Genomic DNA, 72089 nt, shown 5'->3' with positions numbered 1-72089 from the left:
CCCTTTCTCTTTTTCCCCCCCTCTTTCCCCCTCAGCCCCCCCCGCCGTAACTTCACACTCCCGGGTGGTCTCTTAAATAGAAGACATGCCGTATTTAATTCTAAATTTTGTTTTTATTATATCTATTTACAATAGTTCCACCTAAATTTGCCTCCCTGGCCCGCCCCCGGGGGAAACGCCTCTAGAGGGCGTCTCACAGTATCGCTCCAGAAAACCTCTTTGGTTATAGGTTGGTGAGTGCAATTTTTTAACTTCAAACATGTTCTCCAACATGAAGTGTATGTTTCTTATGACATTGTTCCATTTCCTTGTTATGTTGATACTGTATTGTTCTCTTTGTAGATTATATACTATCAGACGCCTCCTGAAGAAGCGGCTGTGACCGCGAAACCGTAGAGGTCACGTCTGCAAGTATTATATTATACAACCTTTGTTCATACATTTGTGTGGGCATTAGTTTTACTAAATTAAGTGTCAACAATGCTGTAACAATCACTGTTTTTTGTGTATGTTAAACCATGACAATGTATATGTTGTGTCCCTTGTAGGACTTTTTATTGTGATTTCAAATAAAAATTTTTTACTTTTTTACCAAAGTCTCTCTATATTCCCCTTGGTACCGTAATAGTCCTATAAAAAAGTTGTTTGAAAGAGATTGGACCTAGTTGGAGAGGTCCCTGCTCAGATTTCTCTCTCAAACCCCATTCTTCGCCCTATTCATATTCAGGATGATGGTACCTACTAACAATATTATACCTCCTCGTGTAAACTATGTGGCACACATCTGAATTCATGAGGCACAGGTATTATCCTTAGTCTGTATGCATAGAACAGTAATAGTAATAGTCCATATACTGTATATAACACAAAAACAAAAAAAAATTACATATATAGGGAAAAAAATAAATGAAGAATATCCCCAGGTGACAAGTGAATGTTGAAAATCTTGCTGCAGTGAGTGGGGTGCGTTGATAAACCTCCACCTTCAAAAACTGCTGCCTCTTACCAAAAAACGTGGGTCTCTTAGTTATAGGAGACCTTACTAGGCGGATGGCTGCAACCCCAGCCTGGGATCTGTGGGACAGGCACTAGATGTCATCCGGTCTGCAAGAACCCTCTCCACCGACCACACCAAGATAGGTTGGATATATCACCATAAAAGAAATAAACAGCTCCACATAGCGTAAAACCTGGCAGCTCTTTATCAGGACTTTCAGGGCAGTAATACAGTCTGGACTTTTGTCTTTTAGCGCAATGCCTAGAAGTACCGGCTTGTTCTTCGACTCCTGAGATACAAAGCTAACCAAATTCTTGGCACAGACGTGAACCAGAGGCTCCTTCACAGCTTCCCCTCCAATATTACATTTTTGGTTATGGGTTTAACACTGCTTTACTCTGGAGTGTCCCTAGTCTAATTATAGTATTTTCAGCTAGGCTGTAGCCAGCCTGAGCTTTGTTTATGTTATCTGGGTTCATTGGGTTTCTCCTAAGCCCAAGGACATTGCCTCTGTCTGCTACTGGGAAGTGTTCTTCAGCCAATACAGTAAAAACATATAATATATTGGGGTTATGAATATTTATCCTGCCTTGGCCATTCATTGAGGAATTAATACCAGTGGCCTGGGCTGGGGAAGAGGATAAATAGAGTGACCTTTCAGAAGGTTCTTTGGACTGATTTTGCCTGAACAGAATGTCTTTGTGACGGGTCTAGTTCTTTCCTATCAGGATGTTGCCTTGGGAGGGTGCAGCTCCAGAAAGGTCTAAACTTGGCCTCCCAGTTTGTTTCCTAAGTGCCTGTTTAGCCCTAGAGTGTCCCATATTGACCCGTGAGATTTGAAGAGTCCTTCCCTGGTCTGTGGCAGAGGCAAAAGATACCTACCGGAAGCCGCCTGTCTAGGTGTATAGAGTTCAGTCTAGCTTGTCAGAGGCTTAAAGAGTAAAAAATATACTAGAATATATTACTGAGCAAAGGGTTACTGGTAGGAAAGCTAGGAGAACCTATTGTAAGCCTGGTACACAGTATTCATGTTTTTTATCCAACCCAGCAGGCTGAACAAAAAACAAACTGAAGAGCTTGGGAGGAGCCACTGTACTAACTATGCAATGTTAGTGCAGCGGTCTCCGCTGCTGAGCTATTGTTTTCTGACAGGGGGACGGCACCCCCTGCTAGAACATCCCGGTTGGCACTCTCAGCTATTGGCTGACAGCACTGATCGGATGGCAATTGCCAAACCTTTCCTGCTCATGCCCCATTCGACAGAAGCCAGCTGGACCGGTTGCCGTACACATGGGTCGAATGTTGCCAGTTTCTATTGAACCAGCCGATGCCGCCCAATATTCAGCCCAAAGGACAAAAATTTCACTTGGGGTTGGACTTTATAGGTACTTAGACTCGTATAACAGTAGTTACATAAGTACATATAACATGTATTTTCAAATCTTGTGACGTGCTAATGGTGTATCACACCCACGTGAAGAATCAAAAATTGTGGCGCTATCCTAAACACACATGTGTTGACACTATATCCAGTGCAAAAAAACTAACTAATCTAATGAGCACATAATTTCAGGTGCAAAAAAAATCAAAAAATCAAACAAATTTATATATGCATAAATAAATCAAATAAATGCATTAAATAAATACAATACCTAAAGTGACTAAGTGTTGATGATAACAAATTAAATGTGTGACTCCTTCTTCAAATAATAAAATAATGACACCATATACATTAATAAAAGTGACTAATGCATAAAGTCTATGATGAATACACACAAATGTGTGAAAAAAGTCCGTGATAGTGGTTCAATAAAACACAACAACTGTGCCACAGCAAATCCTCAGTGTTTCTTGATATTAAATGGAACCTTCCACCACACCTCTGTGTTCCGTGCTCCCTCTCCCAATAGACAGTCTCTCACCAGCTCTCTCTGCCTCCACTCTCGTATGAGGCTAACAAGCATAGGAGTATCCAGGCTACCAGCAGGGGTTAGGTTTATTCCATCCAGAGATTTCCTCCATATAAGAATGAGAAAACTCCCAATAGTGTGATAACGTAACAACTTTTAATGACACACACTTCAAATGACACTTCAAAAGATACACTCACATTGTATAAAAATATAAAAGCACAGCACAACTCCACGGCAATCAGCACACTGAAATATCAACACGGCGATCTGGACAAGCCTCCCTGGGGGGTATGCGGTCACGGCGGACCCTGTAACAACTGGCGTGTCAGATGATTCTCTCACCCTCTCCTCGCTCGTTTGTCCACCGGATCCTCCGTCTCCCCTGTTAGGCTAACCGCACAGATCGCTTGCTCCTGTCACCTAGTGTATAGTAATTATTCTCCGCTCGGCCACGCCCCCGACATGTTTCGCTACATCTGTAGCTTAATCATGGGATAGGCCGCTTTAAGCATCAATCTCCTTTTATATAATCACCTCCCCTCCATTCAAGTAGAGAGATCACAGTGCGCAAGCGCATCCTGTGTGACTCGCGCCTGCGCAATCGGAGTGTCCCCGTAAGCGCAAACCCCCGCTATTCATACAGTCCGGTCTGTAGTGTGTAGTACACCTAAATCAGACTATCGGCCGCCCTCTACTAGATTAACAATATTACTGGCAATCTCACAGAGTAATAGGTGGTTTAACATTATTCTAGCGTTCTGACATGTTTTTCCAACATACTTTATGTGCTGTAAAACTCATTAAAATATGTAATATTACCTCAACACATATAATAAAATACTCCAAGAGCTATCTAATCAGGTTGTTACTATCACAACTAATTAGTATTTAAAAATTTAATATCCGCACAAGCAAATGAAATAAATATTGTATGCAAAGTGGTATAATGTCATAGAAGGGAAAACTCAGGCTCCAATAAATGTTATAAAAATATTGTAAAAATATTAAATTTCATGAACAATATTATCAAATACATCTGGTGTAGCTGATGTATAGGGAACGTATATAGAAAATAATGAATAATGATAAATAAATAAAATAAAAAATGGCTAGGCTGGGTTTAACATATCAAGGCTCAAATCCGATATTCCTTGATCAAATCTTGAATAATTCTAAAATCACTGATTAAAAATATAATTCTTATCCCAGATCAAATTGTTATCCACATAATGTCTAGGGATCTTATATCCGACTATCTATTCCTAAAATACTGCTATTTGATCATTCGTGCAATTATATTGATTGCACTCATATTCCTTAAAGAGACAGATTCATATATAGGCCACTCAAAATGTTCTATGAGAAAATATTAGGCTAAAAGTAATACGCTAAAATATGCTAAAAAAATTCCAGAGCAGGTGTTACACTTCCACTGAGGAATTCTTAAAACCATTCCCATATCGTATCTATACGAGATAGTCTAATTGGTTAAAAATCATTAATGAAGCAGTTGAGGTCTAATTCAATGTTAAGTCCCCTCGGGGTGAGGCTTTTAAAAAGGAATATCCATTCCGTTTCTCTGCGTGACAAGTCTCTCACTCTGTTCGTACCTCTCCATGAGGGGTGTACCACATCAATGCCACAAAATTGCAGCAAAGATGGGTTCTGTTGATGTTTTTCTTTAAAATGCATTGATACGCTGTGGTACTTGTAACCATTTTTTATGTTGGTCAAATGTTCATTAATACGAACCTTCAATTGCCTTTTAGTTCTACCAACATAATACAAACCACAGGGACACCACATAAGGTAGACTACATGTGTTGTGGTACAAGTACTAAATTCTTTGATCTCAAACCTCTCTCCTTCTCTATTGGTGACACTGGTGATGCCCCTGTTACTAACCTTCACTGTTTTGCAGCAGACACACCTCCTACAGCAAAAGAACCCTCTAAAATTAAAAGATAAGGACCTTGGATTTGGTGGATCCAAAATCTTTTTCACTATTTTGTCTCCTATACTTGGGGCCCTTCTGTAAATGAATTTCGGTTGGGCTGGTAAAATTTCTCCCAAGTGTTTGTCCTTACAGAGGATGTACCAATATTTTCTGAAGATGTTTTCAATTTCCTTATACTGGCAGTGGAACCCAGATATAAAGCTCAACTGATGTTGGGTGTCTCCTTTTACCTTTTCTTTTTCCTTTAAACATTGTTCTCTAGGAATTTCCGCTATTTCTTGTGTAATTTTGGTTAGTATATCTTCCTTATAACCCTTCTGGATGAACTTCTCCTTCAAGATCTCCGATTGGGTCAAGAAATCCTCCTTCAGAGTGCAATTCCGACGGATCCGCAATAGCTGGCCCTTTGGGATATTTTTTATCCAAGATGGATGATGTCCACTGGCCACAGACAAATAGCTATTGCGGTCCGTCGGTTTGAAATACACCTTGGTTTTTAACGTGTCACCCACTTTCTCTATGGTAACATCTAAAAAGTTTATTATAGTATCACTGACTTGGTAATCCAATTTAATATTGTTTGTATTCCTATTTAATTGTTCCAGGAATACTTCCAAGGATTCCTTGGATCCCTCCCAAATTAACAAGATATCATCAATGAATCTTCGATAGAAGATCAACTGAGGCCTATTGATATTGAACACCCGTCTATCCTCCCATTCAGACATAAACAGGTTGGCGAGGCTGGGGGCATATTTTGCCCCCATTGCCACGCCAACCTGCTGGGAGTAGAACTGTCCATCAAACCAGAAGTAATTGTGGGACATGCAGAAGTCTAATGCATGCCCCACAAATTTCTTCTGTGCAAATGGGATATCATCCCGCTTGCTAAGTGCCCAATTCAGGGCCAACGCAGCATCCTCATGCTGTATGTTGGTATAAAGAGACGCTACGTCTGCCGTTACCAAGTAAGATGTTAATGTAGGATCAAATTTTACTGGTTCCAGCAGACGTAGCAAATCGGCAGTATCCTTTAGGTATGCTTTTGTTATCTTCACACTGGGTTGTAGGAACTTATCTAAATATTCGCCTAGCCTCGCAGTTACTGATCCGATTCCATTTACTATGGGCCGTGGAGGCGGGCATTGGGTGTTTTTGTGCACTTTAGGTAGCGTGTATATCACTGGTATACGATTTGCACTTGGAACAAGATACCTTTTCTCTTTGGGGTTTAAAGCCTTCAGTCCAAATCCCCATTCCACCAGTGTAGCCAATTGTGCACTATATGAGTCTGTAGGATCTGATTTCAGTTTCATATAAGTATTATGATCGCTCAATAGCTCCACCAGCTGATTGTGATAAAATTGCTTGTCCATGACTACCACTCCTCCCCCCTTGTCGGCTGGGCGAATGATGATGTTTTTCTTATTCTCCAGGGAGTCAATCCCCTCCTTAATGTAATGGGGGTTTACCCCTTTCTTAACCGGGAGTACCTCAATATCTTTCAATACCAGGTTTTAAATAGGAATACAAACAATATTAAATTGGATTACCAAGTCAGTGATACTATAATAAACTTTTTAGATGTTACCATAGAGAAAGTGGGTGACACGTTAAAAACCAAGGTGTATTTCAAACCGACGGACCGCAATAGCTATTTGTCTGTGGCCAGTGGACATCATCCATCTTGGATAAAAAATATCCCAAAGGGCCAGCTATTGCGGATCCGTCGGAATTGCACTCTGAAGGAGGATTTCTTGACCCAATCGGAGATCTTGAAGGAGAAGTTCATCCAGAAGGGTTATAAGGAAGATATACTAACCAAAATTACACAAGAAATAGCGGAAATTCCTAGAGAACAATGTTTAAAGGAAAAAGAAAAGGTAAAAGGAGACACCCAACATCAGTTGAGCTTTATATCTGGGTTCCACTGCCAGTATAAGGAAATTGAAAACATCTTCAGAAAATATTGGTACATCCTCTGTAAGGACAAACACTTGGGAGAAATTTTACCAGCCCAACCGAAATTCATTTACAGAAGGGCCCCAAGTATAGGAGACAAAATAGTGAAAAAGATTTTGGATCCACCAAATCCAAGGTCCTTATCTTTTAATTTTAGAGGGTTCTTTTGCTGTAGGAGGTGTGTCTGCTGCAAAACAGTGAAGGTTAGTAACAGGGGCATCACCAGTGTCACCAATAGAGAAGGAGAGAGGTTTGAGATCAAAGAATTTAGTACTTGTACCACAACACATGTAGTCTACCTTATGTGGTGTCCCTGTGGTTTGTATTATGTTGGTAGAACTAAAAGGCAATTGAAGGTTCGTATTAATGAACATTTGACCAACATAAAAAATGGTTACAAGTACCACAGCGTATCAATGCATTTTAAAGAAAAACATCAACAGAACCCATCTTTGCTGCAATTTTGTGGCATTGATGTGGTACACCCCTCATGGAGAGGTACGAACAGAGTGAGAGACTTGTCACGCAGAGAAACGGAATGGATATTCCTTTTTAAAAGCCTCACCCCGAGGGGACTTAACATTGAATTAGACCTCAACTGCTTCATTAATGATTTTTAACCAATTAGACTATCTCGTATAGATACGATATGGGAATGGTTTTAAGAATTCCTCAGTGGAAGTGTAACACCTGCTCTGGAATTTTTTTAGCATATTTTAGCGTATTACTTTTAGCCTAATATTTTCTCATAGAACATTTTGAGTGGCCTATATATGAATCTGTCTCTTTAAGGAATATGAGTGCAATCAATATAATTGCACGAATGATCAAATAGCAGTATTTTAGGAATAGATAGTCGGATATAAGATCCCTAGACATTATGTGGATAACAATTTGATCTGGGATAAGAATTATATTTTTAATCAGTGATTTTAGAATTATTCAAGATTTGATCAAGGAATATCGGATTTGAGCCTTGATATGTTAAACCCAGCCTAGCCATTTTTTATTTTATTTATTTATCATTATTCATTATTTTCTATATACGTTCCCTATACATCAGCTACACCAGATGTATTTGATAATATTGTTCATGAAATTTAATATTTTTACAATATTTTTATAACATTTATTGGAGCCTGAGTTTTCCCTTCTATGACATTATACCACTTTGCATACAATATTTATTTCATTTGCTTGTGCGGATATTAAATTTTTAAATACTAATTAGTTGTGATAGTAACAACCTGATTAGATAGCTCTTGGAGTATTTTATTATATGTGTTGAGGTAATATTACATATTTTAATGAGTTTTACAGCACATAAAGTATGTTGGAAAAACATGTCAGAACGCTAGAATAATGTTAAACCACCTATTACTCTGTGAGATTGCCAGTAATATTGTTAATCTAGTAGAGGGCGGCCGATAGTCTGATTTAGGTGTACTACACACTACAGACCGGACTGTATGAATAGCGGGGGTTTGCGCTTACGGGGACACTCCGATTGCGCAGGCGCGAGTCACACAGGATGCGCTTGCGCACTGTGATCTCTCTACTTGAATGGAGGGGAGGTGATTATATAAAAGGAGATTGATGCTTAAAGCGGCCTATCCCATGATTAAGCTACAGATGTAGCGAAACATGTCGGGGGCGTGGCCGAGCGGAGAATAATTACTATACACTAGGTGACAGGAGCAAGCGATCTGTGCGGTTAGCCTAACAGGGGAGACGGAGGATCCGGTGGACAAACGAGCGAGGAGAGGGTGAGAGAATCATCTGACACGCCAGTTGTTACAGGGTCCGCCGTGACCGCATACCCCCCAGGGAGGCTTGTCCAGATCGCTGTGTTGATATTTCAGTGTGCTGATTGCCGTGGAGTTGTGCTGTGCTTTTATATTTTTATACAATGTGAGTGTATCTTTTGAAGTGTCATTTGAAGTGTGTGTCATTAAAAGTTGTTACGTTATCACACTATTGGGAGTTTTCTCATTCTTATATGGAGGAAATCTCTGGATGGAATAAACCTAACCCCTGCTGGTAGCCTGGATACTCCTATGCTTGTTAGCCTCATACGAGAGTGGAGGCAGAGAGAGCTGGTGAGAGACTGTCTATGGGGAGAGGGAGCACGGAACACAGAGGTGTGGTGGAAGGTTCCATTTAATATCAAGAAACACTGAGGATTTGCTGTGGCACAGTTGTTGTGTTTTATTGAACCACTATCACGGACTTTTTTCACACATTTGTGTGTATTCATCATAGACTTTATGCATTAGTCACTTTTATTAATGTATATGGTGTCATTATTTTATTATTTGAAGAAGGAGTCACACATTTAATTTGTTATCATCAACACTTAGTCACTTTAGGTATTGTATTTATTTAATGCATTTATTTGATTTATTTATGCATATATAAATTTTTTTGATTTTTTGATTTTTTTTGCACCTGAAATAATGTGCTCATTAGATTAGTTAGTTTTTTTGCACTGGATATAGTGTCAACACATGTGTGTTTAGGATAGCGCCACAATTTTTGATTCTTCACGTGGGTGTGATACACCATTAGCACGTCACAAGATTTGAAAATACATGTTATATGGTTTATATTTACTAAGTGGCAGCTTTAGGTATAGTTTACCAACTGAAGATAGTCATCATCTAGGTTGTTGTTCCGAGGCGCAGTGGTGGTCTACTGGGTATAGGGTGGCTATTATACTTAGAGGTACCGCACATTAATACATAAGTACATAGTAGGTGAGGTTGAAAAAAGACACAAGTCCATCAAGTCCAACCTATATGTGTGATTATGTGTCAGTATTACATTGTATATCCCTGTATGTTGCGGTCGTTCAGGTGCTTATCTAATAGTCTCTTGAAACTATCAATGCCCCTCCCCCCACTGAGACCACCGCCTGTGGAAGGGAATTCCAAATCCTTGCCGTTCTTACAGTAAAGAACCCGCTACGTAGTTTAAGGTTAAACCTCTTTTCTTCTAATTTTAATGAGTGGCCACGTGTCTTGTTAAACTCCCTTCTGTAAAAAAGTTTTATCCCTATTGTGGGGTCACCAGTACAGTATTTGTATTTTGAAATCATATAAAATCATATGAAATCTAGTAAAGTAGAAAAGTTGTTTATTCATAACAAATTATTAAAAATAGTAATATGGAATGTTCATAACAGGAAGCAACTAAAAATACACCAACTGTGACATGATTGACAGTACAAAAAAGATATCCTTCACCCGACGCATTTCAGAGTCTGTTTTATCTCCTTCATCAAGGGGTAGGGAAGATAGCAATTCTAGTCTCTTCAGTAGTGTATATGCACACATTCCATGTAAATTAAAAATTAAAACTGCCCCAGAGTTTCTGCTTCTTTCATCTCCATCAAATGTATGGCATGTTATGTTGTAGCTTAAGTAAAATCAGGTGTTTCACAAATATATCAAGGGAACATCAAAGGATCTCCCCTGAAAATGGAAGATCCAGACCCACTGAGGCCTATAGACGGAGTCCTTCATATAAGGGCAGGTTGATAGATGGTATTACAGGAGTGGGTACAGATTGGTATCCACAATAGATCATGGCCTCCATAAAGGTATGCTGCACACCTTGGCTATTCAGCCCATGTGTACTAGGCTGTAGATGCAGCAGCTCCTCAGGGGGTCATTGCTATAGGTGAAAAGGCCTTACTAAGGACCCTACCAACACTAAGCCCACATAAAATGTCTTTCTTGTCTTCACAAGATTACCAGTTTATGTATTGACCTCAGTGTGCAGCAGGCATCTAACTTGCCTCTAGGCCAGTGTACATGTAGGCTTTCCTAGTACAAGTTTCTTTCTCTTAGCAGACACAGCCATTGAAACACATTGACCATACGCTAAACACAATAACATCATTGCATTTGCATTTTGGCTACCCTTGTTTGTTTTATAAAACAATGTCAGTGTTGGAAGTGTTGGAAGTGGACATAAGGAAAATGATGAAATCAGTCAAATGCAGGACTCTTTGTTCTGCAGTAGAAAACTGTTCTCTGCATTCTCATTTATTACTATAGGTAATATATCTTTTAGATGGAACACGTAAAGCTCATTATGCTTATGTAATCTAGCCTCCTGTGGGAAATATGGCTCATTAGTACAGTGGCTGTCAAAGAACTTAGTCTATCTTCAGTCACACATATAGATAACAGGCTTCATTGATAAAAAATGGAGCAAAGGAAAGTGTTGCCTTCAGCATTATTCTGCAAGTTGGATTTCCATTTCCTTTTTTAAGTGTGCGTTAAAGATGAAAAGTAGAAATCTAGCTGGTTACAATGTAACAGCTGACTTTCCTTTTTTTCGCTGGTGTTTAACCGCTTCAGCCCCGGAAGATTTTACCCCCATTTCTGACCAGAGCACTTTTTGCGATTCGGCACTGCGTCGCTTTAACTGACAATTGCGTGGTTGTGCGATGTTTCACCCAAACAAAATTGACATCCTTTTTTTCCCACAAATAGAGCTTTCTTTTGGTGGTATTTTATCACCGGTTTTTATTTTTTGCGCTATAAACAAAAACAGAGCGACAATTTTGAAAAAAATGCAATATTTTTTCATTTTTGCTATAATAAATATCCCCCAAAAATATATGAAAAAAAACAATTTTTTTCCTCAGTTTAGGCCGATATGTATTCTTCTACATATTTTTGGTTAAAAAAAAACGCAATAAGCGTATATTGATTGGTTTGCGCAAAAGTTATAGTGTCTACAAAATAGGGGATGGTTTTATGGCATTTTTATTATTAATTTTTTTTTGCTAGTAATGGCGGCGATCTGCGATTTTTATCGGGACTGCGACATTATGGCAGACACATCAGACAATTTTGACACATTTTTGGGACCATTGGCATTTTTACAGCGGTCAGTGCTAAAAAAATGCATTGATTACTGTAAAAATGTCACTGGCAGGAAAGGAGTTAACACTAGGGGGCGATCAAGGGGGTAATTGTGTTCCCTAGTGTGTGTTCTAACTGAAGGGGGGAGGGGGCTGTGTAGCGGAAGAGATAGATCACTGTTCATACTCTATATGAACAAACGATCTGTCACTTCTCCCATCAGAGAACAACTGTGTGTTTACACACACAGATCCCGGTTCTCCGTGTGCCCCGAGCGATCGCGGGAGCCCGGCAGCGATCACGACCGTCGGGCACTCGCATCGGCTCCGTGGACGAGCATAACGTTGTTTCGCCCAGCCGTGCCATTCTGCCGCAGTACAACTGCGGTGGCTGGTCGGCAAGTGGTTAATATATCTGCTCACATCAAAGTCCATTGTGTTCCTTTGTACCATATATACAGTCAAAAGGCCCGTACATGCGATACGAAAATTAGAAGTAACATTTTCATCCGACTAACGATCTGCCGATTTTCAGATCATTAGTATGGTGCTTTCGATAGGCAATTCCGAGTTTTCATACGACAAAAGCTGTATGTGCAGACTGTAAACTTTTTGTCAGATGTGAACACAAGTCCGATTTTCGTTTAATTAGTGCGGTTTTCGTCCAAAAAAAATTGTAAGAACAAGACTACGCATGCTCAGAAACGAAAGACTACATACAAAACTATTCAACACATTACGTCACTTCTGAAGTTGAATTCTGTCGTACGAGAATTTACGTATGGTGAGTAACCTCTTCACTTTCGACATGAGACTAGAATGCAACAAAAAATGGACGAACGGTTGCCCGAAAATCTGATCGTGTGTTCGAGGCTTAATATACAATATGCCTCGGTCTTTTACATATGTCCTCAAAACGTGTTGAACAATGTTAGCCTGCTGCCCTCTAGTGGTTCAAGGTATACTGTTCCAGTTTATACAGTGATTTTTTTTTGATTAGTAACACAATTACTATATTACCTGAGATGCTGAAAGTTAAATGTTGTATGTTTCAGCATCTATTATATTTTTTATGATATAACTAAAGCTACAAATCCGAACTACAAATCCAATACGGGGAGTGGTGCCCCCTCATAGTGGCCAAGGCAGGTGTACAGACACAGAATTGAGCACAAATATCTCACCAATTTTGTCCCCTACAAATAAGAAATTGTTGGGTGATCAAAAACTCAACTATCAATTTTGATTAGTCCGCCCCTTAATAGCATAAGTAAATGAATAATATCCAGATGGGACAACAAACCTTTTCACTAAGAATGAACTGTAAAAAGATAAGGCAAGCTTTGAATAATCTTTTCTGTGTTTGTCTGTGTACTTTATATAGGAAGACAGCGCTTACAGAAAAAGTAAGTGACGCAAAAAACGTTATACTGTACCTACATGTGCTGAGTGGCATGTAAAACAGATATATAGGAATACTGTATATAGTTTGTTTTGTTTTGCCTTTTGGATAAAGCTCTTATATCCCTTACATTAAACTGGTTTCGGAAGACTAATGCCGCGTACACACGATTGGACATTCCGACCACGAAATCCTGGGATTTTTTTTCCAATGGATGTTGGCTCAAGCTTGTCTTGCATACACACGGTCGCACAAATGTTGTCGGAAATTACGATCATCAAGAACGCGCTGACGTACAACACGTACGACGGCACTATAAAGAGGAAGTTCAGTAGCCAGTGCACCACCCTTTGGGCTCCTTCTGCTAATCTCCTGTTAGTAGAAGTTTGGTGAGAGACAATTCGCGCTTTTCAGCCTCATGCTTTTCAGATCGTTACTGCTCTTCAGTTTGTGCTTGTGGGTTTGTATCTGGTTTTCAGTGCGTGTAGTCAGTTCGTATCTGGTTTTCAGTGCATATTTTTATATTACGTATTTGATTTTCAGTTCGTTCTGGCCAGCCGACCATTTTTAAGCCATGTTGCGGGTACGTACGCATCGTAGAGTGTGTGCTGTGCAGGGGCTTGGTGTTGGGGTTCTTACCTTGACCCAAGCCCAGTCCATGAACAGGGCGAGGAGGAGTTCATAGACGAAGAATTGTTTGCTGCACCGTGACCAAATCTCTCATATGCCTTTGTTGCGGGAGATCCGTGAGAATAATCCTGATGATTTCAGGAATTATCTCCCGATGACGGACCCTGTTTTTCACCGTCTGTTGGCTTTGCTGTCCCCTTATATTACGAAGCAGGACACCTGCATGCGGCAAGCCATCACTCCCGAGCAGAGGCTAGTCGCCACCTTGCAGTACTTGGCGATGGGGAGAAGTCTGCAGGACATCAAGTTCTCAGGCATCTCCCCCCAGGCTCTGGGGATCATTATTCCAGAGACCTGTTCTGCCATCATTCAAGGCCTGCAGAAGGACTATATTAGGGTAAGTTTTATCCTTTAACATCACATTATATGTATTTAAATAAATGTATTTTTAAAATAAATTTGTATTTTAAACTATTTGAAAAATATTTACTTTGATTTACTGCTTGTGTTTCTTTTAGCTGTCTCCTAGGTTCTCCAATGTGTTTTTTTTTTTTGGCCATTTTCTTCAATAGTTCCAATGTAATTTCTTTGATACATGAGGTGACAATCTCTTCTTCAGCTAACTATTATGTTGTGGGTCTGCTACACACACACACCTTCTTTTTGTTGTTAATGTATGTAATGCATTAATGATAATAATATTCATCATTTTCAACACCCTGAATTAATTTTTTGGAGTGACGATAATGGCCTGATTGATGCAAATTATAAAGCACTGTGGGTATTATTTACTAAAGAAAAATCCACTTTGCACTACAAGTGCACTGCAGAAGTGCACTTGAAAGTGCACTTGTATTCTTTCTCTTTCTTTTTCTCCACCTTACGATTAAAGCTCATTATCAGAATTTATTTGACCTATATACACTCTACTTGTAAACAATATGTATAGTAGGTATAAATCATTTAAATACCTACAAAAGTAACTAAGGAAATGATATATATCTTTAATTTAGGTTTACGTGAACCCAATGTTTAATATTTGAAATTTCATGATATTTACCTATATAAACCCTACTGTAAAACAATGAGCTTACTTTATAGATCCTTGTAAACTTACTTTATGTATCCTTATAACATTGTATACTCAATAAACTTCTTTTGACAAGGAAAGTGCACTTGTAGTGCAAAGTGGATTTGCCTTTAGGAAATAACCCCCATTGTCACTGTGAACACCAGCTTAAGCAAAAAACTGCTATTGAGCATTGAAAGAAGAAGCCACACATTGTTGAGTAGAAAAATGTTTATTCTGTGCACATTCACATGTGCGTTTAGAAAAGGGTTTTTGAACAAACCAACAGTAGAAATATCCTTTTTTGTGGTAAACGGGCATGTTTTTCAAAACATAAAACAATACACAACTCAGGAACTTACAAAGTTCAACTTTTATAAATTGAAGGCAATATCAGACATTAGTATGTCCAAACCGTGTTGATATTGCCTTCATCAGATGGGCTGATGTCACCCCTGTGAAAGCCAAATTTTGAAGATGCACACAAATTGGGAGTCAAAATGGCGATTTCACTCCTGATGCCAACCCTAAGGTCAACATGTGCTAGCTCCCATCATGGGGGATCAATGGACGTGTTTCGGGGGTACAACCCCTTCCTCTCAGCTACTTGAGTTGGGAGGAAGTGGTTGCACCCACAAAACACATACCTTGATATCCCATGATGGCAGATAGCACATGTTGACACACCGTGTGTATCTTCAAAATTTGGCTTTCAACATTTTTTAGAAAAGTTCTAATAAAAATTAAAAAATTAAATATAAAATTTATATTCTGCCTAAAACATCAATGATGTTTTTGAGTCTTTTTTCAACATCATTGATGTCTTCCTTGATCTTCTGTAAATCCCTATTGCACACCATTATCTCCCCGATGACGACGTGTGCATTTGCACTTGTGAAATGAGATTCTTCTTCCACAACATCCACATCACCTAAAATAAAAAAACACACCATGTATTATAAGTATGCATGCATACATCTATTACCTGAAGCTGTGGTCTCAGATACTCACCTGTTGGGGTCACTATTTCGCCCACTTCATAAACCTCTCCTTCCTCCACATCCTGAGGTTGTGGTGTGGTGACTTCCCCTTCTTTAGGAGGTTGGGGGTCCCTGGTGTCCTCTGACGTCCCGATTCTTTTCTCCCCTATGTGAATAAAAAATAGTTATACTTAGCACACAGATATTTGAGGTAAGAAATAGGAATATGAAACATTGCTTGAAGTGTCGTACAATTGTCTGTTTTGGCAGAGTTCCAAGCTGAAGACATGATTTTTTCCCTTTCTTCAAGCTGGAATACTTACCTTTTTGGGTAAAGTTTCACACATGGAGACACCCCTAGTATCCACTGGAGCACCTAAAAAGTTTGTTCTGGTGTCCCAAACTAGTGCTTCTGCGTCTAGATGTGTAAACAGCTGCTGAGTGTCCTCTCCTTACACTGAATCAAGTTTGCATTTCATTCTAGTTACAAACCCATCTAGACAACAATGCCCTAAACTTTTTTTAATCCAAATAGGCATGAACAAATGTAGTTAACCATCTGCCAAAAACATTGTATTGGTGGGCGAACAAACAATGTTTACTACGAACGATTTACTATGCCCACGAACCTAAAACTTGGCATTTTAAACTGTACAACAGTAAAGAAAAGCACATGAAACAGCACAAATGTAATAAGAATAGGAACACATGACAAAATACTTACTTTTTTGCAGCACTCTCTTGATTCTTCTGTACTGATCCTGCTCCCTCAATTTGAGGTCTGACCATGGTTTCCTCAGTTGATCCTTGGATCGCTGTACCCCAAAATTCTTCTGCAGACTTTTTACAACTTTAGTCATGATCTTGGCCTTTCTGACATTTAGGTTTGGGTAAGGTCCATGCTTCCCATCATAGTCGGCCCGCTTCAAGATGTCCACCATCTCCACACTCCCTACAAAGGACATATTAGAGGCCTTAAATCTCCTCCAGGATCGGGACGTTCATGGCTCCGGGCTTTCGTCATTGCTGCTGTCTTCATGCACTTGTTCTTTCTCCGCCATGTGCTTTCCCACTGCGCTGAAAGAGAAGGGGCGGGGAATATACTATAAAGAAGGTCAGGGGCGGGCGTAGTTTCACGCATTTGCCGTGTATATAAAGCGTAACACGCGTGCGTTGTACGTACGATCTGTGAGTGGAGGACGGAGTAGCAGAAGCGCCGATCATGCTAACGAAGGTACAATTTGAACTTGGGGCATCAGTGGCCTATACTGCTTAGAGATTGAGGCCTATATTGGGACAAGACTATGCGAGTTTAGCCTGACATTAGGGTTTGTCTTGTGTTGTGTCTTGCAGATAAAATGGATCGATTCAACGATCATGATTTCCTCTCCCAATTCATTGATTTGTACAGAGAGCTGCCCTGTCTGTGGCAGACAAAACACCCCTTTTATACAAATCGACTAAAGAGGAAGGCAGCACTGGAAAAATTGCTGGAATTTGTGAAGCCGCAGATTCCCACGGCAGACATCCACTATTTGAAGTGCAAAATTGGTGGCTTGAGGAGCACATATAATAGGGAGCGCAAGAAGGTCCAGGATTCCCAGAGATCAGGAGCAGCAGCAGATGACATTTATGTCCCCAGGCTCTGATACTACGACAGACTGTGATTCCTGTCAGACCAGACTGAAATCAGGCCATCACTCTCAACCCTTCCTTCCACTCTTCCTTCCACCCCAGCTGAGGCTTCCAACGTACAACCTGGGCCTTCCACCCAGGAAGAAGATGTGGAGGAACACAGCTTGAGTCAGGTATAGCATTGTTCAACATATTTCTCAAAATTGTGTGTGACTGATGAACAATAAACTAAAACTATGTCCCTTTTTCATACACAGGAAATCCTCAGCCAGGAGGTGGCAGGGGAAAGTGGCAGCCAGGAGGTGGTGGGGGTAAGTGGCAGCCAGGAGGTGGCCGGGCCCAGTAGCCTGCCCGAATCCCAGGTCCCTCCCCTCCGCCTTCAACAAAAAAGGCCCAGGAAGGGGAGGAGCGTGGAGGAGTCAGCTGCCAACAAAATGCAGGAAATGGAGGTGGGCCAATGCCTTTTTTGTGAGGAAGTGATATATATGACACTAAATAAGAGATTGAGGGGCGAACTCACAAGCAAAACCCACCTGTGTGAGTTGGACCATCCTCCTCCTCCTCCTCTACCTCCTGCCACAACTCCAACACCAGAGCCACAGCCTTGAAGCAAGTGTGGAAGGAAGTGTGTAAGGAAGACAAGAGAGCGATGGCTTGGGTTCAGTCTGGTCTGGCAAAAGACGCAGGCTGTTGTAAGCCCACAGCCTGGGGACATAGATGTCACCTGATGCTGTTCCTGATCTCTCGGAGTCCTGGACCGGATTGTGCTCCCTATTAAATGGCTCCCAATTTTGCCTGTCAAATAGTTGATGTGTGCCCTGGGGTACAAAGGCCAATTTCACCAGTTTATCCAGCGTTGCCTTCCTCTTTATTTTGTTATGACTCCTAATAAATGTCTATTTTTTGTCTAAAATCATTGGCTATGTGTTAAAATTAAAAAGGACAGTTTGTTTGTGAGCAGGCAGGTACATTTCAAAAAGACAATGTCAAATTAACAAGGGACACCGACACCAACCAATCTCCTTGAGGTTTAAAAATACAAGATAATAATGGTGTTGTGGTAACTTGACACACAAAATGAAAAAATATATTATGGAGATCACTAGAAAAAAAATTAAAAACAGGAGATCTTGATTTAAAAAAAAAGGAGATTACTATAAACAAAAATTAAAAACATTAATCTGGAGATCTGGCGAAAAAAAAATGTATTCATGAGATCACAATAAATAATAAAGAAATCAGTTTGTCAGAACTCTGTGTGAATATCAGCTGCAAAACAACTTCATAATTCTAGCATTATAAAGAAGAAGAGAATGCGCTGTATTGAAAGATTTCAAAATTTGCAGCGTGATGAATGTGCTATGTCCATTACGAACGCTAGTTTTACCAGACCGAGCGCTTCCGTCTTATACTTGATTCGGAGCATGCGTAGAATTTTGTGCGTCGGAAATTGCTCTGAATTGCCGACAACAGATTTTGTTGTCGAAAAATTTGAGATCCAGCTCTCAAATTTTGGTTGTCGGAAATTCCAACAAAAAATGTATGATGGAGGCTAAACACGATTGGAATTTCTGACAACAAGCTCCCATCGCACATTTGCTGTCGGAAAATCCAATCGTGTGCATAAGAGTTTTTTTTACTTTAAAGTAGAACTATAGCCAAAACTTAAAAAAAAAAATTTTTAGCTAGAGTAAGGGAGGGGTACAACCATGATCAGATTTTTGTTAGGTTTTTTTTTTTTGCCATCTGTGGCCTATTGGGATTGAGATTTACCTTCACTTCCTGTTCCATAGTCAAAACAGGAAGTGAGAACAAAATCCCTGCAAATTAATAGAATCCATTGGGGCTTCTCAGGTCACCAGAACTAGTGTCCCCATTGGAAAATTTCCCCTCTATTACTGTTCTGGGGACAACCCAAACAAAACCTGGGCTTCCTTGTACCTATAAAATATGCTTTGATTGCTGTGCCACAAGCTAGAGCTTTTGAGATACATATAAACCTCAACACAATCATAAAAAAAAGGAAAAGCTACAATACATTTGGTTTTGTATACATTGAAAATAGACAGAGAGCTTAAAATTGATTATGAATTTCCCACCCAGACAACCCCTTCACTGGCACCGAATGCACGCCGGGGGTTGGAGTGTGGGGGGACACAGGGGGATATGTGGAGGAGGTGAAGTAGACCTAGCCTCTCTTCTTTTCCAGTCATGCAGGTTGTAGAGTAAGCAAGCGAGCGTTTGGGTGGGCAAGGCAGGGGGGACTGTGCTGGCCAGGCACTAAGCATGTCACTGAGTCTCAGCCTTGACAGCTGCACCTGCCTGGTGGATTAGTGGAGTCAAGTCCTGAAACTTGTTATGGCACTGGGCTCTGCTGCGGGATTTAGCCCAGATTCACAGGACACTGGGATTTATTTGAAATCTCTAGGCAGTCCGTGGCGAATCCCAGACAGTTAGGGGGTATGGTGTAGGGCAAGGATGGCCTTCTGAGTACAATTATAGTGGAGTACCTGCCACTGTGGTATAGCGCTGAATAGGCCATAAAATTGGGCTGATTCCACAAGTTGGAATGGGTGCATTTTTTCTTTTGGGATAAAGATTTAACATAAAAAAAAGAGCTGATCATTGCAATAACCCCCACCAGTGTTAAATAGTTTGTCTTAACCCTTGAACTGTCACTTTTGCTGAACAACTTGCTCTGCTCAAGTTAGTTTAAAAATAACAGGCTTACTGGCTAGATCACCAGATGATAATGAAGGAACAAAAAAAATAAAACAAATGCAACCACCACATCTAAGAATGGTGAACTGTGATTTAATAAATGTTTGTTTTTAGATTTAATAACACTTGTACCACTTGTGACAGACAGCCCTGTCCGTTGTCGATTATGTGCATCTGCCACATAGAATTTTGAGGTTCATGAGGTAAATGGGTGGGAGTGAGAGGTCTGTAGTAGAACGCAAGGGGTTAAGCACTGGCCACACATTGCTCTCCACCTAGGGTATAATTTGTCTTCCCCAGGGTTAATCAGGGTTGGTGCTGAGAAAGAAGACAAGCAGGCTGTGAGGGAATAGCATTGAATGAGCGGTTCGGACCAAGCATAAGTTCAGACCAAACTTCACTGGTCAGCAAACACGCAAATCTGTGGGCCGCTCGTCGGGATGTTGGCCTGCCGAGTGCCCCACAATGCACTGTGCATTGCACAGTGCATTCTAAGCCATGATTGCGTAAAGCTTTGCCCAATCAGGGCATAGTGAATAGTTGGTTGCAATAGAGCGGTCTGGGATGAGTCATCAGTTGTCAACAGGATTCCCTGCTGACAGCTAAATGGAAAAAAAAGACTTTGGGCTCTTTCACACGAACGATCCGTTCAGGTCTGCCTGTCAATTTTTTAGGCAGACCTGAACGGACCCTCCATAGACCTCTATGGAGCGTCGGATGTCAGCGGTGACATGTCCGCTGACATCCGACCCACTCCGATTCGAAAAGGTGTAACGGAGGAAAAACCTACTTTTCCATCCGTTTGCGGATCGGATCGGGTGACGACGGACTCTACGGTCCGTCATCATCTGATCCCCCATAGGGGAGAGCGATACTCTGACAGGTCCGTCCCTGCACCGTGTGCTGAGATGGACCTGTCATCTGCCTGCTCAGCGGGGATCGACGGAGCGATCCCCCGCTGAGCAGAGCGGGCTCCGTACACGGACACGTCCGTGTGAAAGAGCCCTTTGCCGGCAATAGAAAAATGTGATAAAAATGGCCATACAGTGCCACATGCCCTCAGCATGGGGGGTTGCTTTGGGGCAGAGAGGCTCTGCCCCCCTGCCCCAAAGTACCTTGTCCCCATGTTGATGAGGCCAAGAGCCTCTTCCCCACAACCCTGGACTGCGGTTGTGGGGGTCTGCGGGCAGGGGGCTTATCGGAATCTGGTACCCTTACTCATTCACCAAAAAAAGTGTCAAAAATAAATATTTAAAAAATAATAATTTTGGTGACACAAAGGGCCTGGTATGGATTGGGGGGACCCCCACATTTTTTTTTGTTAACATTTTTGTATTGCCGGCAATGGTATTGTCTTAAATTCAATTGAAATGTAATTTTTTTTTTCTTTCTGTATGTCAGTTTTGCTGCAGCAGGTTTTATACACCGTACAGATGCACCACTTTACAGGCAGACTAATGGGACCTCCAGGCACTACATTTAAAGGAATTTTTCATTTTTATTGTTTCACTTTAAGCATAATTAATATCACTGCTCCTTAAAAAACGATCTTTTAAAAAAATAATTTGCATTGATTCATGTCCCCAGGGCAGTACCTGGTCACCCATACCCTTTTATAGCCAATATCTTGCATATACAGTGCCTTGAAAAAGTATTCATATCTCTTGAAATTTTCCACATTTTATCATGTTACAACCAAAAATGTAAATGTATTTTATTGGGATTTTATTTGATAGACCAACACAAAGTGGCACATAATTGTGAAGTAGAGGAAAATGATAAATGGCTTTCAACATTTTTTACAAATAAATATGTGAAACATGTGGTGTGCATTTGTATTCAACCCCCTTTACTCTGATACCCCTAAACTAAAATCTAGTGGAACCAATTGCCTTCAGAAGTCACCTAATTAGTAAATAGAGTCCACCTGTGTGTAATTTAATCTCAGTATAAATACAGCTGTTGTGTGAAGCCCTCAGAGGTTTGTTAGGCCCCTTTCACACTGAGGTGTTAGAAAAACGCTCTAAAAACGCCTAGCGCTATTGGAGCATTTTTATCGCGTTTTTGCCACTTTAACGCTAAAAATAGCGCTAATGCCCATTCGTTTTTATAGCGCTTTTAAAGAGTCGGTGTTAGCTAACGACCCCACCCCTTTACATCACATCCTGTGCAATACCTGTTATTTGGTGAGGGAAGAGAGAGAACAGGGAGAAGATGGAGTATTTTGAGCTGCTGTTGATGTTTGTGTTACTTGTTTGGGAATATATCCTCAAACAGAGACGCAACGTCGCTTTTGGGTTCATCCCATCCAACAAATGCACTCCGACAGAGGACAATTTGTGTTGCTCTATCAGGACCTGAGAGTGCACCCTGATAAGTTCCGAAATTACACTCAGATGAACATCGCAACATAAGTCACAATATCCCAGTCCCCTAATCGCAGTCCCGGTAGTCCCAAACCCCCAACCCTAATCCTAATCCCAGTACCGGTAGTCCCAAACCCCCAACCCTAACCCTAATCGCAGTCCTGATAGTCCCAAACCCCCAACCCTAACCCTAATTCCAGTCCTGGTAGTCCCAAACCCCCAACCCTAACCCTAATCGCAGTCCTGATAGTCCCAAACCCCCAACCCTAACCCTAATTCCAGTCCTGGTAGTCCCAAACCCCCAACCCTAATCCTAATCCTGGTCCCGGTAGTCCCAAACCCACCTGCCAATGCCAATCAATGTCAACTGTCAGTGTCAATCAGTGCCACCTGTCAGTGCCAATCAGTGTTTCCAATCAGTGCCAGCTGTCAGTGCCAATCAGTGCTTCCAATCAGTGCCATCTATCAATGCCAATCAGTGCCAGTCAGTGATAATCAGTGTTTCCAATCAGTGCCACCTGTCAGTGCCAATCAGTGTTTCCAATCAGTGCCCCCTGTCTGTGCCAATCAGTGCTTACAATCAGTATCATCTGTCAATGCCAATCAGTGCCACCTGTCAGTGCCAGTCAGTGATAGTCAGTGTTTCCAATCAGTGCCACCTGTCAGTGCCAGTCAGTGCCACCTAATATCAGTGCCAGCCAATACCACCTATCATTGCCACTCAGTGCTTCCAATCAGTGCCACCTACCAGTGCCAATCAGTGCTGCTAATCAGTGTCAGTGCTTCCAATCAGTGCCCATCAGTGCCACCTATCAGTGCCGCCTATCAGTGCCCATCAGTGCTGCCAATCAATGCCTAGAGTGCCACCTATCAGTGGCCATCAGTGCTGCCTATCAGTGCCCATCAGTGCTGCCAATTAGTGCCCATCAGTGCTGCCAATCAGTGCCACTGAATGCTGCCAATCAGTGCTGCCTATCAGTGCCAATCGGTGCTGCCTATCAGTGCCAATTAGTGCAGCCTATAAGTGCCACTAGTGCTTCCTATCAGTGCCAATCAGGGCCCATAAGTGCTGCCTATCAGTGCCAATCAGTGCTTTCTATTAGTGCCAATCAGTGCCACCTATCAGTGCAAATCATTGCTATCTGTCAGTTCTGCCAGTCAGTGCCAATCCGTGCACTGAGTGCAGGGATGGGGCAATTAACTCAGCAGCCATATTTTTGTAAATTGACTGTTGTAAGTTCATATCGTACCACGAGAGTCCATGTTGCCTCCACAACTGTCCAAACTCTAACTCAGCAGCCAGGCACATTGTCCATGGGGGGCTGGCCTGGTGGGGCACAACTGAAATCTGTTGATGTTTATTAATTCCACATGCCAATCTTTAGTATGAAAGGTAATCACCACACTACTATTTAAATAAATTACTGGAGGTAAAATAAAAAAGTATTAGTAAAAGGCCTGCCCCTAAACACTGTTATATGTTCCCACACCACAAAAAAAAAAAAAGTGCAGCGCTAACTTACTGATCAATAACTTAACAATAATGGTAGACTCCTCTAATGTATGGAAATCTCAATAGGCTTATGACAATATTACGACAATACCAGTTTCTGATACGTAACTTCACATATAATACACATCAAACTGCAAATAAGACATACTGTATAAAATGAAACTTAGCAGGGATGGTGGAAACCCCTCGTATAGTTATTGGCTGTACAGATTAACCTCAAGTGCAACAACTTTTTAGTTGGGAGGTTCTTTTTTAGAATGTGTCATTTAATTTTATATGTTTTAGTTACTATTCTAATGTGAATTTTTGCACTTGATGTACATTTTCCACCACCCTTGCTAAGTCCATCACATTATGGACCTTGTTTGTGCACCAGGGTGCAGTCATGTTGGAACAGGAAGGGACCATCCCCAGACTGAAATTGTCCAAAATGTCTTGGTATGCTGACGCCTTAAGAGTTCCCTTCACTCGGACTAAGGGGCCAAGAACAACCCCTGAAAGACAACCCCACACCATAATCCCCCCTCCTTAAAATGATTTGGACCAGTGCACAAAGCAAGGTCCATAAAGATATGGATGAGCGAGTTTGGAGTGGAGGAACTTGACTGGCCTGCACAGAGTCCTGACTTCAACCCGATAGAACACCTTTGGGATGAATTAGAGTGCAGAGTGCGAGCCAGGCCTTCACGTCCAGCATCAGTTCCTGACCTCACAAATGCACTTCTGGAAGAATGGTCAAACATTTCCACAGACACACTCCTAAACCTTGTGTACAGCCTTCCTAGAAGAGTTGAAGCTGTTATAGATGCAAAGGGTGGGCCAACTCAATATTGAGCCCTACGGACTAATGCCGCATACACACGGTCTTATTTTCCGGCGCAAAATGTTCGATGTGAGCTTGTTGTCGAAAAGTCGACCGTGTGTATGCTCCATCTAACATTTGCTGTCGGAATTTCCACCAACAAATGTTTGCTAGCAGGTTCTCAAATTTTCCGCCAACAAAACTTGTGTGACCGTGTGTGTGCAAGACAAGTTTGAGCCAACATCCTTCGGAAAAAAATCTACGGTTTTGTTGTCGGAAAATCCGATCGTGTGTATGCGCCATTAGACTGGGATGCCATTAAAGTTCATGTGCGTGTAAAGGCAGGTGTCCCAATACATTTGTCCACAGTCCACCTGCACAGCACCTGCCGCTGCCTGAGGTGTTGCAGCCTGCCTGTCGCTGTGTTCATGTTCTGGAGGCTCGGCATTGACCCTCACCTTGTCCATTCTGCCACCAGTGAATTCCCCATAGCAGCATTGTCTGCAGGAGTCCGAATCTGAGTACTGTAAGTACACTGTCACACATCACAAGTTGTATGAGACATGAGAGCCTGAGAGGAACTTGCCTTGCCTAGGCCTGATTAACCACTTCAGCCCCAGAAGATTTGCCCCCTTAATGAGCAGGCATTTTTTGTGATTTGGCACTGCGTTACTTTAACTGACAATTGCACGGTCGTGCGACACTGTACCCAAACAAAATTGATGTCCTTTTTTCCCCACAAATAGAGCTTTCTTATGGTGGTATTTGATCACCTCTGCAGTTTTTATTTTTTTGCGCTATAAACAAAAAAAGAGCGAAGATTTTGAAAAAAAAACAATATTTTTTACTTTCAGGCCAATATGTATTCTGCTACATATTTTTGGTTAAAAAATCACAATAAGCGTATATATTGATTGGTTTGCGTAAAAGTTATAGCGTCTACAAAATAGTTAATAGATTTATGGCATTTTAAATCAGATTTTCTGATACATTTTATTTTAGTTATCATGATATAAAAATATGAATGTGGGGGGCTTTTGGTGGGCATGATTTTTTTTTTGGAGGGGGGGGGGCGGCAGCATTTCACTCTTGGGTCTAGACAGCACAATGTCTTGGGCCGGTCCTGACAGCTTGGATTACCTCACTGCAAGCTCTCCACTTGAAGCTCAACCCAACACACTTTAATTCATTGAGGAGCTGTTCTCATCATGCTTTATGGTACCGATGTCAAGTGTTTCCTCATGCATGTGGTACCTAAATGCCTGGTTCTTTTACCAGAGCTGCAGGAAGAGAATGCAGACCACAGTGGTGCTGTTGGCAGTAAATACGGTAACAAAATACCCACACTGCAGAGTTCTGTGGACCCTTGCTGCTTTAACATATATAATTTACTGGCCTCTTCCTTTTCTGAATGAACACAGTGAGTGATAGATACCAACCAATCACTGTGTCCATTCATAACAAAAGCATAGTAAACTGTTTATTATGCTTTAGTTTGTGAATGAACAAGGAGACTGTGCAGAGCAATTCCTGTTCATTCATTCTACGCAGCTGAGGCTGCGGGGAAGGAGATTGAGGATTATATCCTCAATCACTTTCTCTGTCTCAAAAGTATGACATCAAGGGTTTGTTTAGACCCCTAAAATTTTACCAAATTCACCCAACAGGGCTGATAATAAAAAATAAAATTATAAAAATTTGGATTGAGGAGTGACGGCGTGGGAAGTGGGCGTTAGGACGGCCTTTTTCCTTTTGTTTTTGCCCTCCCCTTTCCCCCTTTTTTTGTTTGTTTTCTATTCCTTGCCTCTTCTTTCATCTTCTTTCTCTTCCCACCAGTTTTTTTCCTTCTTCTTCCTATGTGACTTTTTGTTCCTACCCAGTTATATTGACAGCACTTTTTTAGAGCGCTTTGTATACTCACAACCCACACCAGCTTGCCGGTGGGTGGCGGCGATGTAGAGGTTTCTCTGCGTAGGATTGTGATATTATTTTACAAGAGTTCTTTATTACTATGTTGAACTTATACTTTATATGGCGATCCTTCGGGTTGTAGATGACTGGTGGCATATTAGTTAGATGTCTTTATTTCTGTTATTGATGGATATGTGCCACCTGCGTTGTGGGCCTTACTTTTTGATGTCATGCTTTGCCTACAATTTGTGTCCTTTTTGGAAAAACATTCAATAAACATATTGAAACAGAAAAAATAAAATAATGAAAATACTGTATAAAACTACTGACACTGTTCACTGCCCTACTGACTGACATTGTCAACTGCCGTAAGTTTATATATTCACAGTGACATTTGATTTATTATATTTTTCTAAGTTTTCCTTACTATTTAGTTAGGCCTTGCTAGTTAATTTGTTTAAAAAAAAAGGGCACCAAACCCCAGCAATCTTTGATCTCTTTCATGTTGTTCAAGTACAAAAATCTCAATAAATGTATATTGATTGGTTTGCGCAAAGTTATAGAGTCTGCAAACTATGGGATGTTTTTATCTTTATTTATTTTTTTTTAATTATAATGGCGGCGATCAGCGACTTATAGCGAGACTGCAATATTGCAGCGGACATTCTGACGCCAAATGACACTAGTGACACCAATACAGTGATCGGTGCTAAAAATATGCACTGTCACTGTACTAATGACACTGGCTGGGAAGGGGTTAACATCAGGGGCAATCAAAGGGTTAACTTTGGGCCCAGCCAGTGTTTATGTGTACTGTGGGAGGAGCTTTCACTAGGGGAAGAGATGGAATTTATTCCCTGCTTTGCAGGGACACAAATTTCACCCCTTCCCTTCTGTCAGAACGGCGATCTGCCTTGTTTACATAGACAGAGCGTAGTTCTGTCTTTTCCTCACAATCGTGGGTGTAACCACAGCGGGAGTGAGCCACCGGCAGCGCACATGCGCGCACCCTCCCTGGAAGTGTCGGCTCACAGGGTTCTGTGCTGGGACCAATCTTATTTATTTTGTTCATAAATGACCTGGAGGATGGAGTAAACAGTTCAACCTCTGTATTTGTGGACGATAATAAGCTAAGCAGGGCAATAACTTCTCCACAGGATGTGGAAACCTTGCAAAAAGATCTGAACAAATGAATGGGGTGGGCAACTACATGGCAAATGAGGTTTAATGTAGAAAAATGTAAAATAATGCATTTGGGTGGCAAAAATATGAATGCAATCTATACACTGGGGGGAGAACCTCTGGGGGAATCTAGGATGGAAAAGGACCTGGGGGTCCTAGTAGATGTTAGACTCAGCAATGGCATGCAATGCCAAGCTGCTGCTAACAAAGCAAACAAAATATTGGCCTGCATTAAAAAGGGGATCAACTCCAGAGATAAAACGATAATTTTCCTGCGCTACAAGACTCTGGTCCGGCCTCACCTAGAGTATGCTGTCCAGTTCTGGGCACCAGTCTTCAGGAAGGTTGTACTGGAAATGGAGTGAGTACAAAGAAGGGCAACTAAGCTAATAAAGGGTCTGAATGAAATTAGTTATGAGGAAAGGTTGTGAGCACTGAACTTATTCTCTCTGGAAAAGAGATACTTGAGAGGGGATATGAGTTCAATTTTTTTAAATACTGTACTGGTGACCCCACAATAGGGATAAAACTTTTTCGCGGAAGGTAGTTTAATAAGACACGTGGCCACTCTAAAATTAGAAGAAAAGAGGTTTAAACTTAAACTACGCAGAGGGTTCTTTACTGTAAGAGCGGCAAGGATGTGGAATTCCCCTCCACAGGCGGTGGTCTCAGCGGGGAGCATCGATAGTTTCAAAAAACTATTAGATAAGCACCTGAAGGACCACAACATAAAGGGATATACAATGTAATACTGACATATAATCACACACATAGGTTGCACTTGATGGACTTGTGTCTTTTTTCAACCTCACCTACTATGTAACTATGTAACTAGGTAACGTAAACTATATTGGGTGTAATGCCATTGCACATATTACCTGAATATATTACCAGCATTAAATATTAAGAAAAGCCTTTTTCTTATTTTTTTTTCTTTCAGCAGCATAGTAAATGCCCCCTACTTATACTTATGTTGTAGTCTAGTGTTAATTTTGATGTCAAATTTCAATTTTGTTTTAGCCATAGTCTTTTGACTAAAATGCCATTTTAGTTTTACTTGTATTTTATTAATCTGAATTGTATTAGTTTTAATTGTATTTTAGTTGACTAAAATAGTGTTAATTTAGTTGCAAAAAATATTTTAGTCGACGAAATTAACACTGATGACATACAGATTTTTTTTACTTTTCCACAATGACCTGTGAACCATTTCTACATTATAGAGCTATTTTCTTCTTGATATTTTACTTCTCTAAATGTGTCAGCTGAGTTTTAGTCCAGTTTTTGCCATTAACCGATCCCCCTTTAGGGAAGGACAGGTGATGAATCAAACAAAATTTGTGTGGCTTCTTCTTAGGGACTACCCCCAATGGTGAAACCACTAAATCCAGCAACGGGGGGAGATAGGAAAGGGCCACACATGCGCTCCAACGCGACTTCCTTGGATAGTTTCTCAGAAACTACCGACGGGTGCTGCAGGGCAGAACGCAAATTTTTGGAAACTGGGGGTATGCACATGAGCGAACATAGTATCCGAAAACCCACCCTAAAACCCGATTCCCGAAGCCGGGCAGCCGCCCAGTCCGGGTACCTATTTAAAAAAGGAAGCATCCTTTCCACCCTCACTGGAGTCATCCCTTTTCCCGAAGTATCCTCGGAACAGCCTTTTCTCTGTTTGAAACACCAGGACAGAGTGTGGCTGCCCCCACAGCCGGAGCACTCGTGTTTGAAACAGCAACCGTTTCCACACCTGCATGCCCCTTCGTTATACTGCCAACACACCCCACGTTGTTTGAGGACCGGCTGTCCTGGGGCATCCGAACTTTCAGCCCTGCTGGGAAAAAACAATGTAGAGGCCTGTGCCGAGGACATAAGCTTCATCCATAAGCTGATGTCCTTGTGGTCCCAGCGCAGAGAGGGGCGGACAGCCTTACGCTGACGAAACTGTTCATCATACCTGAGCCACGTCTGACCCCCATACACCCTCTGAGACTCCCTAATGGCATCCAGGTAACAAAAAAGTGCAGAGCAGCTCTCGGGCTGTTTCTCGACAATCACGCTCGCTAGAATAGTGAACGCCTGCCACATTCCTCCCCTTTAAGAATTGTCCCTCTTTGTCAAGTTCAAATGTTGGAAGGTACGCATCCTGTCATATCACCCTATCCCCCCACAACCCCCCCACCTCTTCCGCATACACTGACCCATCAGCATAGCCAGCATGCTTTCTCTTCCTGGCATACTCCTCACAGAGAGCCCATGTAAGAGTCCACGGCTTACTACGCATGCACCAATGGCGCGTTGCCGCAAGAGGAAATCCGTGCCAAATGAGCATGCGCCAAAGGTGCCTCAGGGCGTCAACCCGCACCTGCACAGAAGACTTGATGGAAACGGGCAGGAAAATGCCCAGGACGCGCACAGGAAGTGACCTCAACCTGATGGAAAAAGGTGGGAAAATACCCAGGAGGCACACAGGAAGTGACATCAACCTAATGGAAAAAGGCAGGAAAATGCCCAGGCGCACAGGAAGTGACCTCAAACTTCCCTATATAAGCCCAGCCCGGACACTGCCAAATTGCTGTATTATGTTCAGTCCCCCCTTGTTTCTGTGCTAGTGTTTGATCTGTCTGAACCTGTTATGACCTGTTTGATTACTCTTGATTGCTGCTTGCCTTTGACCTTGGATTTTAACCATTCTACTTCTTTTCTACTCAGTTGCCAGATTGGAACCGACCCCGGCTTGGATATCGACCATTCTTCTTCTGATTAACCCTTTTATGCTTCGTTGTCCAACTGGACTTTACTTCGGCTCGGATCCCAGACTAAGGCTTGCACGGTGCTCCACACCCTTGGCTTCCCTGCCACTCGGTATCCCCACCAAGTCTCTGTCTCCATCTCCAGAGGCTTTAAGGACCCAAGGTGCAAGGGAGGCCTCCCCACTACTTCGGTCTCACATCAGGTACGTGGCCCTCGTGACGGCCCATTACACATTTGCTCTGCAGATATTAACAATTATCCAGCCAGGATTGGGTGAGCTGCAGTCCGGAGCAGTGGTGAGGACCCCCATTTTTGTAGAATGGACTGATCCGAGAAAAAGCTGTGATCAGATTGGAGGTGGCCAAGGTGTGCATAGCTCTGCACCTATTCAGACCTCTCCTTTTGACCCATTCCTGTGCAGATGTCACACTCTGTGAAGAGTTCTGTACAATTCCATAACGTATGTGCTCATGTGATCTGTCATTACTGATCCAGGGTTGTCGTCCCCCTCCTTAACCTTACTCCTCCCTCATCACTCCCATATAATGAGGGGGCAGACAGGTCTGATCTCCTGTCCTGCATGCTTCTAATGCCGCGTACACACGAGCAGACTTTACGGCGGACTTTGCTCGGCGGACTTTTCAACGTACTTTACGACGGACTTTCTGAATGAACGGACTTGCCTACACACAGTCCACCAAAGTCTGTCGAATTCGTACGTGATGACGTACGACCGGACTAAAATAAGGAAGTTCATAGCCAGTAGCCAATAGCTGCCCTAGCGTGGCTTTTTGTCCGTCGAACTAGCATACAGACCAGCGGACTTTTCAACCGGACTCGATTTCGACGGATTAATTTAAAACATGTTTCAATCTAAGTCCGTCCAACTTTTGAGAAAACAAAGTCCGCTGGAGCCCACACACGATCAAATTGTCTGACGAAATCCAGTCCGCCGGGCAAAGTCTGCCGTAAAGTCCGCTCGTGTGTACGCGGCATTACAGGTGATAAGGATGACATCACTTTTCTAAATATATCAGTGGTGGCTTCCATATTTTTTCCTCATAATGTAATAACTGATAGGGACACAGACAAAAACTTAAAGATTAAAGCTGAATTATGCCCCTTCTGCTGTTGGTGTGGGCCGAAGGTGGGCGGCCTGGGTCCCTCCAGCTGTTGTAGAGCTGCATTTCCCATGAGGCATTGCAAGGCTGGCAGTTACAATTACTGCCAGAGGCATGATAGGACTTGTGGTTCTGCAGCAGCTGGAGGGCCCTAGGTTGCCTACCCCTGGTGTAGGCCATTTACATACCTCTCAGAGATAGCGCCTATCCTGTCCTGCCTTGATGCTAGTATATTGCTAAGATAAATCCTGTGCATGCGTTGTTTGTGCTCTCCTCAGTCAGAGGAGCACTGAGCTCAGAGCTACTGTGACCAGGAAGAGGGAGTACACGTGTGCAGGGATTTGTAAGTGGTAACGCCAGGGATCACCCTAGCAATGTTCTAGCAACAAGGCACACAATATTAGCACAACTGTTTATCAATTTTCAGTAAAAATACACTACTACGAAGTTAAAAGTAAGTTCTCGCTAAAGGTGAACCTTCTGCACACAGCTATATACCCTTCTAGCAAACTTTACATAAAAATAGGGATTTTTAGTTCACATGCATTGCAATGCATGTTTAAGCTGGCCAACTGCGTCAAAGTAATTCCTCTCTGGCCAGGCCCTACACTACACTATACTAATCTACATTACACTACATTACACTAATTTACTCTACCCTAATCTGCTCCACCCTGCCCTAATCCTCTCCACCCTGCCGTAATTCACTCCACCCTGCCCTACAACCCAGCCCTAATCCACTCCACCTTGCCCTATAACCCAGCCCTAGTCCGCTCCACCCTCCCGTAGTCCGCTCCACCCTGACCTATAACCTAGCCCAACTCCATCCTGCCTTAATGCCCTCTACCCTGCCCTATAACCCAGCCCAAATCCACCCTGCCTTAATCCCCTCCACCCTGCCCTATAAACCTGCCCTAATCCACCCTGCCTTTATCTCTTCCACCCTGCCCTATAACCCAGCTCAAATCCACCCTGCCTTAATCCCCTCCACCCTGCCCTATAACACAGTCCTATAACCCAGCCCAAATTCACGCTGCCTTAATCCCCTCCACCCTGCCCTAAACCACCCTGCCTTAATCCCCTCCACCCTGCCCTATAACCCAGCCTAAATACACCCTGCCTTAATCCCCTCCACCCTGCCCTATAACCCAGCCCAAATCCACCCTGCCCTATAACCCAGCCCAAATTCACCCTGCCTTAATCTCCTCCACCCTGCCCTATAATCCAGCCCAGATCCACCCTGCCTTAATCCCCTCCACCCTGCCCTATAACCCAGCCCAAATCCACCCTGCCTCAATCCCTTCCACCCTACCCTATAACCGAGCCCAAATTCACCCTGCCTTAATCCCATCCACCGCGCCCTAATCCCCTCCACCCTGCCTTATCCGTAATAAATATACATTTTTATAGATATAAGCAAATTTTTTTTGTGTTTTTTAGGTTTTTTTTGTTTTGTTTTATAATGTACACTATACTATTATTGGCTCCTCCCTGCCCTAATTGGCTCCTCCCTGCCCTAATCCACACACACTTTTTTATAGTTGTAAGCAAATATACAGTTGTTTTTTTTTTTTTTCTAATAGTGTACACCAGGCACTAAATGGCGGAACGAATGCAGACCAAGTCACTGTCACATCCGGACGGCAGCAGTTCCACCATTTAGGAGCCAGTTGTTTATCGCTGCTGTCATCACGGCATGGCAGCCTCAGGGACAATGCTAGACAGAGGTCGGTGGACGGGGCAGTTTTGGATGGAGGGTGGGGACTGCTGGAGTTGCCGTTTTGGGTGTCCTGGTGGGTGATTGGTTGTTGTGATGAAGGGCGGTCACCTGCTGGGACACTTGAAGGGTTAGCTCCATTGGTGCCTGCCCCTGCCCTCCATCCAAAGCTGCTGTGTCTTCCGCTGTATAGAGCTGAGTGGGGCTGTGCTGTGAATGGGGGTATAGAGCTGAGGGGGGCTGCACTGTGAATGGGGGGACAGAGCTGTGGGGTCGTCTGTAATGTGAATGGGGGGCAGAGCTGTGGGGGGGCAAAGCTGAGGAGGGCTTTCCTGTGAATGGGAGGAGCAGAGTTGAGGGGGGCTGTAATGTGAAATAGGGGAGAAGAGCTTAGAGGGGCTGCATTGTGAAGGGGGGGCAGAGCTGAGGGGAGCTGCAAAGTGACTGAGTGGAGCAAAGCTTAGGGGGCTGCAATGTGAATAGTAAGAGTAGAGCTGAGGGGGCTGCAATGCGATAGGGGGGCAGAGCTGAGGAGGCTGAAGTGTAAATGGGGTAAGCAGAGCTGAGGGGGGCTAAAAGATCAGTGGGGGGGCTAAAGAGCTAAGGGGGGCTGCAATGTCAATGGGGGACAGAGCTTAGGGGGGCTGCAAAGTGAATGGGAGCAGAGGACATTGCTGTGGGGGATGTGAAGGTGGGAGCAGAGGACACTACTGGGGGGCTTTATGTGAAGGGGAGACAGGGGACACTACTATTAAGGGGGGGAGTGATGTGATGGGCACAGAGGACACCGCTGTCAAGGGAAAACTGTGGTGTAAAAACGAGATTATGATTTCAAAAGAGGGGGCTGTGATGTGAATAATCATTGCACAAACAGACGATTAGTTTGGACCTCGGCTAGAAGAACATTTTATGTGAATTTTAATTTAATACCCCTGGTGTACACTATAATATAATCCGCTCTACCCTGCCCTAATCTGCACTGTTGTAACAAATATACATTGTTATAAAGATAAGTAAATATACATTTTTATAGAGATAAGCAAATATACATTTTTTTTTGCTATATAATGTATATACTATACTAAAATCGTCTCCATTCTAAACTAATCTACTCCTCTGTGCCCCTCTGGGCCATGCTCCATTCATCTAGTGCCCCTCCAGGCCATCCACCCAGTACTGCTACGGGCCACGCTCCATCCGCTAGTGCCTCTACGAGCCGTGCTCCATCCGCCTAGTGCCTCTATGGGCCATGCTCCATCCACCTAGTGCCTCTACAGGCCACGCTCCATCTGCTTAGTGCCTCTATGAGCCGAGCTCCATCTGCCTAGTGCCTCTATGGGCCTGGCTCCATCCACCTAGTTCCTCTACAGACCGGGCCTTGCTCCATCTGCCTAGTGCCCAGCCGGGCCTGCCTCCATCCGCCTAGTTTCCCACCAGGCCTGGCTCCATCCGCCTAGTGCCTCTACAGGCACTGCTCCATCTGCCTAGTGCCCAGCCGGGCCTGCCTCCATCTGCCTAGTACCCCTACGGGCCTGGCTCCACCGAGTGCCTCTACATGCCTGGCTCCATCTGCCTAGTGCCTCTACAGGCCTGGGTCCATCTGCCTTGTGCCACTATGGGTTAGGCTCCATTCGCCTAGTGCCCAGCCGGGTCTGGTTTCATCCACCTAGTGCCCCGCCGGGCCTGGCTCCATCCACCTAGTGCCCCACTGGCCCTGGCTCCATCTGCCTAGTGCCTCACTGGGCCTGGCTTTATCCACCTAGTGCCTCTACAGGCCTGGCTCCATCTGCCTAGTGCCTCTATGGGCCTGGATCCATCAGCCTAGTGCCTCTACGGGCCAGCTCCATCTGCCTAGTACCCCACTGGGCCTGGCTCCATCCGCCTAGTGCCTCTACAGGTCTGGCTCCATCAGCCTAGTGCCTCTACAGGCCTGGTTCCATCCACCTAGTGCCTCTACAGGCCTGGTTCCATCCACCTAGTGCCTCTACGGGCCTGGCTCTATCTGCCTAGTGCCTCTACGGGCCTGGCTCTATCTGCCTAGTGCCTCTACGTGCCTAGCTCCATCCTCCTAGAGCCTCTACGGGCCTGGCTCCATCCACCTAGTGCCTCTATGGACTTGGCTCCATCCACCAAGTGCCTCCATGGATCTGGCTCCATCCACCTAGTGCCTCTATAGACCTGGCTCCATCCGCCTAGTGCCTCTAAGGGCCTGGCTCCATTCGCCTAGTGCTTCTACAGGCCTGGCTCCATCCGCCTAGTGCCTCTACGGGCCTGGCTCCATCTGCCTAGTGCCCAGGCGGGCCTGACTCCATCCACCTCATTCCCTGCTGGGCCTTGCTCCATCCGCCTATTCCCCTGATGAACCTGGCTCCATCCGCCTATTCCCCCGATGGGCCTGTCTCCATCTGCCTATTCCCTTGACGGGCCTGACTACATCCGCCTAGTTCCCCGCCAGGCCTTGCTTCATCCGCCTATTTCCCCGACGGGCCTAGCTCCATCTGCCTATTCCCCCGACAGGCCTTGCTCTATCTGTCTAATACCCCGATGGGCATGGCTCCATCTGCCTACTGCCCTGCCGGGCCTGGCTTTATTTGCCTTGTGCCGAGCCTGGCTCCGTCCACCTAGTGCCTCTACGGGCCTGACTCCATCCGCCTAGTGCCTTGCCAGGCCTTGCTCCATCTGCCTATTCCCCCGACGAGCCTGGCTTCATCTGCCTAGTGCCCGATGGGCCTGGCTCCATCTACCTACTGCCCTGCCAGGCCTGGCTTTATTTGCCAATGCCGAGCCTGGCTCTGTCTGCCTAGTGCCTCTACTGACCTGGTTCCATCCACCTAGTGCCTCTATGGGCCTGGGTCCATTATCCTCATGCCTCTATGGGCCTGGCTCCATTCACCTAGTGCCCAGCCAGGCCTGGCTACATCCACCTAGTGCCCCGCCGAGCCTGGCTCCATCCACCTAGTGTTTCTACGGGCCTGTCTCCATCTGCCTAGTGCCTCTACGGGCTTGGCTCCATCTGCCTAGTGCCTCTACGGCCTGGCTCCATCCACCTAGTGCCTCTACAGGCCTGGCTCCATCCGCCTAGTGCCTCTACAGGCCTGGCTCCATCAGCCTAGTGCCTCTACGGGCCTGGCTCCATCAGCCTAGTGCCTCTACGGGCCTGGCTCCATCAGCCTAGTGCCTCTACGGGCCTGGCTCCATCTGCCTAGTGCCTCTACGGGCCTGGCTCCATCCCCCTAGTGCCCTGCCGGGCCTGCCTCCATCCGCCTAGTGCCTCTTCATGCCTGGCTCCATCCACCTAGTGCCTCTATGAGCCTGGGTCCATCTGCCTAGTGGCCTGCCGGGCCTGGCTCCATACACCTAGTGCCCCACTGCTCCGTCCGCCTAGCGCCCAGCCGGGCCTTGCTCCATCTCCCTAGTGCCCAGCCAGGCCTGGCTACATCCACCTAGTGCCCTGCCGGGCCTGGCTCCAGCCACCTAGTGTTTCTACGGGCCTGTCTCCATCCGCCTAGTGCCTCTACAGGTCTGGCTTCATCCACCTAGTGCCTCTACGGGCTTGGCTCTATCTGCCTAGTGCCTCTATGGCCTGGCTCCATCCGCCTAGTGCCTCTACGGGCCTGGCTCCATCAGCCTAGTGCCTCTTTGGGCCTGGCTCCATCCGCCTAGTGCCTCTACGCGCCTGGCTCCATCCCCTTAGTGCCGCGCCGGGCCTGCCACCATCCGCCTAGTGCCTCTTCATGCCTGGCTCCATCCACCTAGTGCCTCTATGGGCCTGGGTCCATCCGCCTAGTGCCTCTACGAGCCTGGGTCCATCTGCCTCGTGCCTCTGCAGGCCTGGCTCCATCCACCTAGTGCCCCACTGCTCCATCCGCATAGTGCCCGGCCGGGCCTTGCTCCATCTCCCTAGTGCCCCACTGGGCCTGGCTCCATCCACTTAGTGCCTCTACGGGCCTGGCTCCATCCGCCTAGTGCCTCTACGGGCCTGGCTCCATCCGCCTATTGCCTCTACGGGCCTGGCTCCATCCACCTAGTGCCTCTATGGGCCTGGCTCCATCTGCCTAGTGCCTTTGCGGGCCTGGCTCCATCCGCCTAGTGCCTCTACGGGCCTGGCTCCATCTGCCAAGTGCCCTGCCGGGCCTGCCTTCATCCGCCTAGTGCCCTGCCAGTCCTGGGACCATCTGCCTGGTGCCTCTATGAGCCTGGCTCTGCGGACCTAGTGCCCCACCAGGCCTGCCTCCATCCGTCTAGTGCCTCTACGTGCCTGGCTCTGCCTAGTACCTGTACGGACCTGAGTCCATCTGCTTCATGCCTATAGCTCCATTCGCCTAGTGCCCAGCCGGGCCTGGCTCCGTCCACCTAGTGCCCCACTGGGCCTGGCTCCACCTGCATTGTGCCTCTATGGGCCTGGCTCCATCCGCCTAGTGCCCCTACAGGCCTGGCACCATCTGCCTAGTGCCTCTACGGGCCTGGCTCCATCCGCCTATTGCCTCTACAGGTCTGGCTCCATTTGCCTAGTGCCCGCTGGTCCTGGCTCCATCGGCCTAGTGCCTTTGCGGGCCTGGCTCCATCCACCTAGTGCCTCTACGGGCCTGGCTCCATCTGCCTAGTGCCCCGCCGGGCCTGCCTTCATCCGCCTAGTGCCCCGCCGGTCCTGGGACCATCTGCCTGGTGCCTCTATGAGCCTGGCTCTGTGGACCTAGTGCCCCGCCGGGCCTGCCTCCATCCGTCTAGTGCCTCTACGTGCCTGGCTCCGCCTAGTACCTGTACAGACCTGAGTCCATCTGCTTCATGCCTATAGCTCCATTTGCCTAGTGCCCAGCCGGGCCTGGCTCCGTCCACCTAGTGCTCCGCCAGGCTTGGCTCCATCCACCTAGTGCCCCACTGGGCCTGGCTCCACCTGCATTGTGCCTCCATGGGCCTGGCACCATCTGCCTAGTAAACAGAGGAAGCAGCGCTGTAAACCAAATGAGAAGGAAATAAAAGTGATAAATAAATTAAGTGAATAATAATTATTAATTCATAAAGTTCATGGTCAAATCAAGTGAGTCAATATCAGTTCTAATCAGTGAAGATCTTCAGAGGGTGAGGTAGATGAGGAATCAAGAGCAGGGGTCCCTTTCTAAGCCAGGATTGCAAATAACACTGGATAAAACCTTCACCGCACCACTGTGATATGGATAAAATACGCGCTTACCAACCGGCAAGCTTAGGAAAGCTTGTGACCTTAACCCGGCTGGGGCCTTTCTTGGGATGGAGACACCACTAAATCGCTCCTTAGATCGTGAGTAGCCCACTATCCTCCACGTATAAACAGAGCCTGGATGTTAGGGATACTATACTCCTACCTAGGAGTTGTTCTCACAGACAATGCCCCTCCAGCCAATCAGCTGCCACCTTTCTTCCCCTCTGTAGCGTTCCATCAGTTTTAAAGCAACTCAACCACGTGATTGGTGGAGGGCAGCTTCTCCCGCTGCACAGACCAACTAAATTTTAACCATCTGCCTAGTGCCTCTACGGGCCTGGCTCCATCCGCCTAGTGCCTCTACAGGCCTGGCTCCATTTGCTTAGTGCCTGCTGGGCCTGGCTCCATCCGCCTAGTGCCTTTGCAGGCCTGGCTCCATCCACCTAGTGTCTCTACGGGCCTGGCTCCATCCGCCTAGTGTCCAGCCGGGCCTGGCTCCATCCGCCTACTGCCTCTATGGACCTGGCTCCGCCTACTGCCTCTACATGCCTGGCTCCATCCGCCTCATGCCTCTATGGGCCTGGCTCCATTTGCCTAGTGCCCAGCCGGGTCTGGCTTCATCCACCTAGTGCCCCGCCGGGCCTGGCTTCATCAACCTAGTGCCTCATTGACCTGGCTCTATCTGCCTAGTGCCTCTATGGGCCTAGCTCCGCCTAGTGCCTCTACATGCCTGGCTCCATCCACCTATTGCCTCTACGGGCCTGGATCCATCCGCCTAGTGCCTCTATTGGCCTGGCTCCATCTGCCTACTGCCTCTACAGGCCTGGCTCCATCCGCCTAGTGCCTTTGCGGGCCTGACTCCATCCGCCTAGTGCCTCTACAGGCCTGGCTCCTTCCGCCTAGTGCCTCTATGGGCCTGGCTCCATCCACCTAGTGCCTCTACAGGCCTGGCTCCATCCGCCTAGTGCCTTTGCGGGCCTGGCTCCATCAGCCTAGTGCCTCTACGGGCCTGGCTCCATCTGCCTAGTGCCCCACTGGGCCTGCCTTCATCCGCCTAGTGCCCTGCCGGTCCCTGCCTGGTGCCTCTATGAGCCTGGCTCTGTGGACCTAGTTGGGCCTGGCTCCATCTGCCTAGTGCCACCGCTGGGCCTGCCTTCATCCGCCTAGTGCCCCGCCGGCCAATGCCTGGTGCTTCTATGAGCCTGGCTCTGTGGACCTAGTGCCCCGCCAGGCCTGCCTCCATCTGTCTAGTGCCTCTATGTGCCTGGCTCCGCCTAGTACCTGTACGGACCTGGGTGCATCTGCTTCATGCCTATAGCTTCATTCATCTAGTGCCCAGCCGGGCCTGGCTCCGTCCACCTAGTGCCCTGCCGGGCTTGGCTCCATCCACCTAGTGCCCCACTAGGCTTGGCTCCACCTGCATTGTGCCTCTACAGGCCTGGCACCATCTGCCTAGTGCCTCTACAGGCCTGGCACCATCTGCCTAGTGCCTCTATGGGCCTGGCTCCATCCGCCTAGTGCCTTGCTGGGCCTGGCTCCATACGCCTAGTGCCCCACTGGGCCGTGCTTTGTACCCAACCGGCTCTGTGACCCACAGGGCCATTCTCCGTGCCCCCGCCAGCTCTGTGCCCCACTGGCTCTGTGCCCCACTGGGCCGTGCTCCATCCACCTACTGCCCTGCCGAGTCTGGCTCCATTTGTCTAGTGCAGAGTCTGGCTCCATCCGCCTAGTGCAGAGTCTGGCTCCATCTGCCTAGTGCCTCTACAGGCTTGGCTCCATCCGCCTAGTGCCTCTATGGACCTAGCTTCATCCGCCTAGTGCCTTGCTGGTCCTGGCTCCCTCTGCCTAGTGCCGCTACGGGCCTAGGTCCATCTGCCTTGTGCCTCTATGAGCCTGGCTTCATCCACCTAGTGCCCTGCCGGGCCTGCCTCCATCCACCTAGTGTGTCTACATTCCTGGCTCCACCTAGTGCCTCTACATGCCTGGCTCCATCCGCCTAGTGCCTCTACGGGCCTGGGTCCATCTGCCTCATGCCTCTACGAGCCTGGCTCCATTCGCCTAGTGCCCAGCCAGGCCTGGCTCCATGCACCTAGTGCCCCGCTGGGCCTGGTTCCATCCACCTTGTGCCCCACTGCTCCATCCACCTAGTGCCGAGCCAGGCCTTGCTCCATCTGCCTAATGCCCTGCCGGGCCTGCCTCCATCTGCCTAGTGCCTTTGCAGGCCTGGTTCCATCCGCCTAGTGCCTCTACGGGCCTGGCTCCATCTGCCTTGTACCTCTATAGGCCTGGCTCCATCCGCCTAGTGCCCAGCCGGGCCTGACTCCATCCGTCTACTGCCTCAACAGGCCTGGCTCCGCCTACTGCCTCTACATGCCTGGCTCCATCCGCCTCATGCCTCTATGGGCCTGGCTCCATTCACCTAGTGCCCAGCCGGGTTTGGCTTCATCCACCTAGTTCCCCACTGGGCCTGGCTTCATCCACCTAGTGCCCCAGTCGACATGGCTCTATCTGCCTAGTGCCTCTACGGGCCTGGCTCCATCCGCCTAGTGCCTCTACGGGCCTGGCTCCATCTGCCTAGTTCCCCGCCGGGCCTTGCTCCATCAGCCAAGTGCCTCTATGGGCCTGGCTCCCTCCGCCTAGTGCCCAGCCGGGCCTGCCTCCATCCGCCTAGTGCCTCTATGGGCCTAGCTCCGCCTAATGGCTCTACATGCTGGCTCCATATGCCTAGTGCTTCTACAGTCCTGGCTCCATCCGCCTAGTGCCTCTACGGCAGGGGTGTCAAACTCAACTTCATCATGGGCTGCATCAGCACCATGATTGTCCTCAAAAGGGCCGGCCATATCTGTAAGACTAGATGTCCAGCACATACCCTTCCCTTACATTAGATGTCAAGAGCCACCCCACCATCAGCAGTTGAGTCCCCTACTTTCCCTAACATTACAGTGCGCCCCCTTTCCTTATGCTGCTGCTGGGAAGAAGCTGGATGCATTGCTTGAAAGCAAAAAGTAGGGGTCTGGAGGAGGACCAGAGGAGGGCTGGTGCTCTCCTGCAGCTGCTGGAGAGGTGTGAGGGCCACATGAAATGGCCTGGAGGGCTGGATTCGGCCTGCAGGGCTTGTGTTTGACACCTGTGCTCTATGGGGCTTGGCTCCATCCACCTAGTGCCTCTACGGGCCTGACTCCATCCGCCTAATGCCTCTAGGGGCCTGGCTCCATCTGCCTAGTGGCTCTATGGGCCTTTCTCCATCCTCCTAGTGCCTCTACGTGCCTGGCTCCATCTACCTAGTGCCTCTACGTGCTTGACTTCATCTGCCTAGTGCCCCGCCGGGCCTGCCTCCATTCGTCTAGTGCCTCTACATGCCTGGCTCCACCTAGTACCTGTACGGGCCTGGGTCCATCTGCTTCGTACCTATAGCTCCATTCACCTAGTGCCCCACTGGGCCTGGCTCCACCTGCCTTGTGCCTCTACGGGCCTGACTCCATCCACCTAGTGCTTCTACGGGCCTGGCTCCATCTGCCTAGTGCCTCTACGGGCCTGGCTCCATCTGCCTAGTGCCTCTACGGGCCTGGCTCCATCCGCCTAGTGCCTCTACGGGCCTGGCTCCATCCGCCTAGTGCCTCTACGGGCCTGGCTCCATCCACCTAGTTCCCCGCCGGGCCTGTCTCCATACACGTAGTGCCCCACCGGGCCCCACTGGGCCGTTCTCCGTGCCCCCACCAAGTCTGTGCCCCACCGGGTCATGCTCCACCGGCTCTGTGCCCCACCGGGTTGTGCTCCATCTGTCCTAATCGGGTGCTCCCTCCCCACAAATATACATTTTTATCGATAACAGCAAATATAATTTTTATATATAGTATACAGTACTACACCACAGGAGCAAGGTAGTTGGTGGTCCTGTTTTCCTCTTTATAGCGGTCTTAGCAGGTGTCATCTAATTTCCGGTATCTAAACAAACAGAAGAGATGTTACACATAGAAAACTAAGTTTGAATTGCCAAATTCATCAATTTCATAGAAGAAACCAAAGTTGATGGCATCTTCCCCACGGAGGAAGGGTATATCCCAGAAGTTGATCCTCCGGATTTCTCTTCTGTCGACATCCTGCGGAGGAAAAAAATCCATTACTGCTCTGCAAAGAGGGCAGGTATTGCTTTGTGCTCTCCATGTATCGATGCAGTTTGAATGAAATTGGTGGGAGCAGAGTAAAGTAGTGTCCTCTCCCACTTCAATTTCACTTAAACAGATAGTACATGTGGGCAGCGCCTGATACTCCCTGGTCGGTGGTCTGGCTGGTGCTGGTTGGTCCTCAGCCACGATGCGGTCTCTTGGAGATCGACTTCTATTGGACCTGGCGTTCTCCTGTTGCTGTCGACGAGCTGTCCTAGACCGTGTTCGGTGTGCAATGGATGAATCCATGCCTGTAATAACAATGTCAGAGATTTCAGTATTTATGTCATGTAACCCATTCTATCACAGTTTTAATCATTAAATGAATAAGGCATTTTTTTTACAAATTTCAAGTGTGCATGTGGCTGTCTCATAGGTAAACCAGAAAATTTTATATTATTTAAGACTTAAAGGCAGTTTTTTTTTTTTACCCTAATATGTCCTCTGCACTAAGGTAAAAAAAAAACTTCTGCATGCAGCTCTTCCCCTTATACTTACCTGAGCTTTATCTCAATGCAGCTCTGTGCACTAGATCAGAGGCTCCTGTAAGTTAATTTTAGTACACAGTATAATAGGGATGGGCGAATGGTCGGCCCGAGCATAAGTTCGGGCCGAACTTTGGTTGTTCGGATGTTCTAGTGAACACCGAATAATATGCGGTGTACAGGACAAATTCGAAAGCCGCCGCAACACTGTTAAAGTCAATGGGACATTAACATGGAAAATCAAAAGTGTTCATTTTAAAGGCTTATATGCAAGTTATTGTCATAAAAGTGTTTGGGGACCCGGGTCCTGCCCCAGGGGACATGTATCAATGAAATTTTTTTTTAAACAGCCGTTTTTTCGGGCGCAATGATTTTTATAATGCTTAAAGTGAAACAATAAAATTTTTTCTGTGTTTAGAACAGTCCCTGCACAAAATGACATTTCTAAAGGAAAAAAAGCCATTTAAAAGTAATAGTGGCTATAGTGAATTGTCGGGTCTCGGCAATACAGATAAAAGTCATTGAAAAAAACGGCATGGGATCACCCAGTCCATTACCAGGTCCTTTGGGTTTGGTATGAATATTAAGGGGAACCCCGAACCAAAATTTTTTTTTTAAATTGTGTGGGGGTCCCCCCAAATTCCATGCCAGGCCATTCAGGTCTGGTATAAATATTAAGGGGAACTCCGTGCCAAAATTTTTTTTAAAATGGCGTGGGGGGTCCCCCCAAAAATCCATACCAGACCCTTATCCGAGCACACAACATGGCAGGCTGCAGGAAAAGAGGGGGGATGAGAGAGCGCCCCCCCCTGAACCGTACCAGGCCACATGCCCTCAACATTGGGAGGGTGCTTTGGGGTAGTCCCCCTTTGGGACAAGTCCTTTATTAAAAAATAAAAAAATAAAAATGTCCCATGAAGTCCATTCATCTTCTTCTCTCGCTCCGCCGACTGACCGAAAAATAAAAAAAAAAAACCCCCAGGCCGCCACTGATCCGCCTCAATGGGAGGCACCCGCCGCATGACGCATCCTCGCAGGTGACAGTTCTTTTATAACTGAGGGCGGGGCCACACGGTGACGTACCCGGGTGACCCCGCCCCCCTCTGACGCACGGGGACTTCCCAATGGCTTTCCCGGGGCATCAGGGGAGGGCAGGGCCACCCGGTTATGTAAACGGGTGGCCCCTCCCCCTCTAACGCCACGGGGAAGCCATTGGGCAGTCCCTGTGCATCAGAGGGGGAGGGGTCACCTGGGTATGTCACTGTGTGGCCCTGCCCTCAGTTATAAAAGAACTGTCACCTGCGAGGACACGTCATACGGCGGGTGCCTCCCATGGAGGCGGATCGGTGGCGGCCTGCTGGGTTTTTTTTTTCGGTCTGTCGGCGGAGCGAGAGAAGAAGATGAATGGACTTCGTGGGACATTTTTATTTTTTTATTTTTTAATAAAGGACTTGTCCGAAAGTGTGTCTTGTGGGTTTTTTTAAATTTAATTTTAACTTAAAAGGGGCTTCCACATTCCAATAAGCCCCCCGCCCGCAGACCCCCACAACCACCGGGCAAGGGTTGTGGGGATGAGGCCCTTGTCCCCATCAACATAGGGACAAGGTTCTTTGGGGGCTACCCCAAAGCACCCTTCCCATGTTGAGAGCATGTGGCCTGGTAGGGTTCAGGAGGAGGGGCGCTCTCTGGTCCCCCCTCTTTTCCTGAGGCCTGCCAGGTTGCGTGCTCGGATAAGAGTCTGATATGGATTTTTGGGGGGACCCTCACGCCAATTTTTTAAAACATTTTGGCGCAGGGTTCCCCTTAAAATCCATGTCTGGTATGGATTTTGAGGGGGACCCCTTGGCACAGGGTTCCCCTTAATATCCATACCAGACCTGAAGGGCCTGGTATGGAATTTGGGGGGACCCCCACGCAATTTTTTTTTAAATTTTGGTTCAGGGTTCCCCTTAATATACATACCAGACCCAAAGGGCCTAGTAATGGACTGGGGGGATCCCATGCTGTTTTTTTCAATGACTTTTATCTGTATTGCCAAGACCCAACAATTCACTATAGCCGCTATTACTTTGAAATTACTTTTTTCCTTTAGAAATGTCATTTTGTGCAGGGACTGTTCTAAACATGGGAAAAATGCGCCACTTTACAGGCATACTATAGACGCCCCCCAGGTACGAAATTTAAAGGAATATTTCACTTTTATTGTTTCACTTTAAGCATTATTAAAATCACTGCTCCCAAAAAAACGGACGTTTTAAAAAAAAAAAAAAATTTCATTGATACATGTACCCTGGGGCAGGACCCGGGTCCCCAAACACTTTTTATGACAATAACTTGCATATTAACCCTTAAAATTAGCACTTTTGATTTTTCACGTTTGTGTCCCATAGACTTTAACGGTGTTCGCGCGTTGGAACAAATTTTTTGCCTGTTCGCATGTTCTGCTGCAAACTGAACCGGGGGGTGTTCGGCCCATCCCTACAGTATAATACCCAATATTTTTTTTTTTTTTACAATATAAAAGATGTTTCTTCAAGTAATTCGACCTGAAATATTCCATAGGCAACACTTGAAAAGCCTTTACAGGTCATCCATTTAAAGTTACATGTGAGCTCTGACTCTAGAATTATTGCTCTCACTATGAGGTTCACAGTAATACCTGTATACATGTGTGATGCAATCGAGGTTTACATATGCTTGCCAATCTATATGCGTAATTGGATTTGCATTGAGGGGGGTGCTTTACATTTTTTTGTTTTTCTTTTGTTTTGTTTTACACTTTAAAATTGTTTTTTTTCCATACAACTTTATTACAAGCGCGTAGACAAGACCCCATAGCTTTGAGCAGTGACAGGTACTCTTCATAGAGAGATCAGGGAGGCCTCCTCTGCTCTCCAAGACAGCTGATTTAGTACACAGAAACACAATATAATACCCAATCCAAAAGATTATGCTGTGTCGAATAAATCAATAACAAAACCCTTTTTATGATTTAAAATTGAGCACGCCTGTGAAATGGTGACATCTATGGTACCTAAAATTGCCCATAGGCAATGCTTTAAAAGGCTTTACAGGTTATCAGATTAGAGTTTAACGTGAGCTCTAGCTTTAGAATTATTATTCTTTGATGTTTGCGTCGGTCCCTCATGTATAACACAATCATTGTTTACATATGCATGCCAGACCTACATGCGCCTTTGCATGGGGGACAGGGGTGGTTGAAATTTGTTTCCTTTTATTTTATAAATAAACAAAAGTGATTGCGCGGCTGTAAAATGTGATACTTGTATCATGGTTGCTGCTACACCCATTAAAGAGGAAGTAAACTTCCATCTTTAAAGTGGGGTTCCACCCAAAAAAACAAAAATACCTGAAAAATTCTAAAAAAAAAAACCCCAAAAAATTTGGATTTTTTTTTTTACTTACCTCTAAATGCCTGTTGCTAGGTGGTCTCTCGTAGTCTGCCTCTTCCTTTGCCTGGGCTGGTGACATCACTTCCCCCTCGGCACAGGAAGGGCTCGGCTCTGCTCCCTCCCTCCTGTCAATCATCTGGGACCCATTACAGGTCCCAGGTGATTGAGCGGCCAATCACGGCGCGCGGCGCCGCTCGCGCATGCGCAGTGGGTGCCAGGCTGTGAAGCCACAGCCCGGCGCCCACAGTTGAAATGCCAGCGCCGACGAGCGGAGGCTGGGGATAAGCGGGGCTTCGATCCCCCGCATCGCTGGACCCAGGGACAGGTAAGTGTCCAATTAAAAGTCAGTAGCTGCAGTATTTGTAGCTGCTGACTTTTAATTTTTTTTTTTTTTTAATGGACCCCCTGGGTGGAACTCCTCTTTAAGTTTTACCTATAGGTAAGCCTATAATAAGGCTTACCTATAAGTAGTGTACATATCTCCTAAACGTGCACCGTTTAGGAGATATTTACTGTACATGCAGCCAGTGACATCACTGGTGCATGCACTCTGAAGGAATTTCAGGACACACATTTATTTTATCCTCCCTCTTCACCATGTCCGTCCTCCACTAGGCCCTCGTTTGGTTGCTGCGGGTCACACCTCTTCAGCTCCCGGTTGGAGCATTTTCCGTTGTCATCCTTGGGGATCAGTCCTTTGGACCAATTGACCATAATGTGAGTATGGGGTGCCTCACAGAGGCCACATGCTTCTCTTCTAACTTCAACCATCATTGAATATTATATCTTACCGATACTTATGCCCCGTACACACGGTCGGATTTTCCGACGGAAAATGTGTGATAGGACCTTGTTGTCGGAAATTCCAACTGTGTGTAGACTCCATAACACATTTTCCATCGGATTTTCCGACACACAAAGTTTGAGAGCAGGATATAAAATTTTCCGACAACAAAATCCGTTGTCGGAAATTCCGATCGCGTGTACACAAATCCGACGCACAAAGTGCCACGCATGCTCAGAAAAAATAAAGAGATGAAAGCTATTGGCCACTGCCCCGTTTATAGCCCCGACGTATGTGTTTTACGTCACCGCGTTCAGAACGATCGGATTTTCCGACAGCTTTGTGTGACCGTGTGTATGTAAGACAAGTTTGAGCCAACATCCATCGGAAAAAATCCTAGGATTTTGTTGTCGGAATGTCCGAACAAAGTCCGACCGTGTGTACGGGGCATTACTATTTTCTAGATATCTTGCACATACATCAACTCCTGAGAAAGCGGGCATAGCTCGCGAAATGTGTCAAGTACAAAAGATGTATATGTATATCATGTATCTGCAGTATTGTAACAAACATGTCTATGGCTGTAAGCTGTATGCTTCATGATGTTTTTTTGCTCATCTATGATTATGTTTTTGGAATTTCAATAAATTCTTATTAATTCATTCTACTCATTTGTTATGACCTCTATGATCAACTCATTTAAAGTTCCATGGGCCTAACCCTTTTTTTGTACCAGCACATTATGCCTATTCCTTGCAGGTAAGGGAAAAAAAAGTGCAGTGGTTTACAACCACTTTAAAAGATAGTAATTTTTTTACAAGGGTTTAAAAAAGAAAAAAAAGTTAGTATGTAAGTCTTATGCCCCGTACACACGGTCGGACTTTGTTCGGACATTCCGACAACAAAATCCTCGGATTTTTTCCGACGGATGTTGGCTCAAACTTGTTTTGCCTACACATGGTCGCACAAAGTTGTCGGAATTTCCGATCGCCAAGAACGCGGTGACGTCAAGCACGTACGACGAGACTAGAAAAGGCCAGTTCAGAACCAAGCGCGGCACCCTTTGGGCTCCTTTTGCTAATCTCGTGTTTTGGTGAGAGACGATTCGCGCTTTTTCAGACTCGTGGCTTTCAGATCGTTTTCTGCCGTTCAGTTTGTGCTTGTGGGTTTGTATTTGCTCTTCAGTGCGTGCAGTCAGTTCGTATCGGAGTTTTCTGTGCGATCTTGTCCGCTCGTTGCTGTTTTTCAGGTCGCTCTTCACAGGCCTTGCTGTTCTTCAGTGCGTTCTGTTACTTCGTTCTGAGCAGCCGACCGTTTTCTAGCCATGTTTCGTATGCGTACTCCTCGTGGAGTTCGTGCTGTGCGGGGGCTTGGTGTTGGGGTCCAGACCTTGACACAAGTCCAGTCCATGAACAGGGTGGGGAGGAGTTCATGGACCAAGAATTGGTTGCTTCAGCGTGACCAGTTCTCTCATATGCCTTTGCTCCGTGATATCCGTGAGAATAATCCTGATGATTTCAGGAACTTTCTCAGGATGACGAACCCCGTATCTCACCGTTTGTTGGCTTCGCTGACCCCCTATATCAGCAGGCAGGATACCTGCATGAGGCAAGCCATCACTCCGGAGCAGAGGCTGGTCGCTACCTTGCGGTATTTGGCCACAGGGAGAAGCCTGCAGGACCTCAAGTTCTCGACAGGCATCTCCCCCCAGGCTCTTCTTTGTGGACATTTACTGCTTGTGTTTGTTTGAGCTGACCCTGACAGAAATGTGTGGAGTCCAGAAAATGTCGTGATTGTGTAACCTTATACAAAGCACTGTTGGCTGTTATTTACTAAATGCAAAGACACTTTTCACTACAAGTGCACTTGCAACTGCACTGAAACTGCACTTGTAGTGCAAAGTGGATTTCCCCTTAGGAAATTACCCCCATTTTCTCATAAAACAACAATTACATCACCCCAAAAGTGTTGTAGCGTTGAGACAATAATCCACACATTCTTGATGAACAATCTTTTTAATACCTGCACAATCACATGTGCATTTACCAAAGGTTTTTCTGACAAACCAACATGTTTGTTGTATAACAATTTTTGTGGTGTCATTATCCAAAATCAAAATGTGCATTTTATAGAAAACAGGCCTGTGTAAAACCAACAAGAAAGACACAAATCTTGATCTTACAAAGTTCACATTTGGTAGAACTGGAAGGCAATATCAGACATGAGTATTTAGGAACTGTGTTTGATATTGCGTTCAGATGGGGTGAAATCACCCCTGGAAAAGCCAAATTTGGAAGATGCACACAAATTTCCCAATGTCAACATGTGCTATCTGCCATCAGGGGGGATCAAGGGACGTGTTTTGGGGGAGAAAGCCCTTCCTCACCGCTACTTTATTATTGAGGAAGGGGTTGCACCCCCAAAACGCGTCCATTGATCTCCCGTGATGGCAGATAGCACATGTTGGCACACTGTGTGCATCCTCCAAATTTGGCTTTGGGAAAAATCACAAAAACATTTCGCACATTGTAGCAAACAAAAGAAGAAAGTGATTTGGAGGGGCTTTAAACTCGCCCCAAAACATCAATGATGTTTTTATATTTTGGAATAACATCATTGATGTTTTGCTTGATGATTTCCAATTGTAAATTACACCCCATGATCTCCCCGATCAGGATCTGGGCACTTTCGGATGTGAAAGGATCTGGATCCACAACCTCACGATCACCTAAAAAGAGAGGAAACACAAAATAAATTAGGTCTAAAAAAAATGCCGCCATCCATCTCTTATCTGAGCCTGTGGTCACAGACACTCACCTGTTGTGGTGACTACTTCCACCACGTCTTCTTCCTCCTGCTCATCTTGTGTTGGGGGGATTTCACCTTCTTCCAGAGGGGGGGGTCTCTGGTCTCCTCGGATGAGGGGTGTCCTCCGAGTCTTTTCTCCCCTATGTAAAACAAAAATGGTATAATTAGCACACAGATATTTGATGGCAGAACTCTAAAGATGAAACATTGCTTGGAAGTGGGGTACAATTATCTATTTTAGCAGAGTTCCAAGATGTATATTTTTTATTGTCCTTTGTCAAGCTGCAATACTTTACCTGTTTAGTACAAGCTTCACCGATGGAGACCCCCCTATAGTATACACTGGAGCACCTGTGTGGCCCCCCTAATAAAAATGGTGTTCTTGTGTCCCACACTAGTGCTCCAGTGTCCAGATGTGAAAACAGCTGCTGAGTGTCCTCTCCTTACACACAATCTAGTTTGCATTTCATTCTAGTAACAAAGCCATCTACACAACCCAATTCTTTGAAGACAAGTATAGGGCCTCAAAATGGTGGCCAAATGCATATGGGCTAAACAATGGTATTTTATAGTCCGAAAAAAAAATGTGTGATCCGAACGAATAATGTGCCCATGAACATGAAAGTTGCCATTTTAAACTGTACAACAGTTCCTAAAAGCACATGGAGCAGCACGAACGTAATAAACACAAAAAGAATAGGAACACAGCACAACTACTTACTTTTTTGCAGCACTCTCCGGATCTTTCTGTACTGCTCATGTTCTCGTAATTTCAGGTCCGACCACCGCTTCCTGAGCTGATCTTTCGATCGTCGTACCCCGAATTTCCGGTGCAGACTCCTGACCACTTTCGCCATGATCTTGGCCTTTCGGACATTGGGGTTGGGGTAAGGCCCATACTTTCCATCATAGTCGGCCTTCTTCAGGATGTCCACCATTTCCAACATCTCCCCAAAGGACATATTTGAGTCCTTTAATCTCCTTCTGGATCGGGACGTTTCAGGCTCCGGCCTTTCCTCCTCCTCCTCGTTGCTGTAATTAGCACGATCCTGCTGTCTATCCGCCATGTGCTCTTCCTCCACTGCGCCGAACGAAAAGGGGCGGGGAATAGAATAGAAAGAACGTCAGGGGCGGGCGGAGTTATACGCAGTGTGTATAAATCGTAACGCGCGCGTCTTACGTACGATCTGTGAGCGGAGGAAGGAGCATCGGAGACGCCGATCGTGCTAACGAAGGTAGGATCTAAACTTGGGCCTATACTGCTTCGAAATGGAAGCCTATATTGTAACAAGATTAGGGGAGTTTGGCCTGACATTAGGGTTTGTCTTGTGTTGTGTCTTGCAGAGAAAATGGATGGGTTCAACGACCACAATTTCCTGCCCCTGTTCATAGACAAGTACAGGGAGCTGCCCTGTCTGTGGCAGGTGAGACACCCCCACTATAACCACAAACAGAAGAGGCAGGCAGCGCTGGAGAAACTGCTGGAGTTGGTGAAGCCGGTGGTCCCCACAGCAACCATCCCCTATTTGAAAGCTAAAATTGGTGGCCTGAGGAGCACTTATCTTAGGGAGCGCAAGAAGGTCACAGATTCCCAGAGATCCAGAGCTGCAGCAGATGACGTTTATGTCCCCAGACTGTGGTACTACGAGAGACTACGATTTCTGTCAGACCACACTGAAGTCAGGGAATCCCTCTCCACTCTTCCTTCCACTCTTCCTTCCACCCCAGCTGAGGCTTCCGATATCCAACCTGGGCCTTCCAGCCATGAAGAAGTGGAGGAGCCCAGCTTGAGTCAGGTATAGCATTCTTCTACAGATTTCTGGTCAATCAATAAATGATGTTTATTAGATGTTATTATTGATCACTAATTGCTGATTGAAAAAAGTGTTTTACATATCAATAGACAGTAGTGGGCACCCAAAATTGGGACAAGAATGCAAAATGCTGGGCTCAGAAGGATAGTCTGTTATATTTGTTAACATTGAATTTGCAGCAGTCAGGAGGTGAAAATTGTGTGTGATTGATGAAAACAATACTAAAACTATGTCCCTTTTTCATACACAGGAAGACCTCAGCCAGGAGGAGGCTGTGGAATGTGGCAGCCAGGAGGAGGCGGGGATTATTAGTGTCAGCCAGGAGGAGGCGGGGATTAGTGGCAGCCAGGAGGAGGCGGGGCTAAGTGTCAGCCAAGAGAAGCCAGGGACCAGTCGCAGCCTGACTGAGTCTCAGGTCCCTCCCCTCCGCCTGCCATATAAAAGGGCCAGGAAGGCCACTCCCAGTCCTGTGCAGGATTCAGCGTACAGGCTGATCCAGGAGGCTTCGGCGTCCCTCAGAGCCTTCCCCAGTCCTGAAGAGGCCTTTGCCTGCATGGCTGCCACCAAATTGCAGGGCATGCAGGAGGGCCAACGCAAGATTTCTGAGGACCTGATTTATAAAGTCCTACGTAAGGGGGAGAGTGGGGAACTGACACACAAGACGGATGTCATGGAGAGGGACGATCCTCCTCCTCCTCCTCCTGCTGCCACAACTCCACCACCACAGCCAAAGCCTGTAAGGAAGCGTGGAAGGAAGACCAAAGAGTGATGACCCTGGGTTCAGTCTGGTCTGACAGAAGCTGCAGTCTCTCGTATGACCACAGCCTGGGGACACAGATGTCATCTGCTGCTTTCCGGATCTCTGGGACTTCTGGACCAGACTGCACTCCCTTAGATATGGACTCCTCAGGCCACCAATTTTGCTTTTAAATAATTGATGTCTGCCCCGGGGGTCCAAGGCTTCGCCCACTTCTGCAGTTTCTCCAGCGTTGCCTCCCTCTTTGTTTATAGTTGTGACCCCTTAATAAAATATTTTTAGGTAAATTCTACTCTCCTGTGTGTGTTTTCATCCAAAAAGGACAGTTTGTTGGTGAGTATTCAGGTACATTTCTAAAGTACAATGTGAAATTAACAAGGGACAACAACACCAAATAATCTCCTACAGATTAAATAGAACAACATATCAATGGTGTTGTGGGAACTTGTCACAAAAAACACACAAACATTTTCGGGAGTACAAATCAAAATCACCAAAAAAATAAAAATAAAAAGAGAAACACAAAAAAAGATTCTACATTAAAGTAAAAAAAACAAAAAAAAAAAATATGTTGTCAGATGTGAGAAATCAAAATATATTGAGGGAATCCCGATAAATAGTAACGAAAAAAGTTTGTGAGAAGTGTGTGTGAATATGAGCATCAAAACGACTTAATTCTTGTCACATTATAAAGAAGAAGAGAGTGCGCTGTATTAAACCATTTTGAACATTGCAGCGTGACGAAAGTGCTTTATCCATTAGGAACGCTAAGTTTACCAGAACGAGCTGTCCCGTGTCGGAATTTCTTCTGAGCATGCGTGGCACTTTGTGCGTCGGAACAGGCCACACACGGTCGGAATTGACGCGATCGGATTTTGTTGTCGGAAAATTTTATCTCCTGCTGTCCAACTTTGTGTGTCGGAAAATCCGATGGAAAATGTCCGATGGCGCCCACACACGGTCGGAATTTCCGACAACACGCTCCGATCGGACATCGTCCATCGGAAAATCCGACCGTGTGTACGGGGCATAACTGTATATTTTTAAGACCTTATGTACCACCACCAAAAAAACTGCACAATAAATTCTCTTATTCCTATATCCAGTCTCCCCCCCCCCCCCCCCCCCAGCTCCTAGCCCCATCTCAGTATAGATACATGAACACATATATGCAGTGCCCAGGTTTAAACCCACTTCCTGGACACCTCATATATGTCTAACACGGTCACGAAGGTGTTATTATGGTATAAAATGTCATACCTGTTGGGTCCTCCGCACATGATGGTCTTTCACGGTTGTTGCGCCATGGACGTGGCATCCTGATGGTATAAGATTATGATGGAGCTGAGTCACTGGTGTGCCTAGAAAACACTCTAAAATAATCTATTATAAGGCAGAAGAATGTATTATAATAGTATATAATCGCTGGAAATCGCTGGGGTTGAGCTTCAGAGACTGCTCGGGGGAGGTCCTCTTTCGCTGTGTCTGGCTAGAGAGAGACTGATGAATATGTAAACAACACTGGCCCTCTCACCTCACAACAGCTGCCCTGATCATTTGCCTGACAGTTATTGGGTCATACAACACAGTACCCTAATGAACTGGTACCATTTTTATTAGATAAATACAATTTAAATATTACTTTAGTATTTATTAAACACTGGGGTTTATATTTTCACTGTATAAAGGAACTGTGACAGTTGCTCTGGTATCAGGCAGTGAGAAGGACAGACTGGGGATCCTTTGTGGGGTCCTGAAGGCTGTAGGGGAACCAGGAAGTGGGTTATTAATGGAGTTGGGCTTAATGACGATCCAGTCATCCATATCTGTGTTCTGTGTGTGTAGTACTGTATATGGAGGGGACCCGGGTCACTTCTGTCCGCAGGCAGGCTTGACTTTCATATTGTGTGGTGACTGAGCTCTTCCATGTCTGAGAGGGGGCTGAGTGTCACTGGTAACCATAGCAACAGTGTATACACTTCATCCCTGTGTGTACTACATAACCCTGTGTGTGTATAGAGCCCCCGCATCTATCTTCCTGTATACTGTATATATAAACCCTGCTTCTGTATACCTACCTGTATCCTGTGTATATAGAGCCTACTCATATATGTAGGGGGGGGTGACAGTGATGTTCTACAGGAATGGGTGAGAGGTGACAGGTCACAATGCCCCCCTTCCATCACCCTAACCCCCCCAGTGTATACAGGAGGGCAGTGTTTATACAGAGGGGGCAATGTGCACAGGGGGGGGAGGGACAGTGTGTGCAGATGCTGAGGTGGGGGGATTTATACAGAGGGGGACAGTGTGTACAGAAGAAAAGGGGGAACAAAATGTGTAAGGTGGGGAGGGGGGTTGTGCTGAGAAAAATGGTGGCAATGTGTACAATCAGTGAATTTTTTTTGTTGTTGTAAAGTTAGAGGTATGATGTCACTCCTGGCCATGGTACATTGTACCGATCTCTGCACCCATGTAAATAAGCTTTTCTTTTTTTTGCTAACATTCAGATGTACCACCAGAGAAACAATATAATCTGCCAGCGTAATGCTAAGGATACATGTGCAATTTAGGACATGTATCCCTTTACATGTTCCTTTAGTAGATGTATTTCATCTGTTTATATACTTGCCAGTTCAGCTTGAGCCTCAGTGTGAACCGATTGGGGAGTGTATGTTGAGTGTACATTAACAACACCCCGCAATCGGTTTGCAAAATGCAGCATGATTTGCAAAATCAGATCGCATGAGTGTGAATACCCATGCAATCCGATTCTGGTGCGGACAAAAAAAGATCCTGCACCAGTTTGGTGTGAATGTGGTGCAATTTAAGCCATACAAATCCATGGCTCAAATCGCACTCCAGAGAAACCGCATGTAATTCGCACAGCAATGTGCTGCAGTTCCTGTGATGTCTGAACCGCAGCAGTGTAAACCCAGGCTTAGACCTAATTAAAATGTACAGGGCCACGTCCCTGGTTAGTAATAAAAAATGCATCAAAACTGATAAGTGCATGAGCGATTCAGAGGTGGCCATTTTTGTTTTTTCAATAATGTGGCTTATTTGATACGCAGTGAAGTCAACAACAATGATGTTTATTAACCCAGAATTGCCAGTCAAATTTCACTGCAGTTAAACAACCACTTATTGAATTATCATGGTTTTCTTTGTATTTTGTGTATATGTTTGTGTTTTTATTGATCCCTCACTAATTTTATTCCTTCTACTTTGAAAATCCTATGTATGCATTATTTTTCTTTCCTGAGCAGGTCATTGATGATGCGCTTCTGTGGTTGCAGGAAAGAAAGTCGCATGATTTCCCCCATCAACAGTCAGTGTTGATGGGGGAATACCTCCCGTGGAGCTTTTGTGTTCTCCCGGGGGGTCAAAAGTGACGTTGGTGTGCAGGTGGGCTCTCTGAAACAGGAAAGTCAGCAAGTGGCAGCCGACTTAAAAACTCATCTGAAAGAGGTAGAGAATGGCATTCACTGCATTCAGCAAGAGGTGAGACGGGGCAGTATTGAGCAAATAATGCTTAGTGTTTTTATATTTTGTGCTATAAACAAAAAAAAGAGTGACAACTTTGAAAAAAACACAATATTTTTTTACTTTTTGCTCTAATAAATAACCCAATTTTTTTTTTTTTAACAAACATTTTTCCTCAGTTTAGGCCGATATGTATTCTTCTACATATTTTTGGTAAAAAATCGCAATAAGCTTATATTGATTGGTTTGTGCAAAAGTTATAGTGCCTACAAAATAGGTTATTGATTTATGGTGTTTTTACTATTTTATTTTTTTTACTAGTAATGGCGGCGATCAGCGATTTTTATTGGGACTGCGACATTGTGGCGGACAGATCGGATACTTTTGATACTTTTTTGGGACTCATTGACATCTATACAGCGAACAGTACTATAAATAGCCACTGATTACTGTGTAAATGTCACTGGCAGGGAAGGGGTTAACACTAGGAGGCAATCAAGGGGTTAAATGTGTTCCCTCAGTGTGTGTTCTAACTGTTGGGTGATGGGATTCACTGGGGGATATATACTAGGAACACACAATCTGTCTCCTCTCCCCTGACAGAACGTGGATTTTTGTGTTTACACACACAGATCCCCGTTCCTGCTCTGTCAGGAGTGATCGCAGGGTGCCAGGAGGACATTGCGGCTTCCAGGCATGCGCATCGCCTCCTGAGTGACGCCAGCGTGCGTGTGCCCCCTATTCCCCTTAAAGCGGCCGACGGTGATTCGCGCAGGGGAGCCTTACTGCCGCCGTCAAACAACGACAGGTGGTCGGCAAGTGGTTAAGGTTTTCTTTAAAGGCTAAGTCCACCTTCTACACAAAAAATAAATTCACATCCATTTGCAGAGACAGTGTGCATTTACTATTTATTTTTGCATAGGATCAGTGGATTGCAAGTGCAATGTCAGGCTTCTGCAGACTTCCCAACTCTCTGTCCACACCAAGGTACGGATAGTTGGAGAGCTGGAAAACGTGTCAATGGACTATTTGTGTGGTGATTACTGCACCCAGGGCCATCTTTAATATGGTTTGGACCCCGAGCAAACATTTTTTTTTGGCCCCCCCCCAATTCAATTTTGCTCTTCACCCATCTCAAAAAACAGACACACACATAGAATTATCTTAAAAAAAAAAAACTTTAATAATGTAAACATAAAAGAACTGGTCCACGAACAAGTTCACATGTAGGTGTTTTGGCAGCTCACATTTGCGCAGGCACAGCAGCCCATTCATTTGAATGGGCTGCCATGCCTGTGTTTCCTGCAGAAATAAAGGTGCATGCAGCATTTTAAAAATGCATTGGCCTTGAAATCCATTCTGCTTTTGCACCTTGTGACTTATCTGCAGTTCCTGCACACATAAACATACTGCGTTTTTAAAAGTGTGGCCTAAACATCTAAAAATGCAGCAAGTTTGCTGGTGCAGGAACTGCAGGTAAGTCACATGGTGCAATAGCAGAATGGACAGACAGTGCTGTATTTCATTGCTTGATGGGCATAGGTGTGTGCAGCATATTAAATGATACATGCACCTTTTTTGCAGAAAACACAGGCATGCAGCCCATTCTGTGCCTGCACAAATGTGGGCCACCAAAACACATGCATGTGAACCAGCCAGGCCCAAAATAAGCCCATCAAGCAGTTAAGACCCCTTTCACACTGAGGCGCTTTGCAAAAATAGCACCTGCAAAGCGCCCTGAAACAGCGGCTCCATTCACTCCACACTCCAGTGTGAAAGCCCAGGGGCTTTCACACTGGAGCGGTGCCCTGGCAGAGCGTCAGACAAAGTACTGCCAGCAGCTTCTTTGAAGTGCATTAGGAGTGGTGAATTCACCGCTCCTAATGCGCCCCTGCCCATTGAAATCAATGGGCAGCGCCACCGAACCGCCAGCAAAGTGCCGCTGTAGCGCTTTTAACCATTTTTCGGCTGCTAGTGGGGGGTAAAAGTGCCCTGCTAGCGGCCAAAAAGCGCTGCAAAAACGACAGTAAAGCGCCACTAAAAATAGTGGCGTTTTACTGCCGATGCCCAGGTGCTTTCCATGTGAAAGCAGCCCAAATACAGTATGCCATGTGCTATAAATTATGCTGTGTGCTCTCCTCTGAGGCCTCACTCAGCCTGGACTGCAGGTTTGCTCAGTGTTTTTAAACTTTCTTCTATAACACAGACATGGCATGGGGATAGGGGGAGCGGGAGCCAGGGGAGGAGAAAAGACCTTACCTGTCCTGGAAAGCTCAGCTCTGATTCTCAGCTCAATTCTCCACACTGCTGAGTTGTTTCACTTGACCAGGCAGGCACCAGGCTTCAGTGCACTCCACTCCGTGCTGCTGTCTCACTCCTCCTCCGCTCCTCCGATCAGGTACACAGCACTGCACTCATAGCAAGGGGCAGGGCCAGAGCGTCAGTGGAGCTCAAGGCCCCGCCCACCCACGGCCCACTCCTCAAAAAAAGGCACTGGCACTGTAGGCGCTGTGCGCGCCGCTGACATAAATTTCAGCGCCGATTTGCGGGCAGAGTGCAGGGTTAACGGGCAGCTCTGCTTTGGGCCCCAAACAGTGACAGGGCCCTGGGCAGCTGCCCCGTTTGCCCTGCGCTAAAGACGGCCCTGACTGCACCCATGTTCCACTAATTACAAGTGTAGCATGGTGCAAAAGGTGCTGTTAGCTTTTATATAGGAAATTCACTATATCTAGTGTGCTTCTAAGCAGACCGTTCAAAATGCCTTCAGTTTAGTTTAACAAAACATTAGAAAAACATGCAATCTCCTCCAGTCCTACATGTTAACCACTTCCATACCGGGCCTATTCTGGCACTTCTCTCCTACATGTAAAAATCATCATTTCTTTGCTAGAAAATTACTCAGAACCCCCAAACATTATATATGTTTTTTTAGCAGACACCCTGGGGAATAAAATGGCGGTCATTGCAACTTTTTATCTCGCACGGTATTTGCGCAATCATTTTTCAAACGCCTTTTTTTGGGAAAAAAAAGGTTTCATGAATTAAAAAAATAACAAAACAGTAAAGTTAGCCCAATTTTTTTGTATAATGTGAAAGATGATGTTACGCTGAGTAAATAGATACCTAACATGTCACGCTTCAAAATTACACACACTCATGGAATGGCACCAAACTTCAGTACTTAAAAATCTCCATAGGCGACGCTTTGAAAATTTTTGCAGGTTACCAGTTTAGAGTTACAGAGGAGGTCTAGTGCTAGAATTGTTGCACACGCTCTAACGCTTTGTGCGTTCGCTTCTGACCGCGAGCTACCAGGGACAGGGGCATTTAAAATTTTTTTATTATTATTATTTTTATTTTACTTAATTTTTTTTTTTTACATTTTTATTTTTTTGATCACTTTTATTCCTATTACAAGGAATGTAAATATCCCTTGTAATAGGAATCTATGTGACAGGTCCTCTTTATAGACAGATGCGGGGTCAATAAGACCCCACATTTCTGCTCCAGGCTGGAAAGCATGAGATCGATGAAAAAAATTCACCGATCTCATGCTGACAGCCGCGATCGTGGCTTTGTTGACATCCGGGAACCCAGGAGTGACGTCATAACACCGCACCCGGGCCTCCGACGGTCATAGAGATGACTGGTGACCATCTGGTCACCGGAAATCTCTATCATAGTCATCCGCCGATGGCCGATTCTTTCTCTGGGCCCCCAATGGCACAGGAGAGCCTGGAGAAGCACCGGATGGCGGTGGGATAGCCAGTTAGCTAGTTTTTTTTTGGAAGGAGCATTTAGCAAAGACAGCCTACATGTTTTCTACATAACAGCTTTTCTTTAAAAATGGTTTAGCTAATTATTATTATTTTTTTTTTTTTAAGGTCAGCCTTTACAAAAAACAAAAAAAACTTACAATAAAGTTTGTCGTTTTACAAACAAACAAAATGCTTTCTCTATAGATCAGTGTTATCCTTTAAATTGACCTTATTTCAACAAGTAGCCTCTGTTTTAAAAAAATAATTAATATTATATACACACAGAGTGTGTATTATATACACACTCTGACACTTTAGGTCCTGGTACTGGTTGAATGGCTGCCATGCTGATTCTTCATCCTCAAAAACCCGAATCCCTGACCTGGAACAATCACGAAGATCAGCAGTTCTGACTTGGTTTCATCGTAATGGAAACCGTGCAGGCCAGACAACTTTCAATGTTAGAAGGTCAGCAGTGACTGTTTCCATGTTTCTGTTGGTACAGGTTTCTGTTAATGCCATAATTTTGTCAAATCTTGAAGGGGGTCAGCCTTCAATCAGGAATTTGAGTTCATGGAAATCGGTCCTTATCCAGGAAGGAAAATTATTTACCCTGTGACACAGAATTGAATCTATAGTCAGTTGTATTATTGTGTGTTTTTTTTTTTTTTTTTTTACAGCTGTCTTATATAGTATTATAAGAGCAAGGGTGAAAGCTCCACTTCAAAAATGTATGTTTTATAAGGTTTTCTACGACTTGACACTTTCTTTTATCGTATTAGAGCGTCTATTTTTACATACATTTAAAGCATGTTGTCTCTGTTATTTGTTAGTTATTAGCTAAGTTGCTAAATTGATGGTCAAGGGTAGTCATTGAGCCTGACCCTAGCCTTGTACCTTTTCGAAGTGCACTTTAGACTATGATGGTGATCAGCTAAGCTACTAAGGAATTGTAACTCTGACAGAACACAGGAACTAAGTGGTAAAAAAAGGACTTGAGGATGACAAAACTTGTTTACAGGAATTTAGGAACGGGAGCCCCCTTTTTAAATTCCAGTAAGAGTGACTTAATTTAAGGAATCGTTTGAAATGTGGCATAAATCACCCCATCCAAGAAGGTTCCACAGAGAATTTGTTTATCTAGAACATTTTTTAAAACTCTTGTGCCTTGTACACACGATCGGACTTTCCGATAACAAAACCGTGGAATTTTGCTCAAAGGGTGTTGGCTCAAATTTGTCCTGCATACACACGACCACATAAATGTTGGCCAACAATTACGAACGTAGTGATGTACTAGACGGTACTACGTGTTTTTTCAGCTCTTTAGCACCACCCTTTGGGCTCTTTCTGCTAATTTCCTGTTAGTAGAAGTTTGGTGAGTGTTGATTCGCGCTTTTCTTTTCGCGTTTACATGCCGTTTGTCAACCAGACATGTTGCGGAATCGGAGGAGATAACGTGTTATTTATTATTGGCCTTGGAGTTATTGCTTTGACATTATTTTTTTGGTTGAATAATGATTTGATTTGGTATGTTTTCTATATTTTTGGATGCATAGAATGCACTTTTTGGTTAAGTTCTATTGGCAGATAGCATGTCTAATTTTTTTTTTTTTTTTTTAATGCACAATAAAAAAATTGTGGAGAATAATACTTGGCTTTGTGTTTTACTTCGAATGACAGTTTGGGAGTAGGCAGTTACATTTTAAAAAATACAATGTATAATTGACAAGAGACACCAATATAGTTGTATCTTTGATCTTAAAAACTACGGAATAATGGTGTTGTGGTAACTTGCCCGAATTAAAAAAAAAAAAAATATTATTATTAATAATATTTTTAATAATATTATTCTTGATATCACTAGAAAAAAAAGCCTTTGAAAATTTGTTTGCAATACCTTCATCAGTATCACTAGCAAAGCAGCTTCATTATTATCCCATTAAAGAAGAAGAGAATTGTGCACTGCATTTGGAGATTTCATAATTTGCCACGTCACGAATGTTAATTCTCCATTCCGAACGTTAGTTTACAAGACCGACTGCTTCTGCTTCTGAGCATGCGTGTTTGTACTTTGGAATTTTGACCGACGGACTTTTGTATTTATTGTCCGACCGACGGAATTTTGTATTTATTGTCCGACGGACTTGTGTATGCACGATCGGAAAATCCAACAACACACATTTGTTGGCGGAAAATTTGAAGACATGCTAGCCAACATTTGTTTGTGGAAAGTCCGACAACAATTGTCCGATGGAGCATACACACGGTCAGATTTTCCACCAACAGCCTGACATCCAACATTTCCCGTCGGTAAAATACAATCGTGAGTACGGGGCTTTGATTTTTTTAAAAGAGGTCAATATTCTAGTCAATAAGATAAAAACACAATTTCAAGTAATTATAATGCCCATAGCTTTCCAGTAAACCTTTTTTTATTCATAGACAGTTCTTCACACAGATACAAGAGCCCCATTGCTCCGAGGTATAAAACCCCCTTCTTAGTGTCTTAAAGTGAACCTCTACTATCTCCAAATCTATTAAGCTAAGAGCAGTTCAGAAAAATATTCACCATCTCATTCCTGTTTGTTTCAAGTTGTTTTTGTGTGGGGAGGCATCTTGAACGTGCTGAAATCCTCAGCGTGGGCATCTACTAGTCTCCTGGCATCCCACAGTGCAATGTGGGAGATGTAGAGATCGGCAATGAGGATCTTAGATTCCTTTCATATTTAACCACTTGACCTCTAGAAGATTTATGACCATAACCAGGCCATTTTTTACTATCCGGGACTGAGCTATTTTACTGACCATTGCACACTCATGCAACCGCTGTACATAAATGATATGTATGTCATTTTTCCCCCACCATTAGAGCTTTTTTTGGTGGTATTTGATTACCTCTGGGTTTTATATTTTTGGCGCCATAAACTAAAAAAAAAAAAAAAAAAAATCTACAATTTTGAGGAAAAATTTTTTTTTAACTTTCTGCTATAGAACTTATCCAATAAAAAAAATCTTATTTTTGCTAAAAATAATTCCTATTAAGCGTAAATTGATTGGTTTGCCCAAAAGTTTTAGAATCTACAAACTATGGTGTGTATATATACTGATTTTTTTATTTTTTTATATTAGTAATGGTGGCGATCAACTACTAATGCAATAAGCAGGACTGCATTTTTGCGGCGGACAATCTGACACTGACACTGTGTGGGAACCAGTTTGCACTGATCAATACAGTGATCAGTGCTAAAAAATATGCACTGTCACTGTACTAATGACACTGGCTGGGAAGGAGTTAAACAGCCAGGGCGCTCAAAGGGTTAAATGTGTGCCTAACCAGTGTTTTTGTGTCCTATGTGTGGTGCTTTCACTAAGCGATGTGATGGATTTTGTTCTCTGCTTTGCAGGGAAAGTAATTCCATCACATCCCCGCTGTCAGGACAGAGCTCTGCTTTGTTTACATATGCAGAGCTCTATCCTGTGTCTCTCCTAGCCAGTCAGCGAGTGCCGGTGGATATCCATTGGACGGCACCCACTGATCTGCTCCTGCTGTGACTAATCGCAGCAGAAGTGGCGCGACCCATACCAGGAAGTGCAGAATCACGTATTCTACACAGAACAGCTGCTCTGTAGCAGTAAATCTGCTATGGAGCGGTTGTGAACTGGTTAAGAAAATCAGATACTATTTCTTTTGTGAAACATGTGAACTGCACTTTGCAGAACTGGCAGTAAGAAAAAATGTTAGACCAAAACCACCAGCCATTGTGTATCTCTGTCAACTTTCATGCTATACAGTTAGGTCCATATATATTTGGAAACCGGCACAATTTTCATATTTTATATTTCACAATTTTGGCTCTGTATGTCACCAGAATAAAAATGAAAAGGAAACAATCCAGATTTAATTCAAAGGTTTGAACATAAATATCAAATACAAATTTTATGAACTGCAACCATTTTTATACACCGTCCCCCCATTTTCAGGGGTTCAAATGTAATTGGACAAATGAATATAATCATAAATAAAATGTTAACTTTTAATATTTTGTTGAGAATCCTTTACTGGCAAAGGACTGCCTGAAGTCTAGAACCCATGGACATCACCAAAGACTGGGTTTCCTCCTTTTTGATGCTTTGCCAGGCTCTAACTGCAGCTGTTGTCAGTTGTTCTTTGTTTGTGGGTCTTTCTGCCTTTAGTTTTGCCTTCAGCAAGTGAAATGCATGCTCAATTGGGTTGAGATAAAGTGATTGACTCGGCCATTGCAGAATATTCCACTTCTTTTCCTTCAAAAGCTCCTGGGTTGCTTTTGCAGTGTGTTTTGGATCATTGTCCATCTGTACTGTGAAGCGCCGTCCAATCAACTTTGCTGCATTTGGCTGTATCTGGGCTGACAGTATATCTCTAAACACTGCAGAATTCATCCGGCTGCTTCTGTCACATCATCAATAAACACCAATGACCCAGTGCTACTGGAACCCATGCATACCCATGCCATCACACTGCCTCCACCATGTTTTACAGATGATGTGTGCTTTGGATCATGAGCTGTGCTAGGCCTTCTCCACACTTTTTTTCCCCGTCATTCTGATGCAGATTAATCCTAGTTTCATCCGTCGAAAGAATGCTTTTCCAGAACTGGTCTGGCTTTTTTGGATTTTTTTTTTGGCAAAGTCTGATCTGGCTTTTCTATTCTTCAGGCTTATGAATGGTTTGCTACAACATACAAGAACATATTTGGGGGGCACACCATTCAATGCATTTAAATTCAAGATGGTGCTGCTATAAGACCTACAAACAGTACAAAATATTTTACAGCACACACATACAAGAATGACATTTCCTGCAGGGCTAGTTAAAAACACCTGAACATATTCAAAAAATACGGGGGTTTGGTCACACTATATGGTCATATAGTGCTAAGCCCACTTACTGCGACAAAGTACCCCGAATTAGTGGGTCCTACACTAGTAATAGAATGGAAGATCCTTTGTCTCAACCATGGGAGCTGAACTCCTCTATGTGGGAGAACTGAAAGGGATACATCCTAATCACTGGTGGCCACTAAATAGGAGGTAATGAGGAGGGGGAGGGGTGCTCCAGCCCAAATGGTTTGCGCCTTGTGGTAAACCCTCTGTATTTGCTCTCATGAAGTCTTCTCTTGATTGTAGACTTTGACAATGATACGCCCACCTCCTGGAGAGTGTCTTTTACTTGTCTGGATGTTGTGAATGGGTTTTTCTTTACTATAGAGAGGATCCTGCGATCATCCACCACTGTTTTCTCCTGTGGACATCCAGGCCTTTTTATGTTGCTGAGCTCACCAGTGCGTTCTTTTTTCCTTTAGAATGTAACAAGCTGTTGATTTGGCCACTTCTAATATTGCTGCTATCTCTCTGATAGATTTGTTTCATTTTTGAAGCCTTATAATGGCTGGTTTCACTTGCTTGGACAGCTCCTTTGCACGCATGATGTAAGTTCACAGCAATAGATTCCAAATGCAAATATCACATTTAGAATCAATTCCAGACCTTTTACCTGTTTGATTGATTTTGAAATAACGAAGGAGTAGCCCACACCTGGCCTTAAAACAGCTTTTGATTCAATTGTCCAATTACATTTGGTCCTTTGAAAAAGGGGGATGGCTATTCTTAAGAGCTGTAATTCCTAAACCTTTCCTCCGATTTGGATGTACATACCCTCAAATTAAACCTGAGAGTGTGCACTTACAGCCCATATCCATTATATAACTATAGCTTGAATATGTTTTGGTAAATACCTGAAAAAAAACTAAAATTGTGCCTGTGTCCAAACATATATGGACATAACTGTAACTGTGGTGTCTCCTCAATATTTAGATTCAGATTTGCAGTGGAAAATAGATGATGGAGATCCAAAGTTTGATGTTGGTTCTCCCTATCCGTTTCCAATTGCTCTTTTCATATAGTGCAGCTAAGTCACTCAGGGACATATGGTGCAAAGTGAAGGAAGTTATAGGGGATAATTGATTAGGTGTGGAGGAAGGGTTTTTTGGTATCATTATTTTACAGGCTTTTTTCTTTTTCTGATGAGTTACTTTAATTGATAAAAATGTTGATGATTTCCCAAATGACCACAACAAAACCATTTTTGCCTTCCTGGCCCCTCCTGTTGACTACTAATTTCTCCATCCTTTTCTGCCAACTGTATCTGATCTGAGTTTAGTCACACTGATCTAATTGTGTCATCCACAGTGCTAGCGTCGTGGTCATTGGGATGACGGGTTGGTTCCTAGTGGAAAGCATCCCTGCTAAGTTAGTGGGGGGAAATATACATTATAGTTAGCTAACATGGTTTGTGGTGGTAGTCATTCCATATCTAAGAGGTACAAATTGCCCATTGCTCATAAGAACCTCTAACAACATTGGGAGAAATATAGTGTAAAGAGGTACCCCGCGCTGCCTAAACTAATGGTAGCAGCTAACACAACAAACAGATATTTTTGTTTAAAATCACAGAGGTGTATACGTGTAGCGCTAAAGTTTTTGGGTTGATTAACACAACCCAGCCATTGACATAGAAAAATGAATCACAAAATCTTAGTAGATCAAATTAGGTAAATCAACAAACCATAGTGACTAAACAAATATACATGAATTATAGAAATACCACATGTGATATATACCATATAAGTGGCTGAAAACTAAATAAAAATTGGTGCAAAATAAAATGAATAAATATGTCCGTGAAGTTCTTAGAAATCCACAATGTGCAATGAGTGATTGAAAGTCCACAGTATATAGTGAATAGATTGGAGGTCTTGATCGCTGCATAGGTATCCTTTATGGTGGATGAAAACTAAAAACACCAGTGTAATTAAGCCACCACCGAGGTAGATGTAAGCTTACCGGATGGTGTGAACTCAATAGAATGTACGTTCTGTGAGTCAAACAGGCTTATGTTGTCAGCCGACAACCAGGATGGAATCTTGGGAATCCTCTGTGGTTGGACGGTTAGGATGTGGAATTCTCTTCCACAGTCGGTGGTTTCAGCGGGGAGCATCGATAATTTCAAAAAACTATTAGATAGGCACCTGAACGACCACAACATACAGGGATATACAATGTAATACTGACATAAAATCACACACATAGGTTGGACTTGGTTGTCTTTTTTCAACCTCGCCCACTATGTAACTATGTATGTTAGAATCTGATTGGTTACTATGCACAACTGCACCAGATTTTGAGTCGACAAGTTTTAGTAAATCTCCCTCATTGTATTCAATGCACTCCCGTGACTCATTTTCAGCTGACAGTAGGCTGAAACGTCACAGAGCCAGTCCACGCTGGGAAAAGATCGCGACCATATGGTCAGAATCCACCCAGGTGCCTGAAACGTCACCTGGCTCATGCTCTCAGCAAGCTGCTTCCTCCACAGCTCAGTGCTCCAGTGAGCGCGCTGGGGGGGCAGAGCAGACAGTGGTGACTGACAGTCACCAGCTCTCTGCTCACAAAACACTGAGAACCGAGCGATCAGTGGTCTTTGATTGCTCAGTTCTCAGTCTTAGGGTCTTGTGGTACACTGCAAAGCATATGCATCAGAGCTGCATTGCCTTAATGTATTGGGATGCCCTTCAAAATAAGAGGCACCAGAACACGTAATGTGCATTAGGTGCGTTTTCAGTAATACACAGGTTACTGCATCACACAGCATTGCAACGTTGTGTTTCAGCCCTGAAGCATATATTTAGATCAGACATATGTCAGAAGGCAGACTTGAGACTTCCAACAAATTGAATGCAGTTTCAGAAACAGACCCTATCCCTTTAGGGTAAAAAGCCATACTGCACGCTACATAAGGCTTGAAAACAGGTTTTTCTTTTCTGCCGGAGTTCCTGTTTAGGTTGTTACACCATGTGGCTGTTGTCATAAATAGCAGTCAAGTGTCTTCTTTGCAGCTTTGCCCTGAAGAAATAGTGAGTAAACTTTCCTTGCCATGCAAATGAAGAAAGATAAGCAATGGCAATTGTGAGCCATCTAGTGGTAGATGTCAGGTACCTCCTTAGAAGACAACTTATGACCTAGTTGCGGATGTTACTAATTTTTCAATTTGCATTAAAACAAGTCCTGCTGCTTTGGCCCATTTCCTCAGATAAGCCCTGTTACTGGGAAATGCTTTTATCAGGTGGTGGAAGTCATGGGGAAGATTAACAAGAAGCCCGGCTGAGCAGAATATATTAGACCTCTTTCATCTTCAATTAATACTGTTAGTAATGCTGCGGATACATGTACACTGCCAGTCTGAACAAAATGCTGCTGTCTTTCAAGTGTTCCAATTCAAATCAATCCAGCAACAGAATAAGCAATCATGTCTCATTAAATTCTGTATACTTGGCTATAATATAATTTATGGCCACTCTGCTTTTCAAACATACACCTTTAACCACTTAAAAGAGAAGTAAAGGGTTTTTTCTCCACATTTATACTTACCTAGGTGGATACAGTATTGGTCCGATGCTGCATATGTCCCCCACCCACTCTACACTGAGAACCGAGCGATTGAACACCACCGATGGCTCGGTTCTCCCAGCTGCCCGAGTGGAGAGCTGGACTTCTCCTTTAAGGACCGGAAGGATTTTCCCCATTAATGACCAGGCCATTTTTTGTGATACTGTGTTGCTTTAACTGACAATTGCGCGGTCGTGCGGCATTGTACCCTAACAAAATTTACGTCCATTTTTTCCCACAAATAGAGCTTTCTTTTGGTGGGATTTGATCACCTCTGCGGTCTTCTATTTTTTTGCGCTATAAACAAAAAAAGAGCGACAATTTTGAACAAAAATATATATATTTTTTACTTTTTGCTATAATAAATACCCCCCCCCCCAAAAAAAAATAAACACATTTCTTCAACAGTTTAGGTCAATATGTATTCTTCTACATATTTTTAGTAAAAAAAAATTGCAATAAGCGTATATTGATTGGTTTGCACAAAAGTTATAGTGTCTACAAAATAGGGGAAAGATTTATGACAGTTTATTAAATTTATTAATTTTTTACTAGTAATGGCGACCATCTGCGATTTTTAGCGGGACTGTGACATTGCGGCAGACAGATTGGACACTTTTGACATTTCTTTTGGGATCAGTGACATTTATACAGCGATCAGTGCTATAAATAGCCACTGATTACTGTATAAATGTCACTGGCAGGAAGGAGTTAACACTCGGGGGCGATCAAGGGTTCCCTAGGGAGATGTTTCTAACTGTGGAGGGAGTGTACTGACTGGAGGAGGAGAGAGATCGCTGTTCCTGATCACTAGGAACAGCAGATCTCTCTCTACTCCCCTGTCAGAACGGGGATCTGTTTGTTTACATACACAGATCCCCATTCTGGCTCTATGTGGAGCGATCGCGGGGTGGCTGGCGGACATCGCGACCGCTGGCCACGTGTATCGGCTCCGGTGTTGCGCCGCCGGCGCGCGCACGCCCCCTATAGCTCTTAAAGCGGCCAACATACACCTATGGCGATTTACGCAGGGGAGCCAACCTGTCACAGTATAATGATGGTGGCTGGTCAGCAAGCGGTTAAAGTGACACTAAATTATATCCTTATTCTCCAAGAATAATCCATACTGATCCATTAATTTATGGCGCTGTAATCTAATATAGATTCAATTGTTTCTTAAAGTGTTATTAAACCCACAACAGTAAAATCAGTCTGTATATGGAGCAAAGCATGCTTGTTATACTCACTATGGAACCTAAAGGGTTAATCCTCTGCATTGTGTAAAAAGGCTGTTTGATCCTGTCTGATCCTCCCCTTCTTCCACTGTCCCCAATCTATCTCCTGGTAGAACAGAGGCTAGGGGACAGGCTGCACATGCTCAGTTTGGTGTGTATTGCTAGAGAGTTGTTTTTTTTGGGAGGGTGCATGTGATCAGCATAGGGCCAATCAGCACTGTCCAGATAAAGGGTCAGGGGCCCTGCATTCTGATAGGACAGTCGGTGCAGAATGCAAACTCCTCCTGCAAGCTGACCTCATTGAACCAAACTCTATACTTGCCCTGCCCCCCGCCCACCTCTCCACTACCTTAGTTCAGTCCAGTGCTGCAGTTCTTTCTAAAACACACCCATAGCTCTAGTATAGCACTCCTCTCATGATCTACTGTATGTTTCACCCAACTCTGTATTTCCATTCTTCTCCAATGCAGTCAATGTCAATGGGCACCGTTCTCCCTTAGTAAAAGCCAGTGTCCTCTTCTGCTGATGGATCATTTTTGTACCTCTCCTTCTCCCTGCACAGATTGTTGATTTGGCAGAGTGTGCACACTGGAGCAGGAGAAGATGCAGAGCAATCACATAACAGCCTATATGGAGCAGAGCTGTAGAATTGAAAACAAGAGAACTGGGGGGCAGGAGGCGGAGCCTAGCGGAGCAGACATGCATTGTTAGAGCTCCACACCGCTGAGGAGAGAAGAGAAGGACAAAGCGGAGCCTGCAGGCTCAAAAGGTATCCATTTGAACCTTTTTGCCCCAGGGAACAAACTGTGAAAGTTTGGGCAGGAAATATGGTACTGGGAGGAAACCGTGGCAGAAATAAAAATCACCTCACAAAGAGCTCACAGGCACTCACTGCAGCTGAAGCAGCTCCAGTCACCTCACAAGATACAGCATCAGGGCGCTCTCACAGACAGAAAATGTCACAGCAAGACTCTCCATTTGAGTCAGATACAGAACAAATCCTCTCACAAACTTCTCCACAAGCCTCCTCAGCATCCCCAGTAATATTATTACAATTTGAAAAGATGCTTCATAAGGCTTTAAAACAAACCTCAGACCAAATAACAAAAAGCCTAACCAAAGAAATAAGAGAGCTGGGAAACCGCACCGCAGCCTTAGAAATAAAAATGGATGAAATTGAAATTACAACCCAAGAAAATATAACAGAATTGGAACAATTAAAAAAGAGAATTTAATACTTCAAACTAAGCTCGAAGATTACGAAAATAGAGCCAGACGTTCAAACTTGCGCATAAGGGGAATACCTGAAACTGTGACAGACCTGCAATCTACTATTACTGCTCTATTACAAGAACTAAAGCCAGATATCCCTATTGAACGTTTAGAACTGGACAGAGTACACAGAGCCCTCACAGCCAAAAAGAAAGATGGACCCCCACGTGATATAATCACAAAACTTCATTATTACAGAACAAAAGAACAAATACTAATTGCTGCAAGAGAAAAAAAGGAACTTAATTTTCAAGGACACAATTATCAAATTTTTGCTGACCTATCCCAACTTACTATTACTAAAAGACGATCCATGAAACCCCAACTAATGGAACTGCAATGCCACAACATTATGTATCAATGGGGCTTCCCCTTTTCTGTCAGATTTAACTACCAAGGTACAATTTACAGAAGCAGATCAGCAGATGAACTACAACAAACCCTTTTAAAATTAAATCTGACAGAACCCACAAGCAGCAACACTCCCGAACGCAGAAGAATGGCATCATCTTCACCTTCAGGCAGCACCCAGAAAATTTCAGAACAAAATGGGAATCATCATTCTCACAAAAGAGGCCGTTATGCCACATCATCCATGGACCAAGAAGATTCAATGGACTGACATCCTAATTCCTGATATCTCTTCATTTATTATACTAAGAGATGGTTCTCTATAAAAAACCTGTATTTATAACTGAATGTAACTGCATTCTGATAGTCACACACTGTGTGGGATCATGTTACATTCCAGTTATATTTCTTATTACTTCTGATTCATATAGCCTTAGAATATATAAGTGAAATAAGGAAATTCTTGTTCAGTTATATATTATCAGGTAATAACAATAGATTTATTACTTTTTAGGACAAATATGTCCAATAATCCAGTAATTTCTTAAAACAAATATATTATTACCTAACTAGTTCCTAGAATTATGTT

This window comes from Aquarana catesbeiana, linkage group LG03, assembly GCF_042186555.1.
Source record: "Aquarana catesbeiana isolate 2022-GZ linkage group LG03, ASM4218655v1, whole genome shotgun sequence".
Taxonomy (NCBI): domain Eukaryota; kingdom Metazoa; phylum Chordata; class Amphibia; order Anura; family Ranidae; genus Aquarana; species Aquarana catesbeiana.
Note: the sequence above shows the minus strand (reverse complement) of the source record.